This window comes from Limanda limanda, chromosome 10 (assembly GCF_963576545.1).
Source record: "Limanda limanda chromosome 10, fLimLim1.1, whole genome shotgun sequence".
In the NCBI taxonomy this organism is placed as follows: Eukaryota; Metazoa; Chordata; class Actinopteri; order Pleuronectiformes; family Pleuronectidae; genus Limanda; species Limanda limanda.
In genome coordinates this window covers 482,827-554,612 of record NC_083645.1, presented here as the reverse complement: position 1 = coordinate 554,612, position 71,786 = coordinate 482,827, and the positions used below count along the sequence as shown (strand labels likewise).

Sequence of the window (71,786 nt, the reverse complement as noted above, 5' to 3'; positions counted from 1 at the left end):
TGTTTATTGTGTTTGACTGTTCAGTACTGTTGATAATCATTACATTTAAAAAGCAGACATTAAAGTAACTTAAAAGTTACTTTCCCTAGTAACTTATTAATTTTGATATACAGTAACTGGTGAAGTAAATCAATTACTTTTAAAATAAGTAACTAGTAAGCAAGAGTCCTTTAAACCCCCTGTTGTCCCATATCTTTGTGGAACTTGTGGAACACTGCTAATGGTCTTTTAGTAAGACAAGCTGGCGTTTGTCTCCTGCTTTTCTGTAGAGGACCCCAAATACTTTTTGCCACTGTCTTAGTAAGTTTCTCACATCTGCAGATTCAGCTTTAAGAGAGCTCCTGGAAGGATACTTGCTGCTCCTTTTGCACTGCAGAACACTACCAATGATGTGGTCTCTTACTTGACTCTCCCTAATCTGCTCTGGTGTTAAGGGTCCAGCTAAGGCAGAAGAACATGCTTCACTCACTAAGTCCAGTGTGCCTATGTGAGTGGTCATTACCCAAGCTGGTGGAGTGTCTTTTTGAACAATAACTCCCTAAACAGATGCACTGATCAGCTCCTGGTTCACTTATACTGTGCATTTTTTCATGAGTTAATTTATGTCAAGAGGCACAGGGATAGGCCATCGGCGTCAGCGTTATGTTTACCAGGTCGGTACTTAATGGAAAAGTTAAAGTCTGCCAGTTGCAGAACCCATCTGTGACCTGTAGCATTAAGCTTAGCTGTTGACAGGATGTAGGTAAGGGGGTTATCGTCTGTTTACACAATGAAGTGAGGGGCATGATACAAATAATCCCAAAACCATTCACATATGGCCTATTTCAGTGCAAAAAATTCTAATTTCCCTGAGTGCATGTGACAGTTCATCTCAGGGGGAGTCAGGGATTTGAAGCCCGGTCCAATTACTACAATCTTGTCATTTTGCTTTCGATAAAGCACCAGCCCCAGTATGGAAGGGTCAATCAGTTCATCAATTAGAAGGGTCAGTGTCCCTTGGTGGCCATTGCACAGGAATTTTGGGCGAAAGGTTACCTGTATTTCTAGTGGTGATGACCTTCCTTTTGTTTTGGGGATTTGGATGAGGGTTTTTCCCAGGAGATGTTGTGAGTAGTTGGTAAAGCGGCTTTGCTGTTCTGGAAAAGTTTGGTTTAAGCTCTGTAGTAGAGAAACCCAAGCATTTTTCTTAAATCTCCAACTGTAGTGGGCACCCTCTCTTATAATGCTTGAACTGGGGACACTTGAATCAAGTCCGTAGTGTAGCCCTCACCTAACACCATACGTCCGAGAAACCACTTAATTTGCACTGTGTCACTTTCTATACTCTATTGCTGTTTTTCTCTGTTCCTCTTTCTCTTAATGCTGATCCAGGTTCGTCTCTTCCAGAATGATGTTACAAAGGCTCAGTCTTGTGCTCAACATTTAATTAAGTTTTCTGAAAAATGCAAAAGTTTTACTTTATGTTGAAAATCGCCATACAGTGTTGTCTGCTTTCATCTGGTTCACATATAATCTAATTATCTGTTGTTCACATGAGACTTCTGTATGACGCTTCCTACATATACACTGCTCATGGAGCGACACTGACACCTATTGGCGGTTTGTAGGTGCTGCTTCCTAACAATGACACAGGCAACAAATAATACTGTAGCCCCAATTTTAACATGAATAAACACTTTTTTTTACATGAACACATATAAACACATAAAGAGCATATAAATCTCTTTCTCAGTTCATGTTATATTCATGAAACCACCGTATCTGTCTCCTTGCTTATTATGCCACATCGAGTACCAAATTCCTGGGGGTACAGATCTCAGAATACCTCTCCATGAAGAACAAAACCTCATTACTGGCCAGGCAACCTAAGCAGTGCCTTTACTTCCTCCTTAAGCTGAAGACAGCAAGAGCTCCATCACCAATAATTTACAACTTTTGAGGCACCATCAAGATAATACAGACTAGCTGTATCACTATGGTGTTTGGGGGCTGCACAGCCATCAACCACAGGGGCCTCCAGCGCATCGTGAACTCTGCTGAGATGATCACTGGTGCCTCATTCCCTTCTCTACTAGGTATCTACAACACATGCCTAGCCCGCAAAGTAACTAGCATTGTGAGAAACAGCTGATCAATCCCGTCTATGTCCAGTACATATAACAGAATTGAAAATAAAGTTGACTTTTATTATGCTCACACAGAACTCATACACGTTAATATCATAACAGCAGATGATGCAACACAGTCAGTGCAAAGAATTTTCTTACTTGACCGACATCAGATGAAAAGTATTTCTTTCTGTGTATGGCAAGAAGTATCAGGAAAGCGCTTACACTGGGACTGAAAGTAAGACAATAATTCTATGAATCAGTGTGTTGTTTAATACAGAGACTGTCACCAAGAGTCTGCCATAGATTGACAAAGTCTCTCTCTCTGTAAGGAGTTTTCTGGTGATGTTATTTTGTGCGAAGAAGATGAAAACCAGAGAAAAATTAAGGTCTGCCGCTGTGACAATGATTTAATTATTGTTATGCACTTACAAGGCGTTATTCAACTTTATGGAAGTGCCCTGTAATTTCTCACTCTTAAGTAAACAGAAAGCTAACAGGACACCTTAATTTCCATTACAAGGTCAACTTTCCACATGAAAATAATCATCACAAATTACAACAAGACTGCAGTGACAGTACTCATCTGTGACCTCTGGTTTGAATCTGTTGAAGCAGTTTTCTCCATGACTTTTAATTTACTGATACATGTCCATTTTCTACAATTACAAATTCTTTACAAATACAAATTTCACCGTCACAGGTGTTAAGTTGTTTTGCACCAAAAGATAACTTCATATAGTATTCCAATACTCTTTTCACTGCTAAACACAGCCTCTAATCTAATCAAAGAGATGTCTCTATGTCATCTGCAGCCAAGCAACATGTCAGGAAAGACAATATTTTCACAGAGGGTTAAGTTACTCTTCACAATAAGAAGCAGTTAATAACTTCATCTAAATTAAACTCCAAACCAAATCCTTAAAATGTTCATAACATATTCTGTGGTGTCGGTATTTACAGGTGTGACATTATTGTTTGCATGTTAATGTATTCACTAGGATTTACTGACTGCAGACAATGATAGATAAACTGATTGGGAGTAATGAAGAAATGAAACAACTCTTCATCAAGATTTATTGTAACATTTGCAGGGGTGAGAAAAATGAAATGCAGCTTGACACATTCTTTAATCAAAATTACGTTTCATGAGACACCAAACAATTATCCAGAAATATATACCTGTGGGCCTGAACTGGCAAGACTATTTGACTAAGAGGGTGTAGCAATTATATAACACAATAAATCATCCATAGTGACTTAGTGTTTTAAACCAATAAACCCATGCTGTATTTTAACATCCGTCGATTAAAGGAATACACCACTGAAAATCTCTCAATTCTACAGTGGGCAATTACTTGATCTTCTAAAGACAGAGTTTCAGTGAAATGCACCTTTAAAGATTGAAAGCTTCAGTAAGAGTGGCAGCCTAAGGAGCCTGGGTGGTTCCTAACCCTACGGCATTTGCATACGCAGAGAGCAAACTGATTACCTGCCTGGTTTCCAGTGTGAGTCTGGCTTCAGTCAGCCAGTCCTCCACCACTCTCCTAGCCTCACCTCTCAACTGGTTCACCAGTTTAGCTGCCAACTCAAGATCTCCATGCTCTAAGCAGTAACTTGCATATGACAAAAGCTTGAAAGAATCTAAATTGTCACTACTCAGCTGGGCAGGCGGGGCTTCCTGTTTAGCCTCAAACAGGAGTGCAGCTTGAAGGTAGGACAAGAAATAGTGGTACAAGGAGTTATGAGATTCATCGATGAGTGCGACCTGGCGGGCCAGTGATCGCAAGGAGTTGAAACGGGCGCGGAGAGCAGACTCACTGTAAACACCTCGATTAAGGGATTCTTCTGGAAGAGCTGATGCTAATGCCAAGGCAAACTCATTGTCATGGCAGCTGTTTCGCACGACCTGAGCAGCGCCGTCAAGAGGAGCAGTTGGCAATTCAGCATCAGCAGTCTTTAGAGTGTAGCAGAGTGCCTCCACAGAGAGCCAGAGCTGGTGAGCTTTACGGGCCTCTTCCTCTGCTACCACATGGCCTGCATTCAAAAGACAGGAAGATGTTTAGCGAGTTAAAAAGGTTAATTTTCTCTCTACACAGTCACCAAGTTCTAACATGTTCCTCTCTCTAGCAAGGGTGGGGAACGAAATAGCTTGGTCCGGCCCACGAAGCAATTCATAAATATAAAAAATACAAATGTGCACGAGACAAACAAATCTGTGAAGCTATAATTGAAGATTAGTTCTCCGACACTCCTCACATCAACAACTGTCTTCGACACTTCCTTCCTCATTCACCCCTGACCCCCAACAGACCAGCCAATGAGAACCTGTCACCCCACACAACCCCACCCCATTGGTCTAGAAATGTCACATGCCCCATCCCGACCTGTTCACTGACCCTCAGGACATCTCAATACTTGTTTAACACTGTCTTAACTGAACATAAGTCTCAAAACAGGTCAATCTGAGGAGGTCTGTTTTAGACAGGGTAAAAAGGGTGCAGTTTTAAATTATCCTTGTGGTATTTTGACCAATATGTTACAGACAATTCATTAAGACCCCAAGGAACCATATCAACTTGTGGTAAAATGGGCATAATATGTCTCCTTTAAATAAGGTTTAGTTAAACTAAAGATTGTTTCATAAATCTGATTGAATTTGTGCTCATTAAAAGATAATAGTGATAAAGGGCTGAAATAATTTAAAATAGTGCTTTTTAAATAATGATTTAATTATTTTCCTGGCACAAAAGGGTGAATGAATAACAACAAATTGTTGCTTTAAACATCGGTATTAGCCAAGAATTTCCATATCGGTGCATCCCTACTTCTTACTTATGGTGGTGCCAGTGCACCTGGTCTGCTGTGAGTGAAAGACAGCTCCAGTTACATATACAGCTCTCTGTCTCAGACATGTTCAGCAGAAAAAGTAGTTTTAACATTAGTTAAACAAGTGTAATTATCCACAATTAACTTTTCAGATATCAGTAAGTCATACTTCAACTGTCACTAGTAAGAATTTTCATATAAGAATTAAACTACTCAGAACAATATCTTTGATTCTGTTTTAACTACTCAAAACTCAAATTCTTAACATCTGCAATTACAAAGTAAGATTCAAACTACTTCAGTCAGTCAGGTGTGAGTTGCTTCATAATATTTACCTACAATTCAGTTTAAATACATTATATTAAATTACAATCTTTCATTCCAGTTTCAGATATATATATTAAATTTAATTCTGACATGTTATAATCCAAGGTCATGATATCTCCATCACTATACAGAATAATTCAAACTTATTTTAAGGTATCTTGAATTTAGGTGAAATTAATTTTTCTTGAACTTGGATTATGACTAATCAGAATTAAACTGTAGGTACCTGAAACTGGAATTAGTGTCAAAACTGCAGATGTCATATAGAAATAGCATTGTACAAAAAGAATAACCTGCTGGAAGGGGTTAAATAAAGCTTTTGTCTTTTTATCCGAAAAAATTATCAACAGATTGATCGATTATCAAAATTATTGTTAGTTGCATCCCTCATTTGCAAAACCCAAGTGACATGTACACAGACTAGAGTGAAGGAGAAGTTCTCCCAAGTGAGCTAACTGCATTAAATTCCACTTGCAGGTACATAAATGGTTTTCACCAGCATGTTGTCACCACACAATGGCAGTCAGTAGAGTAACTCCTAAAATTGTTCTTTCCAAAATATTATATCCCATATTACTTTGCATTTATGCAGTAACTTATATGTGCAACTTACTGTCTATAGCCTCATCCATCCCCTTCAATCTGGCATAGGCAGTGTTCATATCCAGAGTGAAGTTATCAAGCTGTTCCTGGCTCAAATGACGGTAACGGGTATCCTGTTCTAGCATCTTACTGCTGAGGACCTGAACAAAATCCACAGCAAAGATTTGAAGAACACTTACAGCTATAAAGGACGTCAGACACCACAACAAGCGAGTACAGCGAGTACAGCTTATAGGTTATAAGAGGGCTATATCTACCTAGTTTTCCTGGCTACGAAGAACCATGGCATGATGTGACAAACCATTTTCTATACCTTACAGTTTAAAATACAACATGTCCACTGATTAAAAAGAACAGACATTTAACACATAACTGACTCAGCTGTACAGCCGTGGCCAAAAGTTTTGAGAATGACAGAAGTATTGGTTTTCACAAAGTGTGTTGTTCAGTGTTTTTTGTCAGAGGTTACTATGGTATACTGAAGTATAATTACAAGCATTACATAAGTGTCAAAGGATTTTATTGACAATTACATTAAGTTTATGCAAAGAGTCAATATTTGCAGTGTTGACCCTTCTTTTTCAAGACCTCTGCAATTCGCCCTGGCTTGCTGTCAATTAATTTCTGGGCCACATCCTGACTGATGGCAGCTCATTCTTGCATAATCAATGCTTGGAGTTTGTCAGAATTTGTGGGTTTTTGTTTGTCCACCCGCCTCTTGAGGATTGACCACAAGTTCTGAATGGGATTAAGGTCTGGGAGTTTCCCAGCCATGGACCCAATTTTCAATGTTTTGTTCCCCGAGCCACTTAGTTATCACTTTTGCTTCATGGCAAGGTGCTCCATCAAGCTGGAAAAAGCATTGTTCTTCACCAAACTGTTCTTGGATGGTTGGGAGAAGTTGCTCTCGGAGGATGTTTTGGTACCATTCTTTATTCATGGCTGTGTTCTTAGGCAAAATTGTTAGTGAGCCCACTCCCTTGGCTGAGAAGCAACCACACAGATGAATGGTCTCAGGATGCTTTACTGTTGGCATGACACAGGACTGATGGTAATGATCACCTTTTCTTCTCCGGATAAGCTTTTTTCCAGATGCCCCAAACAATCGGTAAGGGGATTCATCAGAGAAAATGACTTTACCCCAGTCCTCAGCAGTCCAATCCCTGTACCTTTGGCAGAATATCAGTCTGTCCCTGATGTTTTTCCTGGATAGAAGTGGCTTTTTTGCTGCACTTGACAACAGGCCATCATCCAAAAGTCTTCGCCGAAATGTGCGTGCAGATATACTCACACCTGCCTGCTGCCATATCTGCGCAAGCTCTGCAATAGTGGTGCCCCGATCCCGCAGCTGAATCAACTTTAAGAGATGGTCCTGTCGCTTGCTGGACTTTCTTATGCGCCCTGAAGCCTTCTTCACAACAATTCTCTCTCCTTGAAGTTCTTGATGAACAGATAAATGTTAGATTTAAGTGTAATTTTGCTAGCAGCAATATCCTGGCCTCTGAAGCCCTTTTTGTGCAAAACAATGATGACTGCACGTGTTTCCTTGCAGGTAACCATGGTTAACAGAGGGAGAACAATGATTTCAAGCACCACCCTCCTTTTAAAGCTTCCAGTCTGCTATTTTTTCTCAATCAGCATGACAGAGTGGTCTTCAGCCTTGTCATCGTAGACACTCTCACCTGTGTTAACAAGAGAAACACTGACATGATGTCAGCTGGTCCTTCTTTGGCAGGGCTGAATTGCAGTGGAAATGTTTTTTTGGAGATTAAGTTCATTTTCGTGGCAAAAAGGGACTTTGTAATTAATTTCAATTCATCTGATCACTCTTCATAACATTCTGGAGTATATGCAAATTGCCATCATAAAAACTGATTTGTGCCATGCTCAAAACTTTTTGCCATGGCTGTATGCTCTGATGTTTGAATGTAATATAACGGTAGAGTGGAAACCTGGTCAGCTTCAGCTCTCATTTCCTGCTCCTGGACTTTGAGGACATCTTGGACATGGTCTGTATGAGCAGCTGCCTGTCTCCGGAGCTGGGTCCTCATCTCTGCCTCCATCACTTCCCTTAACTCAGACAGCTACGCACAGGCACACGCAAACGCACACGCACACACACACAAAAGCCGAAAATGTGAAATAAAGACCCTATTGTTTGGTGGCCACAGCAGTGATTTTATTAATAAAAGAAACAGCACTGAGTAGTATTGGGATGTCTCTGAAGTATGCTCTGTGTATGTAGAAAGAATAAATCCTGCTAGGTAGATGAAATTCAGCTAACCCTGAACCACTTTCTCTCTCTTCCATACCTTCTGCTCCTGCTCCAGCCGGGCCTCCTCCTTGACATGCTGCAGGGTGGTGTTGACGGCTTTCTCCAGGGCTTTCTGGTCCTCCAACTTCTGCTGCTCTAGTGCCGTATCAATGTGGATCTGCTCTTTGACTCTCTGTTCTGCCAGTTCCCGATTCAGCTGATCAATCCGACGGTGTGCATGGGCGATCAGGGAATTCAAGTCGTCTGCTGACAGTTTCCCAGCTTCCACACAAAGACAAAAGTTTATTTTGCAAATATGTCCCTTCAGGTAATCAATACACGTGCTCCAAGCATATGCACTATTAACTAACAGTGCATCATTTTGATGGTAAAGACATTTTTGGTAACGGATAGTCGCCAGCTCGCCGCAGCCTGCAGTGTGTGATATCCTTCAATTGGCCCGTCACTCCAAACCAGAGGTACATCAGTGTCTGACTGTATACATCTTCTAGGGCAGACAGACAATCACTGTTGCGCCTGATAGAGCTTCTGAAGGACTTGTGAAGGGAGGGCTGTATTTGTTTTCAAATATCAATCGTCATTCCCCAGAATCTTATACCTTGCCTTTAACTGTAAGATGTTCTGCGGTCAATTCCTGATTTGGGCAATACTGTTAAGGCTTAAATTGGTGAAAAAGTTTTATGGGGTTTATGGCAATTCATTTTGACTTCCTACATCGGGAAAGATACTGAACCCTGAATTGCCCCTCAAGGTGCCTATAGATGCACTGTATGAATGAATGGGTGAATGGCCATAAAAACTGTTCTGTAGAGTTCCTGAGACCACGGTGACCTTGACCGTTGACTGTAAAGCGCTTTGAGTTGTTATCAAGAATAGAAAAGCTCATATAAATATAGACCATTTATCATTCCTTCCAACTAGCTTTGTAACTATTGTTATTTGGTTGACTTATGATGTTATTTTGTGTTACCCAAACTGTTTGTAACAAAAACAAAAACAAAGGCTCACTTTTTATGACTATATAAATCTATTGACCTGACTTTGGACAATTTGGGGGTGGAAACTGGATTGGTCGCTTTCAATGTGACCCTATTCACGTAGACATTCATGTATAAATTCACTCTGTGCTGAAGAGAGAATAAGGGCATCGCTGCAGCCTTGCAGACACTACTAACTACGACCCTTACAAGACAAGCCCCATAGAGTTACATATAATATGCTGTGACCCAAACATGACGACACAGTATCTTGGCTGCTAGGCTCAGAGACGAAGATGGAAAAAACTAAAAAAGGTTAAGTGATAATGAAAAAAAAATTATTTTATGTTCATATATTAAAAGCTATATATTACTTAGGTTGTTAGATGTATTACCAATTTGGCAGCTAACAATAGTTACTTCTGCGTAAACAAAGGCATTGCAGAGATTTGTGAAATTGGCAAACATGTTTATGTCTTTTGTCTTTTTGCATTTATGGTACCTCTTAAGTATTAAAGGGTATTTTACAGTAATGTAATTTCAGCTAATGTGAAACTAAATTTAATCATTGTTTCCTTGCTTTCAGTCTTGTTTTGTGAATTTTGGCAGGATTTGTAGAATCTGCAATGCTGCAGCTGGCTATACTTGTAAGAGAGTGCTATAACTTCTGAGTTTTTGTGGTAAAAACTTCTGACATAAATCGAACACCATACTGCACTTGGTGCAATCACAAATTGTAGATACTCTGTTGTGTTGTGTGTGATCTCACTGAGTCCCTTCCAGTTGGCCTGGATCTCTGGAGTAAGGCTGCTCACTTCCCTCTGAAATTGATGTTTGGCTTCATTAACCAGTTCACTGTACTGGGAGACAATCTTTGCTTCTGACTCTGAAGACTGCACCTGCAAAGAATGCACACACATGCACACACATTTCATACTTATTAAAGAGTATACCCATTTCCCAAATTGTTTTACCCATTTATATTTTTGAATGTGCTTGTTCATAATGTCCAAAATTATTACCTTTGTGACCACCTTATCCAAGTCAACCATCATTTTATGGAGATTCTCCTCAGCTGCTAAAACCAGCGGGCGAACAGCAGTGACCTTCAGCCCTTTAGACTTGTCAATCACAGACTTGAGACTGTCCAAAGCTTCACTACAAAGAGAGATATATGGGAAGGTTTGGGAGCGGAAGAGGATGGTTTGAGAAGCAAATATGAAGGATCCAACAATGAATCAGCTTAATAATGTTGACAATAATTTTTTTTTTTAAAAAGATCTTAACAATATTTTAGTGGCCAGGGAATGTGAATTCTGATGAACATTCCAACCAGACTAAGAGGACAGTACCAGACACACAACAGAAAGAAGAAAAGACAGGAGCAAGAAAGGTCATTTCATCTTGTGTATTCTAAAAAGAGCAAAGTAGACAGTGAAAACAGATGCTTTAAGAAAAGAATAAAAACTTAACTTAAACAAAATTTCATATATTTTAAATATTATTACATTGCTCCTTCTTCTTTGATTAGTTTCTGACTACACAGCCGTTGATATCTATCTATCTGACCAAATTTTTCAATAACTGTAGCACTGAATCATGACACGAGTTAGAAATTAAGATTTTTCTGGACCTTTGCTTGAGAAACTTTTCTCTGTATGGACCACTATATTTTAATTGAATACCAATGGTATATAGTCTACAGTTGGCATTTTCCCATTGATAATCTAGAATGTGTCCTGCCAAAGCTTCATAATGACATTTTTTATACCCCTGTGTGCGTGCATGTGCAACTCTGTTAGCCTAACTCCATAGATTGAATTAAGGGGCAATCTAGGGGCCATGGTCTTACCCTATCCTTATAAAATGTACTGTGATTGGTAATTCTCTGATTGCAGACAAAATTATATCTTATATCATGGTGGGATATGTTGAGGGAAATACATTATTTAGGTCTGACAATAAATAACTTAAACACTTAATACTCTGGACCAACACCAATTTGCCTGTAGATCCAAGAGATCAACAGAAGAAAACACAAAAACTGCTATCAAAACCACATAGGTGAGTCCAACGCACAAGTAGAAGGAAAAACCTTCCACAAACTGACAGGCTGGTGTCATGTCACTCCCCAAACCTGTCACTCAGTATTAGAGCCCCACAGGGCTCCACGCTGAGTCCTCTGCTCTACATCATCAAGTTTGCAGATGATAGTACTGTGGTGGGAGTGTTACACAGCAGTGATGAGTCTGACTACAGGGAAGAAGTCTGCAAACTGTCTGAATGGTTTCTCGATCAATAACCTGGAACTCAACACCTCCAAACATAAGAGTTGGTTATCAACTTCAGGAAACAGAAGGAGGAACCTGCTCTGACTGTTATCCATCAAAGGAGATATAATGAAGTGAGCACAGGTAGGGGTGTAGTTTTAGATGCTTATTCATGAGTAGAGAATGACAAATATTTGACAAAGAGCAAAAAATGTTACAAATATTAGACCAATTGTATGCTATATCCCCTGACTGTGCTTGCACAATGTATAAGGAATTTAGAGATATATATTGCTATTAATGAAAATTATACTTATTTAGGGCCCGAGCACTGACAGTCACTGACAGACAGTGAGGCCCTTTTGAAATTGTAAGGATTATTATTATTATTCAGGCAAATGAATGGGCTTTTTGAGGGCTTTATGATGCCGTCAACAAACAACTCCACTCCTGCAGTGTCAGTGGTCATAGATTAAAGGAATCTTTGATGTCTCGTAAAGGTGACATCTCTCTCTCTCAGAATTAGGACATTTCCTCAAACCGTGTAAACATTGAGGTACGGCGAAGGTTCACTAAACCTTAAAACTAAATCGTCGCCAAAGGAGACGATTTTGTCATAACTCCACTGTGCATTGTCCTATCACCACCAAACTTCTGTCTGATGATCAGAGTCCAAGCCTGAACAGATCTATTCATTGATTAGTTTTCATTGCTCGAATCGATGTTTTCCTCAATCCTGGCACACAACTTGATGTCATCCGTGTAGATGAGGTCCCTGAAGGTTTCTCCACTTCAGAACTATTATCCCTAGCCACTGTTTATCTGATGATCTTGCTAGGGGTTTTTAGAGATTTGCAGAACAGCAGCAGGGACAGAGCATCTCCTTGGTATATACTGCATTTGGCCTTCCAACTTATTCCTATCTGAGCCCCAATAGTGTAATGAGCCATGTGCCAACTCATCTTAGCCGCCTGACTTACTTTGATGTTGTGCAGAGACAGGTTGTTGGTTCGTAGTTGAAAGCTATGGTTGGAAGGACCAATACTGATCCTTCTCGATCAGTATTGGCCTAGTTTAACCACTCTGTGTGGGTCCTGTACATTAGCAGCTGGTTCATTTTTGCTGTACATATTCTGTTTATGCTTTATATATAATTTTTTAATTCCATTTATATTTTTTATATCTCCTTACATTTATAAGTGCATGCTACTTATTATTACTTATGTCTGTGACTACCCTCCTGCTGCTGTAATGTTGCAAATTTCCCCACTCCGTGCCTAAAAAAAGGATGATCATATCTTAAATCCTACCTCATGTGAAATATAAAAAAACCCTCAGCTACATCAGAAGGTATTAGCACAGTCTGACATAGTCCTTTTTACAATATGTATGTACATCCATGTGTACACATTTGTATATACGTTTGTACTAGGGCTGGGCAAGTTAACTCGTTTTAATCGAGGTAACTCAAGTGATGAGTTAACTCGATTGTTTATCCGCCAATTCTTTTCTTTTTTCCTGTTCTGCAGCAGTCAGCAACAGACTTTCACAAAATAAAAGCCTGACTTTCACAATAAAACAATAAATAATCAAACCTGAGTTAATGCGAGATAAAATAATTAATCGAGTTAACTCATCACTTGAGTTAACTCGATTGAAACGAGTTAACTTGCCCAGCCCTAGTTTGTACACATGTACAGTATGTACTTACACGTGTATATGTACAGGTTTAGATATTCCTTACTTGGCTTTCAACAGAGCAGTTCCAGCATCATTCACAGCACAAGTTCTATCAGCAAGAGCAGCTTCTAGATCCTTCCACTGGGCTGACTTCTCCTTAGGTGGAACCTGGATTTAAAGAGAACTGTAATCACTCTAACAGCCAAACAGAAGTTAGTGTCAATACTACACTTTCAACTTTTCCTCTTTACTTCTGTGTATCACACTGTCTTATGCATGTTAAAGTTCTGATAAGTTTCACAGTCCAAAGTATTTCTTTGCCTCAGAATACTGCCACTTTTGCATTCCGACCTTGTTTTCTGTTAAACATCTACGTCAATCCATGACATCTGACTAATAGATTTAAGGAGGTTTAATGTAGGCTAGTAGTAGTAGGCTAGTCCTTCATTTTTAGATATTTTAATTATTTTAGTTTTTGTTTCCAGTTTTGTGTCGTTGGTGTGTTAGAAACACCCACTCTGTGAATCCACAAGGTAATCTCCTTCTAAATTCTAACATGGGCTCTTTCGAACATTCACCCCAGAGATATGGCGTGTTTACACCACTGTTTACACAAATGCTGTGTTACATTTACCTCTGCTTCCATAGCCTCCTTCAGTTTGTGTGTGTGCTGTGTGATGGTCTGTAGGGCGACCTCCTGAGCTCCAATGGCCTGCAGGGTTGCTTTAGCTGAGCTAGCCATTGAGTCTTCAAGACTAGCTGATACAGCTGCAACACAGACAGGCAGGCAGAGAGAGAGACAGGTAGAGACCAAGACAGACAGGCAGGCAGGCAGGCAGGCAGGCACAGATACATAACCACATTCACCTTTAGTCCAAGTGAAAACTGATCAAAAGTTGAAGGAATTCCCTCAAGCAGTCTTCAGCTATCACATTCAAGAGACCAAAAACACGTTTTTAGGCCACTTTGACCTTTGATGATCAAAACCTTCTACCCTCTAGTTGAAGGTGTACAGTCCCAAGCCAAGAGGTAAAACAAAACGCCACAGAAAAAGATTTTTCTTCCATCTGCAGTTGCTCCCACATTTGCACTTTTGTCCCTATCCAGTTTTTTTTTTTTTTTAGTATGTTTATTGAGGATCGACAATACAAAATGAGGACATAAAAGAGATACTGTGCAATGCTCACATTTTTCCAAATTTTACAATTTACAGTGACCCCCCCCAGCCCCCCTCCCACACCTCCTTCCCCTGTAGAGGTCCCAGCCCTACCTGTCTCTAGGTTAAGGGAAAAGAAAAAAAAAAAAAAAAAAACTAGAAGCAAAACAGAAAACACATAGAGTGTAAACTAGAGAAAAACTACCATTTTGGGAATGTCCGTTTTAGTGGTACGTCAGCAGAACTCAGAGATCTGACTCCTCAGGTGTAATATCTAATGAGTCTATAATGAACAACAAGGGGTTCCAGATTTTGTCAAATTTCCTCAGCCCTTGCAGGAAAACCCTATCCAGTTTTCTATTGATAGCATTGCATTTGAGCACTTTTCTCAATGGGTTTTGTAGTCTTGTCCTCTGTCTGTGTATTTATATCTTGTACTGTTTAGGATGGATGCCTTCTCTTTTTGCTGCTGCAAAACCAATCTAACTACAGGTACAAAGAAAGTAACCTTAATACGTTCAGGATTGAGGTACACAGGCAGTCCTGTCTATTGTTTACCAATAGTAGGTCCCAACAACATAATATATAATATAAAATAATACCCATTCATAAAACAGAAAGAATTACAGCTATACCCAATTAATTGCTTTAATGTGTGTGTGTGTGTGTTGTTGGCAACTTACATGCAACAATTTCCTGCTCCTCCTTGTCCTGTTGAGCCAGTATAGCGGCCACTTCTTCCACTGGACGCTCTCTCATTGGTTCTGATGCTGCAGGTGACTCTGTGTCAGTGTAAACCGCTCTCTCTGGGGTATCCTGATGGTCATAGCAATCCTTGCACTCCTCTGAAGGAGAAATGCACACTTAGAAGCAGTACAACTTTTATTTTTACTAAATACCAAATAGCAACCCAATAATGTGACACAAGACAAATTGTAGAACTGTCTTCCTCAATTCACTTTTTAAGCATCAAGTTCACCACAGGGAGGCTGTGTGTATATTTTTTGTTGAGTGTGCTATGTGTGTTAGCATTATTCCCTTTTCTCTTTTTTTTTTAGTTAGTTTTTAGTTAGTTTTCAACAAAACAATATATATTTTCAGACAGTTACTTTCTTTGTCCATTTTTCAACTGTTTATAGTATTGCTATACATGGTATTCAGGTACAGTGTGCAATGCATAGAAAGAACAACATACATCAAATAGTGCTCACTCAAAGAGAAAAATAGGGGGGATAAGAATAAGAATAAATGATGTGTCTCTGGAAGGCGATTTAATGGGGATCATGAGTCTATGATCAAACATTCTTGGAGGTAATATCTAAATCCCCAATGATCTGCTTTCACTGAGACGCCAGTAAGTCAGTGTTGATTAACAGCCAACTGATACCAATCCTTCAATTTATTTAAATATCCATTAGGTGAAATTCTGCTTTTGATCATATTTAATGGCACCTTTCATGAAATTCAAGGTCACCTTATATCAGATAACAGCAATAAACCATACAATTATCATAAAATATTCAATCAAGAGCAAAAGTAATTAAACATACTTACCATCAACAGTGTAAAAGAACAGAACTTGGAAATAAATGCAAATCAATATTTGTACCAAACAGAAATATAGATAAGGTGCATTGAAAAGGAATTAGAGTGAGTGCGCTAGGTATCAAAGTACTCAGTGGTGAAGAGGTGTACCTTTTACTGCTGGTACCTCTGTGTCACATGGAGCAGGGATTGATGGGACCTCACTGATGGCCGAGATGATATGAGTTGCCTCTGCTGAAGCCTCTGGATGAGACACAAATACCGCACAGGCAGTTGGTTGCATGTACATGATCATGTGTCACAACACTCCCTAGACGTATTTAGCTGAAAGATATGAGATGACAAGCTCTTGAGAGCAATTTAAAAGATATAAAAACAACAAAATTCCAGTTGTGCTCAGTTGTTAAATTCTAAAAGGTAAAATATTAAAATTAAAAAATCCATTTAAGTGGAGAAGAACAAAAGTTATGTACCCAGAATCAAAGACTATTAACTGGATTCATCACGAAGGATAATCAAACCACTATCTATTTTCTATAATAACAGCTTCAAGTCCAGAGTTATCACTTCATTACAATGTTATGCCCTGAGAGCTGGAAACTTAATCTAGGCCACAAAGAAAAGGAAGTAATACAGGGCTGTCACCAGGGTTGGACTGGTAATGCGATGTAATGTTGTAAAATATAAGATTTGTTTTACCAAAAACTTGACCATAAAGCAGGGACAGCTGCCTATTCGTTCATTTTCTATACTGACACTGGGCTGGCCCAATAAATTCTCTTACAAGCCCCCTGCGTCAGAGCCATAAGTCTGTTGATAAAGCAAGCATCAGAGTGAATAAACAAAAAGGCAAGGAGGGTACAGCCACTGCAGCAAACTGTATGTAGAGGAAATCCTTCCTAAATAATAATGGAAATTAAGAACCTTAATTTTAAAATGCAATATTCACGAAGTAAGTTGCCTTAAACTGTTACATTTACAAGGTCAAGTGAAACAACACAGCGGCACATCTTTCTATAGGGAGGCTACAGCATGACAGAAAACAGCTTACCATGTGACATCTCTGTGGGCACAAAAGACAACAGAGTTCCAATAAAACACTGGCATTATAACTAGGCTAAAATCAAATTACTTATATACAATAACAAGGACCACACATCATGGCTTAGACCCCGAACAGACTTGGTATCAACATTCGTCCCTGGTGTTCCAATCACAAGTATGCACGTATCCAAAAGCGTACTGAGATCCAATCACTGAAACCACATTTGTAGGTTGTCTGGGGCCACTGTGTTAATACAAATGTATCCTGGTCAACATATGAAGCACTTCCTACTCAGCTGATATATTTCTGCAGTGTCACACTGCTCTCTCTTGCTCTCTCTCTCTCTCGGAGAACTCTGGAGAATGGTAATGAACTGTATTTATATAATACTTTTCTAGTCTTGATAACCACTCAAAGGGCTTTACAGTACAGTTTGCCAGTCACACACATTGGTTGGGTGCCATGCTTGACCAGAGTCGAATCAGGCTGTACCGGTTATGATCCTTCCGCAGGCATAGGCTCAAATTACTTTGAGAACCTGCTGCTTTTGCAGCTGAACAAAGCCTATTGGTAGTGATGTTGTACATACAGGATTGAGTCCAAAGGTCTCAAGGTCTCTTCCAATAAAAGTTATTGATAACATTCCACTGAAGTTTGACTTTTTGTCAAAAACTAGTTATCATGTCTTCCGCTCCATGAAACGCAGTAGTACACAAAGGGTACTTTAATGTATTTGCATTGTAATAAAATGTGATAATTTTCAATGGGCATACATGCAGCTGAAACGGATAGCGTAGTGCATCCCACATTTTTCAAAATAACATTTTAATATAACATTATAGTCATAATGGCCTTTAGAAAAATATTTTTTTTGGAGGAGGTTGTGTAGTGCACTATAAGCCCCTGAGACGTGGCTTAAGAGTTTGTCCTTAATGGAAAAAAAAAATTCCCCTTACATTACTTTTATACTTTAAGTCGTTTTGAAATCAGTACTTTTACACTTTTACTTAAGTAAAAAGCTTGAGTTGATACTTCAACTTCTACAGAAGTCCTTTTAAACCCTAGCATCTATACTTCTACTTGAGTAATGAATGTGAATACTTTTGACACCTCTGCGTATCTAGCATGTTCAAGCAGGGCGTGTTGGAACATGCAGTGGTAGGATAATAATAATAATTCCACAGCGGCAATCTCAGTTTTAGCTTAAAGCTCATCACCAAACGCTCTCTTGACATCTTTATCAGTGACTTAGACGAGCATGACAACGCTTTCTCACATACAGCCCCTCTGGATGATTTCATGAGATTATTCGGAGTTAAGTGCATGTCTGAAAGCAGCTTTACCAAGCTGTCATTCATAGTTTTTTTTCTTTTCAAAAAACAAATTAGTGGACAATATTTATGTCTCGAAACGATTTGACGGATAACTATTGAAACTGAGGTGAAAGATAATTTTCACAGTTTATTCTAATGTGAACAGTGCGCAGTACAAAATCAGCAAGTCCTCTGCTTCTGCGGCTGAATGGTCGTTGGTAGCAGCTCTGCCCTCTGCACCACATCTGGTGCTGCTGAATTGGGAATACTGATCAAACTCTAATTCCAATTGAAAGTTTAACTACTTTTATTTATTTTTACCTTATTTGTTTTATTAAACTTCTATCTTCAGCTGCTGAGAGCTCCCTACACTTTGTATTTTCCGATAATGTTCAAAAGTCCTCTTTTCATTAAACATATGATCATTTCAATAAAGCTTTGTGTTGGTGTTTGTGTTATTCTAAATTTTGACGCTCAGACTTTAATTTTTCCTGCAAATGTATATCGGTTTAAAAAAAACATTGGTCGCCCCCTAGTCAGAACAGCCCAACTGATGCTTGTCATTGAAGTATATGGACTCTACTGCAGGAGTAACACTGTTCTATATAATATTACTCATTTGGTGTAAGAATGGTAATGAAGAAAGTTGTCAAACATGCCCAAATCGTCGGTAGATTTTTAAACTGAGTTGAGCTAGTGACCTGTGCAGTTTGTAGCATATGATTCACGGCATTATCATACTCCTCAAACCTAGACTGAATTCAAAAAGCCCCTGTTCTCAAAGCATCTTACTGTGCAAGTAATATTCACCCATTCAAATGCACAAATTTAGTTATACAGTGTCACAGCAGTTTTTCTTTCAGACACCAATCACATCGCTGGCCGTCGGTGACAATCTTTAGGGTTTGCCAAAGACCTTGAGGCCTTCACTTAGAAAACTGGGTTCTTTTACCCTCTCACTCTCAAAAAGGTCCACACATTTAACAATGTTTACAATATGGCTAAAGTTTTACCACTAATTTGTAGTCTGAGTGGGCCTACACCTCATACACCCACACCAAAATCAGGCCAGTGTTACTATGCTGACATACGGTAGGCAGGTAGCCTAAAAAAACTGTCTCATGAAAAGTTACCCTCTATGCTCTGTGCCGGCTGTGTTGGTGCGAGACTCGTCCCTTTGGCAGGACTCACTACTGCCTCCTTCAACTTCTTCTCTGACTTGGCTTTGGATGTCTTCACCTCTTTTTCCATCATAGAGGGTGTCTGGGCCATCTCCATCTAAACAGCAGAACAGCAGACATTTTAACAGCGGCCAGACAGTGTAAACTAACAAATTATCAGTTTAGCTCATTCATCTTTTATTCATTTTCACTTGTCCAGAAAAATAAAGTCTTGGTCAACAGTTATGTAACCAGGAAATAATGCAAATTCACACTATTTAATATGCAAGAAGTCAAACAGTATTGTTCACTTGTTGAATGCACACGAAATTTAAGATCCAAGGATCAATTATGAGAAGCTCTTTATGGAGAACTAGTATTTACATGATGTGATGCGATTTGAAGAATAAAATTGAACTACTTCAGTGGAACTGTATTGAGTTCTGATGTGCAGCCCTGCTAAGAAATTGTTTTTACTGATCAAATGAGGAAGAGAAAACATCTACAATATTGCCAAAAACGGATGTGAATCCATCCTGACACAAGACTGCATAAATCCTGACCTGTTTCTTGACTGGGAGGCTGCCATCCTGTGCTATTGGTCCCAAAGCCAGACCCAACAGCCAGTCGGAATATGGAACATTGTTCTCTATGGCTGCCCTGAACTTGTGGTCCCATTTGGCGTAAAGTATCGTTCCTCCAATGCCACCACCTACAGTCACCAAACCAGCAGCAACCACCTTAGCAGTACCACTATGACCGAAGAGGAAAACAAAGGATAGACATGATTGTTATGTGACCATTTCTCACATTATCAAAGGGATAGAACGTGATGTACAAGCTAGTGCGTGTGTGTGTGTGTGTCTCTCTTACCTGGTGTCTCCTGCTGTGTAATGCCGGCAGTGCTGCAGATTGTTTAGAGGGGTTCTCCCACAGCTCTTCTTAACATAGGGAAAAGAGGCACAAGGAGAGAGTCATACAGAGAGAAAAATCTAAAAGTTGTTTCCATTTTTCTTAAAAAGACAAATCTGTATCTGTATGTGAGAAGACAATTTACAAATACAAATAAAAGCAACTGCATAGCAAACTGTTAACTGCCAGAAATTGCCTCTGTTTCAGATGATTTAGTACAGTTGACAGATTTGTAAATTAAGGTTTGTTTTCCATAATCTCAAATAAACCATTTTGAAGGGAACTCGTGTAGAGCGCAAATCATCAGCACAAACGAATGTCAGGTGTTTCGCAGGAAAGAATGAAGCATATTTTCTTTGCTACAAGCAAGGAATCTCATTTCTTTCTCAACTCTGCAAATGGTAGAGTTGCAGTCTGGCAGAAATTGTCGATATATGTTATTTCTCCATTGTAAGTATTTTCTGTATTTCCTCTATGAAATACACTATAGAAATGAAAGACACCATAGAAACAAATAGTATGTTAATATTATTATTATTATTATTTTACAAGTACTGGTGCTTATCCAATGCCTGGGTGGGGTGGTTGGGTTGTGAGGGTTTCTGCTCTTTTGGCTGCACTCAAACTTACTGCAAAGGTGATGCAAAGAGAGTCCATCCCCACTACCACAAATAGTCACAATGTAATAACTCTATATTACCAATGTTTTTTAAAAGATAAAAATTACTATTTTCCTGAGATTCAGTTTGAGTCCCTGTCACACTATAAAAATATGTAATTTTACCTTCAAAGGGCTGGTCTGAAAAAAAAACTGGGGCGGTGCTGCAAAAACCTGACCCGATCAGACACAGAATAGCCCAGCAATTATGCTAACTATATACGGAATGTCACCCTTGATTTTTTTTTCCTCACATGAGGCCAACATGTGAGGGCGCTTTATGAAGTGGGGTGCCAGACAGAGAGAGACTTGAACACATCGGTATTATAGTCGTCTGCTCTTTTACTGACACATGCTGACATTACAAATAAGTTCAAAGACGTGAAAGACACCCTGCTTCCACCCACCCAAAACACTTAGCTCAACCCGTTCGCTTAGCCATCTGTCACTGGAAGCTAACAGCTAGCTCTGGCAATGTGTTCTCTCCTCATGACAACGTCAGTACCGAGTCGCGTTATTTATACGGTCCAAAGTTAATCTAATGTTAGTCTAACGTTAGCTGGGTTCGGTGTGTCCAGGCCTTGTCACTGTGAGCCACCGTGGAACCTTGAAGAAGGCTGTGGGTCACTGAATGACAACACGCTAATGCCAACATATAAGCTCACTGTGGTTCCGGAGAGTTGGGCTGCGGGTCTTACCCAAGCTGTAGCATTAGCTCCTCTCAGACAAGCCCTCAGCATGGTCCTCAGTGTTGTTAATCACAAAATCGTATAGACTGAGCGTTCACAGCTTGTCTCCTCTGTATCACGCTTCGTTCGCTTCGCTTGCTTCGTTCTCTTCTTCGTCTTCTTCTTTACGGCAGACTAGGCACTATATACTGCATTGCTGCCTCCCATCGGTATGGAAACATCACTGCAGTTTATGGCCTTAAAACTTATATCTTGTGATATCAATTTGTAGTTTTAAGGAAGTGCAAAACTTCCCTAGCTCTCTCCTTTTGATACCCAGTGTTCCTCTTGCTACAAATAGCTCCCTCCTTTCTTTGGCATAGAGTGGGCAATGCATCAAAACATGCTGTACATCCCAGGACGGAACGGACCCTTATACATCAGGGCAATGAAGTAGTGCCTGAAGGTTGAAGGAGGTGAAGGGACTCCCTCCTAAGAGTGTAGCTATGGACTGTAGTCAAGCTTCCAATTTCCATGCAGACCTCTGGATCATTTGGCGCTGGTGTTGTCACTTTCAGGCTAGTGTGGGAGCGATGTTGAGAGTGTTGCCCGGTGCCACTACTTTTAAACTCCATATTCATCAGTACAAATTAAATAAATTGATTTGTTTGTTTCCACACCTACGGGAAGCATCATACTGAAGTCTACCAGTATTACCAGTTACCTGTTCAAGGCACACTGTTTGTTGTCATAGTTAGCAGGCACTAATGAAGAAAACAACAAGCATGAGGAGGCTTCCATGTAGTTTATGTTTATTTCAATGTTATAACTATAATGTGAAAGGCTGGATCATATTGCAATCAGCCAATCCTTCTCCTGAAGATCAGACATCAGTTGATGAATGTCTTCCCTTAAATGTAAATGCTGCAGTTTACAGTCCACACACAGCTATTATGGCTAAATCTTCATAGCAAATACAACCGGTAGGATGAATGCAAAGTTTCCCAACTTCAGTCTGTTTATAAAAAGCTCTGCAAACAAACAATAATAAGTGAGACAATATTTTTGAAACGGTTTTTGGAGGGCTCACTAAAGTTAAGATTAAGATTTTGAATAGCTGCTTTTAATGAAGTAGTGAATGCTAGTATTCATAGCTTATATTAAAAAATGTAAATGTTTTTTATCCCTGTTTTAGTGCGTCAGCATGAGAAAGATAGAAAGGAGTCAAGAAAGGCTGATTTAATGAAACGAAACCGCCACTCATTGAAAAAAGTGTTGGCCCTAGATCAGGGGTGGGCAAACTTTTTGACTCGCGGGCCACATTGGGTTCTAAAATTTGACAGAGGGGCCGGGCCAGGAACAGATGGATGGAGTGTTTTTGTGAACTAATATAAATGACATGGAAAAATCATTACATGAAAGGATTTGGCCTTTACCAAGTAGCAAAGCACTTATTTGCGAGGCCATTTAACAAAAACTCGCCTTCAGAGAAAGGCTTGCTAGCCTTTGCTATTTCGAATGCCCCCCCAAAAACATGCCTTGATGACTCTTTAATCGCAGTTTGTCTGTGAAATTTTTTTTTGCTGAGTCTGTAAATTAGTCGCCAACCTCTGAGCTGCAGCCACCCGTTCTTGCGTTGACTGCTTGCTAGCATGCTTCGTAGCAAAGTGACGGCTGATGTTGTACTCCATGAAAACTGCGACTTTCTCAGCATATCAGGCATACAGCCTTCGTTTTTACTTCAGTGAAAAAGTATTTTGTTGTCGACTCCGTGTTAAACACTCGGCACTCATTGTCCACTTTTCGTTTCCTTGATCCTCTCATTCTACAGAAGGACTCACAGGGCAAAGGGAAAAAGTGAAGGGAGATCATGTGCCTTTTCAGGCCCTATACACCACACTCCCGGGCAAATTTAATTTAGCTGACGCTTTTATCCAAAGCAACTTACAATAAGTTCATTCAACCCCGAGGGTTCAAACCCAGAACAACAAGAATCAAGAAAGTATGATTTCTTCCTGAATAAAGCAAAACTACAAAGTGCTGTAAGTACGTGCCATTTAAGTGCTACTAAATTGATGGTTTAAAAAAAAATATATATATATATTTATTTTTTAATAAATATATATATTTATACGGCCCGCGGGCCGTATATGGCCCACGGGCCGTACTTTGCCCCTGTCTGCCCTAGATGCACTGTATGAATGTGAGTGTGCATGGGTGAATATACTGTACTGTGAAGCGCTTTGAGTGGTTATCAATACTAGAAAAGTGCTATATAAATATAGACCATATACCATTTTACTATCAATCCCCCTACAACAGAAAACCCATGACTAATTAAAGTGAAATATACATTTAAGTAAAAACAAATTTAATATGTAAAAGTAATCAATAGGAGCAATCAAATGTTATTTATATAGACCATATTTACACATAAAAATGTTGCTGCGTAGATCAAGTGATTTTGTTTACATCAAATCGACACCTCTATCAGCTGTTATCACCGCAAACTCTCTTTACTATGTCTGTGTATTCTGTTTGTGAATCAGCATTTTCATACTGAAATATTTTTTTTGTATCAACTTCTCAGACTAGGGGGCCCAGGTAGAGAAAGTCTGGAGAAAATGCTCAATGCATGTGTGTTGTTCACGTTTGCCAAACGAATACCTTGTAGGTCAAAACGTTCACAATACAAGTACATTTATAAAACCTCTCTAACAAGGCTTCATTCCCACAGTACTTGCAACGATCCTCCTCAAATTACAGCTGAATGTGGCTTTCATGCAGTTTCTGTTATTTTAGGTTGGGAGTACAGGAGCTCAGAGCCTGAGCAACAAAATATGCAGAATAGTCCAAATACTAATGGACTGCATACATGCTATATTTACGTTACACACAGCATTCATTTGTTTTTAAAGGTTCAGTTACAACAAGTAACAACCATCAAATTTTTGCTCCTAAAAGACCAGACAATTCAGTTCTTTTATTTTTATTGGAAAGATTTCACATTGAAGAAAAAAGCAATACAAAACATAGTAACATTTGTATTAAAAAAGAACCCAATGTAAAAACAAATCAAAGCCCAGTATCACTGCAGTAATGGACCAGTTAAAAATTCTACACAAAAAAGGAATCTTGAAAATATCAATCGAAAAAAATGGAAAATACTTTACTTTTGGTTTACCCATTTTCTTTTGAATATTTGGTGAACCTTCAGAGTTCAGTTCATTTCTATGTATTCTTGCCTCATATTAACCAGGTACACGCAGTGTGTGGTTTAAGATTTGCACCGACAGACCGGGATGTCTGCAGAACCACAGATCAGAGCTACAAGGGTTTTTTGTAAAGAACAAACCCTAATCCATTGAAATTGACAGAAACTTGCTTTAACATGCAACTGGAAAGTGAAACCATAAGAAAATACTCCCTGAGCAGATTATCTTTGAAAGACCATACAAGTTAAGAAGCACTAGTACAAATGGAAATATTACTGTCAGTGCTGAACCAAATAATACAAACAACATGAGATACACAGAATTGTGATGCTGTGTGTGGCATTACCACAGGTGGTGGTACCTGGAACAGTCATTCAGGGTAACATGAAGTGGGAGATGTTGCCGGGAAACAGCTAAACCAATGGAGATGTGTCAACATGTGTGTTTGGAGATGGGCAGGATGATGAGCTACACCGTGTCAAGCTCCACCGTAGTTTCTGTCTTCTGTATTTTAACTGGGGTACCCAAACAGTCATCACCCTGAGCAAGAGAACACAAACAACAGAAACACTTGTTATGACCCCTGCTTTCAATGGGGATCTCTGCCGACATATAAAAACACAGTAGATAAAAGATTCTGATTGCTTTTTACTTAAAAAAACTATATCCATATATTTTGAACTTTTTGCATGTTCGGACTACTTGCAGAGCTCTGATGAAAAGAACCTCAAAGAGGAACCACCGAATAAAGAGAAGTCGAGTTCCCTTTCGACAATTGAGGTCATTACCATGTGTGTGCTTTTACTGAACAGAATTAATCAATCTCACCTCCAGTGAAAGGCTGTGTGAGGTCAGAGAGGATGGGACATTCTGGGAGTCAGAAAGGTTTGGAAAGTCCAGCTCAATATCCATGATGTCATCAAGGCCCAGCTCCTCACTGGAAAAATAGATGTCAAGAAAAATAAACCATAAGCTTATCGAGACAATATGTGCACAATATGGTCTTCATTGGCTTAAAGTGAGTTGTATCTGGCTTTAGCTTTAGGTTGCAACTCAGTTCCCCCCCATGAGAGAGAATTGTTTTGTATGCCCCTCGCTCTGAATCAATTATACTGAAAAATATGAAACACCCTCATTAAAAGGCAGGGTGTACTGCCTTCTGGCATATATAAAATAAAATTTCAGTGAATATCTGTGAGTTTAGGACTGGTCGGATTAAACAATTCATTGTTGGTAAGTAAATAATTGTTAGCTGCAGTCTTAATTTTCCTACATGTTATCGAGGACTTTATCTTGGCAGTCCACTGTTGGGGGGTCCCAGGCGTGCAGTTTGACCTTCCACAGTTTTATCTGCTGATCCCAAGAGCGACGACTGTACTTCCTGAATTTATTGGGGGTCTTTGGGTGAACACCCGGCTGACGCATGTGTCTGGAATCAAAATGGGAAAGAGGATACATTGGAAACAGATGGGCTTCACGTTTTACTCATTTATTGAACACAAGACTTGTAAGAGCAGTTAGACCACCAATTCATTCAGCAGTAATCCTCTCTGCATAAACATTACTTTCCATTACTTTTCCAAGCATTACTGTGTCTGATCCCCTCAGAGAACTGATCTAAAAATCACAGACAAAGGGATATCATAGCAAATTTTAGTCTTTACCAAACTGCGGTTGAAAATATACTTTCATAACTGTTAACATCAAAGACCAATGATTAAGGAACTAATTAAAAAACAATTGCCTGAGTAAAATAAAAAAACCAATTCTGCTGTGGAAACCTGTGATCATGTTTGTCTTGGTTTAAATTCATCACTATGAGCTGTTGAATTTTATATAAGAATTTGGCTGATTTATGATCCCAGAACCTCAGGAAAAAGTAACACACACTGACTCCGCATCTCTCTGTGTGTATGCGTGTGTGTGTGTATAGGCTGTAGGTAGGGACTGTTTATGTTTACTTTTCACAAGTCATATCATCATCGCAGTATTAAACAAAGTTATCGCATATTGCATGTTTTTCTAATATCGCGCAGCCCTAGTATCTTGCCCGTGGACACTTCAGCGCACTGAATGGAGAAGCCATAGAGCTGTGTTCATGATAGCTTCAGAGTTGTATTAATTGAGGGTGTCTGTATGTTTGTGTGAACTTACTTTGGAACTTCCTTGATGTATCTGTCATAGGCCAATGTGTTCTTGCCATAGTTGATCTGTTTCTGTCGCCGTAACAAAACAGCCTCATCCGTCTCGATGTTTTCTCCCTCTCTGGAGTCACAGCTGAAGCAGACAGACAGGTTTGAGCATGTTAAGACATGTTTTGGTTGTGAATGGAACCACTAAATAACAGCCTGCTTCCGATTTCAAGACTGTACATTTGCTCAAGTATCTTCATTCTTAAACATCTGTTTCTACTCCCGTCGTAAGGAATTGAGTTTTTTAGCTTCTAAAACAGAGAAGTTTTGAAAAGCTGCTAGTTCTTTTTATGTCTGCATTTTAGTCGTAATAGGCTGGAGAACCTGAGACATTTGAAAAAAACGACACAGACCCCTTTATTCACTTTCTGACTGAGTTACAACTCACACTTAATGTCAGTAAAACTTCATCATACATATACCACATACCTCCCAGAAGAGCCAGAGGAGGTCTTTCTCTCTCTCTGGGTGACCTCGGCACCCAGTATCTTCCTCCTGTAACTGAACACAATGCAAATGTCAGTGATGCTTAGAACTCAGTAACAGTAGTGCTTTAAACCAATAAGTTAAAATAACTAAAACAAAAGCAGGAAGGCTACCGCTGTATGTCTCTCTGTACGTCCCTCCTCATCTCATCATTCTCCACCTGGCTACCCCAGTCAGCCTGTCTACCACAGCGAGACACCGGGCCTGCACTCTCGGGAGTGGTGAAACTAGGGAGGAAACACAAGACCATATATGTTAGCAGAAGCACAACAGGCAGTTTAACAGCTAATATGGTTATGTAATCAACTGTGGTCTTTCATTTTTAATAAAAAAAATTTGATCTAAAAATTGTTTCCCCCTGTATAGGCAGAGATGGGCAGATATGTAGATCTAAAGCTTTTTCCATTCCTGCAGAGTTACAGTTTCAACATTATGTTGGAGCCTAGGACCACATGATTGATAAAACCTGAAGCTTCATGCATGATCATTTTTTTTTAAATTTATTTGTATAGCACCTTTCATACAAGAAATGCAGCTCAAAGTTCTTTACATACAATATAAAGGAAAAATAAAACACTTTGAAATGTAATTTAAATAAAAACGGAACAGATTTTAAGAAACAAATGAACATGCTAAAAGTAGGAAAGTGATTCTGGCAAGTGCAAGATCAGAGACAAAGGTTTTAAGTTTTGTTTTATTTTTAAAGACATTCACTAATAAATTACATAAATGTTGAGGTCTAAAAGGTGTTGGGTTTTTTTGACAATATATTCATCAATATGTAAATGTAACTGAAGTTCCACAAATATGATTTTTTTTTCTTCTATTGTAGGCATTTACTCTTACCTGGCATGTCTATTGTCGGAGTATCTGCACTTGCCGTCATTGTGCTTGCTGTTTTCCCTGTCACTACCTTCTTCCTCTCTGTTGGCCCGCAGGTTTCCATCGATCCCTCTCTTCCTGCAGTGGGATCCCCGAGGCGGGACCGTGATCCTATGCAGGGAAGACATAAGAAAATGCTAGATTTAAACAAGCAAGAATGTATTTCGAATACACGCGTTTCAACGGAAGAAATATATTTGATCCCAAATCAAAGTTAGATGAACAGGCTGAGTTTTGATCAATATAAGAGATTTTGGAAGTGAATCACACCAAAACTACACAGTAAGAGTACCTGTTGTACAAGTAGTAAAGGACGTACTTATTGAAAAATCATGAGGCTACACCACTCAAAGGACATATTATGCCCATTTTACCACAAGTTGATATGGTTCCTTGGGGTCTTAATGAAATGTCTGTAACATACTTTGGTCAAAATACCACAAGGATCATTTAAAACAGCAGCCTTTTTGCCCCTTTCTCCCTTTCTGGCTTGTCGGTAGACATGCCAGATACCCAAATTAACGTGTAGAAGCACTAAAAAAGTGGAAATTTCATAATATGCCCCCTTTAAGGAATAAATGGTAGTACCAGCTATAAAGAGTAGATAGTATTAGACGTCAACTCACTTCAAGTTACAGGTGTGGGGCGTCTAACTTGATGTTTTTTTTTCTAAATTGATTGACTGTTTACAGATGCCGCAAAAACGGGTTGTCAGTTAAACTTTTAATATAACTACAGCCTTTCTGAGGGTTCTGTTGTCTCACCTTGTATAAAACAAGTTCTGTTTATATGAATAAATACCAGTACTATACAGGGTGAAGTTGTGCATCTTGCAAATATGTCACAATAAAAACGCTTTAAAAAAAAACGAATGTATTAAAGGAGGCTACATGCAAATATATGTTCGTGTCATATTCAAAGGATAAGATAGCCCTTTTTGTTTTATTAAACATTGAAACGGTGATGAAAGATTATTTTCACGGTCTAGTCTGCTGTGAGGCGCGCGAATAAGCGGGGGAAAAAACGCCGAGAGAAGAGCAGCTCGACCTCCGCGGCTACACAGCAGCCGGTGTTCTAACTCTCATCTGTTAACATAGGGAGGAAATGAAAAGCAAGTGCTCCCGCGGACGGTGTGCCCCAGGCCTAATATATATATATATATATATATATATATATATATATATATATATAGATATAGATATAGATATAGATATATATAGATATAGATATATATATATATATATATATATAGATATAGAGAGAGAGAGAGAGAGAGAGAGATTTTTTAAATCGGAAACAGCTGCTTTCTTATTCTCGCGCTAAATCCGATTTCTAATTCATTGAGTACTTGCTAATTTTGACAAATGTTAGGTTTCTCTATGATTTAGAAGGTCTAGAACTTAATGTGCCTCAAGTGCCGGGAGATGGCTCTTGTCAGCTGCTCTGGGCCGTTTCAATGTGTACCATAAAGGTCTGAATACAGGCGCACTCGAATCGGGGCGGAAGTTTTGAAACAGCCTCCCGCCAACCCCCTTCCGATTGTTCGGATCCTCTGTGTGTGCCTCCTTCGTCCCACAGACTCTGTTCGGGGCCTGTGAGGCCTGATCGCCACCACGACTATAGCTTTGTCCCGAATGAATACTATCGGCAACGCAAGGACTTCGTACACTTCGCTTCGTATGATCGTTCCTTCAGTAAGGCGAACATATGTACTCCTTTCATAGTTTACCGCTACATCCATTATTTCTCCGCAAACCTAACTCAGGTGGCTACTACATGGCTACTAGCTCAGCCACTACAATAAGCTAACACAAATGCTGGTGCTTCACAGACAGCGGTACAGAACAAGTTACATCATCTTACATTACTAACACGTTCTCAGGCGAGACGAGCTCATCTTTGGGAACCAAACAAAGGGGCAGGCACGGTGGCAGCTCTTAGTGATAGTGCTTACAGCGGCTAAACCTACATTAAAGCGTACCTTTCGTCGTCTTGGCTGCTGTGAGCATCACGTCGTCTTCCTACAGTCCACGCAGACATGTTGTATATAATAATCAGTATCGGTCAAATGTATCCGCAGTCTTTGAGAGGCTTCTGTGTATCGAACGAGGTTACTATCGCTTTCCAACACTGAAAGACCCGCGTCGGTGAACAATCCAGCGGGTCAGGTGACCGGAAGAAGCAGAAACAAATGCAAATTAAGAGGCCCGTTACGTCTTCTTCTCTAAGGTTTTACGGCAGTTGGCCTCCATGGTGTTGCATTACTGCCACCCAAAGGTTTTATTCTCCTTTACACTCTCGCCATATTTAAGGTTCACCAGAGGAAGTGAAACGCTATCGTCTGATGTCTTCAATAACCTTTAATACATTTTAATAATATGTGTTCATGCTGCACTTTATAAAATCCCTAACTAAAACATAATTACAATATGATTATATATACCTATGGATGTCTCTTTTTCTATACATTGACAGAGTTGCTAAAATATTAAAGTCATGATGATATCATTTAAGATACTTGTGACATGAGAGTGACCTTTTTCTGATAGCAGGCCATTGTTTTTAGCATGGAGGTCCAGCACTGACAGATTTTAGCCAAGTTGTTCACATCCTGTGTGGAGGCATAGCTGAAACTGCCACCATAGTAATCAGGGACTGTCCAGATTTTGATCTATGGGAGAAAATTCAGCTGGTGTGTGTTTCTGCTAACTTCATGATTTTTATTCTAACATTTTTTAGATTCCTTTAGATTGTGTCTACATTTGTCCTACTTGTGTGTTAAAGCTCAAAGGGAGCTCTAAACTCTCTAATGAAAAGGAGAGTGTTGACACCTTGTGCCATGCATGGAACCTTCCTGTGATGATAAATGACAACTGAAGATGGCTTTTTTTTGGTTTTTAATGACTATTGTCCTCTCACTTAGGAATTGGAAAGAGCATGAGGCAGATAAAACAAATGTGAAAAGGACTTAAAGAGACTACGTTGTGGTCTCTCATGAGTGAACATCCAGATGTAGCTTCAGCTATCTTTCTAAGGGAGTAGAGTGCTGTGTTGACATACATAGTTATTATTGGAAATGTTGTTTTGGCTTTGCTGGAAGTTAAGTTTTAAGGGGACTATCAACAGTGAAGGCCAATCATTTTATTTCAAGATTGATTGTCTGCATGGTTTGTGTGTGTCTAGAGCATTCTGGACCATATCAGCTGTCCTACCATGATTAGGCAATACAATGATGATAACAACGATGTGGAAGGTATGAGCTGCGCCACAGGGTATCTTTGTAGGTTCATTCGAAATGGCTTGTTTACTCTATATAATTGATATGGACTGGATCAGAAACCATGCTCAAACACAAGACTCAGACAAGAGCTCAAAGTAAAAGAACAGTTTCAATGAAAGGTTGCAGATAAATCACAGAAAAGAACTCTGTCTCTGGCATGGTCATGTATGGTTTGGCGTCCTGCGTGGTTTGGCAGGGTATAGTGGTGCTGCTGTGGGTGAAGCCCCATGGGCTCTGACTAAGTGATCAGCAAGTGGCTAACGGAAAACAGGATGCTGGTCTTTGAACAGCTACAGTGGGCCAGTTTACTGAACCAACAGGCAGACGATATCCAAGGATGCTGCACCAATCCGAATTTATTCACACACACACAAACACAGACACACACACACATAGAGGAGAGAGCGGAAGCCACAGTGCAGACCATGACCGTAATGAGTGATGCATGTATGTTTGAAGGAAAATGCAATTAATTCTTTTCTCAAAAAATTTACTTTACTTACTATTCTACGTATTGGTCAAAGTGTACTATACAAGATCTGGGTTGTATCTCACTACCCTATATGGTCTACGTTTGTCAGGTAAAAAGTTTGTGACTGGATATCTAGTACTTTATATTTGTCAATAAAACCTGATCAAAGTAATCAATTAACTAAACTTCGAGCATGTCTCAAGGACATAAAAACCTGGATGACCCGCAATTTTCTCTTATTAAACTCAGATAAAACAGAGGTTATAATACTCGGCCCTAAACACCTTAGAGATACATTATCTAATGATATAGCTGCGCTAGATGACATTGCCCTTGCTTCCAATGACACAGTCAGGAACTTGGGAGTGATCTTCGATCCTGATTTGTCCTTTAATAGTCACTTAAAAGTAATTTCTAGGACCGCGTTTTTCCACTTGCGTAATATCTCAAAAATCAGACATGTCCTTTCGCAAAAAGATGCAGAAAAACTAGTCCACGCCTTTGTTACATCGAGACTGGACTATTGTAATTCATTATTATCAGGCTCCAGCAGCAAGTCGTTAAAGACTCTGCAGCTGGTCCAAAATGCCGCAGCACGTGTCCTGACGAGAACTAAGAAAAGAGAGCACATTTCTCCAGTATTAGCATCGCTACACTGGCTTCCTGTTAAATCTAGAATAGAATTTAAAATTCTCCTCCTCACCTTCAAGGCCCTTAATGATATGGCACCTCTTTACCTTAAAGAGATGTTAGTTCCATATCAACCTACTAGAGCACTCCGATCCCAGAACTCAGGTTTACTTGTTGTCCCTAAAGTCTCTAAAAGTAGAGTAGGAGCCAGAGCTTTTAGCCATCAAGCCCCACTGCTGTGGAATAATCTCTCACTTTCAGTTAGGGAGGCAGACACGCTCTGTTCGTTTAAAAGTAGACTCAAAACCTTCCTTTTTTATAAAGCTTATAGTTAGAGCTAATTTGTGCGATGTTCCAAATTTGATTAAATGGCAAAAACCCCTGATGATGCTAAGACGCACAGGGAATTTATGACACAAGACACACGGAGCTTCTCTTTCCTGCTTCTCCTTCCTTTTCTCCATATTTATCACATCAAGATAATTCTTATCTGATCAGTACATGTTACTAACTTGACCCCTTTTCCCGGAGTTTCTGTGCCTTAGCGCCCGCGGATGCAGGGCCACAGCTGTGGCCGCACCATGGATTATGATTGTGGATCGCGTGTCGGAGGTCGCAATGGTGGATCCAGTTCGGTGGATTCTGTATCGTGCCAGCTGATCGTCGTTGTAATGGAGGATCCTTTGTCGCGTTGGCATCGGATGATGAGGGACCACGACCGAGGCGGCAGCTGATAATGGATTCTAACTGGCGGCGGTGGACAATGACTGTGGATTATAGTGGATCCCATCCTGATGCTGGATCGTGGTCTTGCTGCTGGCCAGAGACTGTGATTGCAGCGGGACTGCCTGACACATAGTATTGAAAAATGTTTAGCCTAATGGATGCTGCTAAAAATCCTGATGATGTTTTCTTACACCTGACATCTATTGCACTTCTGTCCGTCCTGAGAGAGGGATCCCTCACATGTGGCTCTCTCTGAGGTTTCTACATATTTTTACCTGTGAAAAGGGTTTTTAGTAGTTTTTCCTTACTCTTGTTGAGGGTTAAGGACAGAGGATGTCACACAATGTTAAAGCCCCATGAGACGAATTGTTATTTGTGAATGTGGGCTATACAAATAAAACTTGATTGATTGATTGATTGATGATACTTAAGCAACAATCGTCTCCTATTTTGACAGAACAACTGTTACTCTTAGTGATGTTGGTGGTGAATCTGTTGTTTTGTGCTTTTTTGCAAATTGATGTTCATGTTCATGTTATTAGTTATCAAAAGTGGGAAAACAAGCACTTGATCCCAAAAAAAATGATCCCAAATCTAGAAATATGACTAAGTTAATTAGATCGTCAACACCATGACAGTCCAGAGTTGAGACCAGGAGGCAGAGTTTCAGTCTTACGTGCTTCTCTGCGCATCTACTAGCAGTCACCCTCACAATATCCTATAGACACTGTGACCGCCGCCCGACCACCTAAATTCATTAAATCATAGAAACACCATACTTTCAGGCTTCCTGGTAGGTTTGTGATCTAGGCCTATAGCAGCATAACAAAGGGATGGTTCTGCGCTCACCTGGGCCAACACTAAATAAGCTTTATCAAAAAGGAACATTTGTAGCAATGGTATCCTCACATTCTACTCTTACTCTTGAATCCACAAGTGAGCCTGTTTTTAGGAAGCAAAGTGATCTATTTGGATAATATGGTGCTATGAGCTCTTTGATATATGATGGGGCTTGATCATTAAGGGCTTAATAGGTGACGAGCAGGATCTTGAAAACTATTTTGAATTTGGAGCCAATGCAGACAAGCAAAAACATGAGTAATATGACCTCTTCTTTGAGTTTCTGTCAACACTCGTGCTGCAGGATTTTGTAATAACTGGAGGCTTTTCACAGACTTACTGGCACATCCAGATATATAAAGATTTACATATCGATTTAATATCGTCTAGAGCTAACAAAAGCATCAGATGTTTCTTATTCTCATATTGCACAAGAAGAGTCAATTGAGTCAATTGATATGTCCTAGTCAAGCATAGGTCCAAGGTACCTCAGAGTTGAGCTTAGAGCCAAGCTAATGCCATCCAATGCCAATGTAACTAGGCTCTAGTCAACCTTCCTTGACTGCTTCCCCCTCCATACAGCTCATAATGCATGGTCCATCTACGTCGGTCCCTTCATCTCTGCCCACTAGTCAAACCGTAAGCTGGGGGAAATCTGCCTGATACAAGCGTGAAGGGCAGGAAAGCCCCTTAGAAGTTGGAGGAAAACTTTCTTGGTTGCAAGAACGTTCTGTCTGTTTTTTCCGAATAACCCAGTGACATAAAGAATACAAAAACCAGACGTTTTGCCCTGCAGCAATGACTCATATTTTTCAGCTACGGAAATTTTCCCTCGCATTCACACGTTGGAGGAATGAGCTGTAAATATGTTATCATTGACAATATCTTGATTTTGTCTTTACCTGTAAATAATTACATCTCACTGAACACTACATGTTCGTATAACAAAACTCTTCATTTTAGGAGGTTGTATACCAATTCATATTTGCATCTAATTGAAGACCCTATTATTATTATTGTTATTTTCACACTTTTCTTTCATGTTTACATTGAATATAGTCTGTATGTGAATGATATAATAATTTACTAAGAAGCAGGTACTCCTTTTTTAAGTTTTCTTAGATTTTTTAAAATGCAAGGAAATGTAAATTGGAACAACGATATTGTATAATTTTGCAAATATAGGAATGGAAAAGTAAAACAAGAAAATTATCTTTAATGAGTCTCATTAATATTGAAATATTTTCAATTAGCATCCCAATATTTCTAAGGGAATTCAGATACAAACTGAAAGAAGTAAATAGATGGCTTGTAGCAAAAAAGGAAGCACTGTCACACAAGTACCAAGTTGAACAAAATAATCAGCATTCCTCTGAGAAAAAATATTAACTCCAGTAACATCGATTAGTTACAAAAGCTACAGAGTCTTGCTTATCGTAATATGCACGGCATTCTTTTGATACAATAGCATAATTCCATGGCTTTAAAGGTTCAGTGGGTAAGATTTAGGTGAAGGGATCAATTGGTAGAAGTTACATTTAAAATAACCCTATTAATACTTTCACTAGTGTGTGATCATCTAAATTGAACAAATTGTAGTTTTCTTTACTCTAGAATGGGCTCTTTATATTGAAATACTTTATATCTACATTGGGAGCGGGTCCTCTCTACGGTGGCCCCCTTGTTTTTTACAGTATCCCAGACTGAACAAACTAAACAGTTTCTAAACAGAGTTTTAACTTTGACAACTGAAGGCTACCACAGGTTCTATTTCATGTTTGGAAGGGGAGGCTGAGGTTTGGGGTATTCAACTGCAACATGCAGCTTCACCACCAGATATCACTGAATTCTATATGCACAGAACCTTTAATAGGTATCAGAGTAAACACATTTGAATCTCACCTGTAATCATATAGCAAATGTATTCAAGATTTATATAATTAAATGGGTAATGGCTGGTAATAATATCTAAAAAAATCTTTATTAATCCTGGTAGTCATGCTCAAACTGATATGTGGATAACTTTGTCATCTGTCACTTTTGGAAGAGATATGCCAGACTCAGCAAAACTGATGAAAGAAGTAAATTTGGTACACAAAATTAGACTTGTGCTTGAAATAAATAGTGTCTTTTTCCTCCTTGTGAAAATAAATGCAAAGGAAATCTGTTATCCCAGATAGCAGATCAACGTTGAATCAACGACGGTTCACTGTTAAGGAATGGATCCCTGAAGTAGATGAGAGCTTCCAGAGTGTATGTGATGCAGATATTAGTATGATACAGGTGGAACAACATATTTCTGGGTTAAGATGCTCTAAAAATCAATATCTAGAAATTTTTGGGAATATCTTAAAGACATTATTTTCCTTATCATAAAAGAAAAACTGAAACCCACATTCTTCCAACTACTGTGAGACCTATTTAAGGTATATCTATGCCAATAGGTTAAAGACAGGTATCTCACCAATAATCTCAGACACACAATTGGGTTTTATACAAGGACAATCCATTTATCTCAATATACTGTATGACTTAAAGTGTAAGAAAAAAGAGTTAGCTTTCGACATGATTGAACACAATTAATGCGTAACTCTTTGGAAATACTTGGTATAGAAGACAAGTTTATACATTAAATCAAATCACTTGATAAGGATACTAAGAACACACTGCTATTGCCACAAGCCACATCCCCAAGATTATCAATTAATAAAGGTATCAAACAAATTCCCCAAAACATCGATTGATTTTATCTCAGAGGCATCTGGCTTGAAATTAAAACTTTAATAAATGTAAACTACTTCCAATTCATAACTCCCCTCTGATGACAATTCATAACATCCCTGATAGATCAACCATTCATTATCTGGGCATACATATTACAAAAGATAATACTTCAGAAAATCTTAGCATTGGGAACATTTTTAACAAATGTAAATTCTATGTGAACTTGTGGTCTCAAAGAGACATCTGCATTATTGGCTGAATTTTTCTAAAGGAAACAGAGGGCATTTCAAGATTCATTTTACCAGGTTATTCTGTGATACTTCCCAAAAGGCATGTAAGCTGTACACATTTAATTTTAATTTTAAGAATGTAAATTTACTTGTGCTTTTTTTGGGGTGAAGATCTACATTACTGATTACATTACATCACATCTTATTTAGCTGACGCTTTTATCCAAAGCGATTTACAATAAGTGCATTCAACCATGAGGGTACAAACCCAGAACAAGAATAAAGTACAATTTGAAATTGTAAGGAATGGTTTAAAAAAAAAAAAGTGCTTCTTGTAAGTGCCATATAGGTGCAACAAACCAGAATATATATTTGTTTACTAAGGTGTCGTCGGAAGAGATGATTATTTCCTAGGTTTGACAACCTCTTTTTTTATTTACAAAAGAAAATGTAATTTTTGGTTTGCATTTCAGAAATGTTACTCATGACTTTTGAAAATTAATTTTGCATAAGAACAGATTCCTAAAAAGTCTACCATGTAAACTACTATATATTTCAGAAGGAAGTGTTGCTGAGAACCCCTAAAATCGACAAAAGGTTCGCGTTGTTTTTTTGTTTTCTAACAGATCTTTCTAATTTCTAATCCATTTCTTTTTCACCCTTCTATGCCCAATATTTTTTTTCTTTGTGACATTATGCTTCTCTGAGGTCTGATTTTGAGGTACTGTACACCGTTAAATTTCTTTTTTGGTTTGTAATGTATATATGTACACTTCAACAAAGAAAAAAAATGGACTCCGCATTTGTTAAACCAGGTTGTTTTAGATTTTTGAGCATGACGATCAAACTTGGGATCTCTGATAGGGCACTGCCTCGAGCATGACACTAGAAAAATAAAAAGAGAAAAGTTAAAGAAAAAACTGAGGAATGAGGAGAAGGAGTTCTAAATCTTAAAACTGTATTCAAGGGTTGACCCACACCCCAACAGGTGGCGGTAATGCGCCTTAAATGCTAGATGCCAACAGCCTACAAAAAAGAAGAAGACTTGCCTGTAACGTATGCGGAAGTGTTGTTCACTACATCCATAGATGACTTCATCTAAGTAAAAGTAAACAGGCTGGTCGTGCGGTGGTAGTCAGCAATAAACAGACCAAGTATGGAGAGTCCGGAGTTGAGTTTTACTTTGGCCTACATCGTATTCTGTCTCTGCTTCGTGTTAACACCCAACGAGTTCCGCTCGGCCGGTTTGACCATCCAGTACCTGTTCTCGTCCTGGCTGGGGAGCGAGGATGTGGCATTTGTCCAGTTCCACATCAGGAGGACGAGTGTCACCGTGCTGGTCCATTCTGCCCTACCATTAGGTAAAACATGACAGTCTCTCTCTTTCATGCAACGGTAATACTGAAGCTTTCACGGCAGCAATTTCCTCATCATTTATTTATTTAAAATCCACAGGGACAGGATTAAGGGGAAGCATCAGAACATTACAGAGAGGTGTGTGGTGGAATGAGAAACTGTATTGAAAGGAGCCTGCAGTGAAGTGGCGGGGACAAAAGAACGACCGGGAGAGCATTTATGATGTGTGCTGGAGAAAGTGCTGCATATAGAGGCACTGTATGAATGTGTGTTTAAAAGGGTGGAAGGCAAAATTGTACTTTAAAGTGCTTTGAGTGGTCATCAAGACTAGAAAAGTGCAAATCTAATTACAGACCATTTACCTATCGCTGATGCTGGAAAAGGTCCGGTAGACTTCCTGCATCCTCACTCTGTGAATGAAGGGCCATCCCCGAGCTCCCAAAGACTTCAGACCTGTGGCTTTAACTTCACATGTCCTTAAAAAATCTTAGAGACGGCTTGTCTTATAGCACCTCAGGTCCCTAGTAGGAGACCATCTCGATCCGCCACAGTTTGCAGTACCTGATTGTCATCATTGTCAATGATGCCATCATCAATATGCTTCCCAGAGCAAACACACACCTGGAGAAGACACAAAGCGACCTTGAGGATCATGTTCTTTGACTAGTTGAGTACCTTTGTCACCATTCAGCCACTAAGGTTGGCTCAGAAGCTCTCTGTGATGCAGGTGAATCCCAACCTCCTGACATGGATCTTGGACTTCCTCACTGACACGCACCAGTATGTCAGACTGCAAGACTGTTTGTCAAGATGTGGACAGCTACAGGTGCCTGTGGGTGTATCAAAACAACAAACTGGACTGGTCTGACAACACTGAGGACCTCTACAGGAAGGGACAGTGCAGGATGTTTCTTCTAAGGCGACTCAAGTCTTTTACTGCATACACAAGGGTGCTACAAATGTTTTACAAGTCTAGTGTGGCCGATGCCACCTACTTTGTTGTGGTGTGCTGAGGAGGTTACATAGGGAGATATGGCACCAACAAACTGAACAAGCTGGTGAGGAAGGCCAGCTATGTGGTGTGGATGGAGCTAGACCAGGGGTGGGCAAACATTTTGACTCGCGGTCCACAATGGGTTCTAAAATTTGACAGAGGGGCCGGGCCAGGAACAGATGGATAGAGTGTTTTTGAGAACTAATATAAATAACATGGAAAAATCCTCACATGAAAGGATTTGGCCTTTACCAAGTAGGAAAGCACTTATTTGCAAGGCAATTTAACAAAAGCTCGTCTTCAGAGAGAGGCTTGCTAGCCTTTGCTATTTCGAATGCCCCCCAAAAAACATGCCTTGGTAGATGACTCTTTAATTGCAGTTTGTCTGTGAAAAAAAATGTTGCTGAGTCTGTAAATTAGTCGCCAACCTCTGAGCTGCAGCCACCCGTTCTTGCGTTGACTGCTTGCCAGCGTAGTTAGCATGCTTTGTAGCAAAGTGACGGCTGACGTTGAAAACTGCGACAGTTTCTCGACATATCAGGCATACAGCCTTCGATTGGACTTCAGTGAAAAAGTATTTTGTTGTCGACTCCGTGTTAAACACTCGGCACTCATTGTCCACTCATCGTTTCCTTGATCCTCTAATTTTACAGAAGGGCTCACAGGGCCAAGGGAAAAAGTGAAGGGAGATCATGTGCCTTTTCAAGCACTATACACAACACTCCCGGGCAAATTTAATTTAGCTGACGCTTTTATCCAAAGCGACTTACATTAAGTGCATTCAACCCCGAGGGTTCAAACCCAGAACAACAAGAATCAAGAAAGTACGATTTCTTAAAAAATGAAGCAAAACTACAAAGTGCTATAAGTACGTGCCATTTAAGTGCTACTAAATTGTTAGTTTAAAAAAAAAAAAATTTTTTTTATTAAAATTAAAAATAAAATAAAATTTTTATTTTTTATTTTTTTTAATTTTTAATTTTTAAATTATTTGGACAAGTTCGGCGGGCCGGATTAAAAAGCCCAACGGGCCGTACTTTGCCCATGTCTGAGCTAGACAGTGTTAAGGAAGTGACAGATAGCAGATAAAACTAAAAGCCATCGCAGACAACCCTTCTCATCCCCTCTTTGCTTTACTGAGCCAGTAGAGGAGCACAAGTAGCCACAGACTCACCCAGCCCAAGCCTCACAGTTCTTGGGAGGCCCCTTTTGTGCCATTTGCCAACAGAATGCACAATGCCAAATCATCTACAGTCTACAATAGTACATCCAGGAAAGCTTGCTACGCACACTGTATATTACCGAGGATTTTGGACAGATTGCAGAATTATACAACTTTTATCTTTATATTGCACATTTATAAAACAGCCTACTAAGGTATATAGTTTTACAATTTATGTTATTTGTTCTAGATTCTATTTCTATTTTTATTTATAACTACATTTTCCCCTAGCGCTGCAAGCTTTCTTGTGTTGCTGTGTCAATTTTAGATTTCTTCAGAGAATGATCAATAACGGCACATCTCATCTTATTATCAGACCTTAAATCCTTTTAAGTTACAATTAAGGGTCTTCTAATTTGTAATTTCTCAAATTCGTTACAGCAAAAATGCTTCGAAAATGCTGTGTGTGTGTGTGTGTTTATGTAACACTGGCAACATTTCTAATAAGTCCAACAAGTCTTACAATATATTAAAATTGTTTGTGCCTGGGGACACCAAAAATTTCTTTGCACCTTTTCATGTAAGTCTAGCACTGCAACATGTTCAGAGCGTGAGAAAGAAGAATGAGGTCCCTCATATCAGCTAGCTCTGGGCCATTTCAAATACCATAAAGGTTTTTATACAGTTGCACTCAAAATGTAGGGTTGAGTAGAGTTGATATGATTTTGAGCGGGTGCTCATGTCATTGGGCTTTTTGCTTATGTCTATGTTATTCATATCTTCAGGTTACTACATTGGGATGTGTGTTGCTGCTCCGGAGAAAAACTTGGGATACTTTCACCAGGTTTGTTTGACTGCAAAACACTCTAGGCGTTAATATACATGCTGGTTACATGTACTATGCTATACAACACTGACTGTCCCACAATTCATCTTTTTTATTGATTAATGTCTTTGTAAGATGAAACATTATGGAAACCCTCTCTTAATGGCCACAGTCTTGTGCCTGTGTATCTCAGTAGACTCCCAGACAGTTTTTCGGATTCTCTCAGTTCATCAATAAACCTATTACATCATCCATCACTTTAATATGTCAGCTAAATTAAGTGTTTTTATATGTTTGTTTATCCCTGAAAGACTTCCTCTGACACATAAACTGCTCTAAGCTGATTTCAGACATACCGGACATTCTACAAAGGGGCTGTAAGTGTGAATGCAAATGTCTTCTGAACTTCCTCTGAACTTTCTCCAGCCAGTCCCCTTGTAAAAACCCATCAGAAATTCCCTGCTGGATTAACCCTGAGTGAGTGGGGCGGTTGATAAAGATTCTAACATGTGACAGACGCAAAAAGAAAGAGAAGAAAAAAAGAAACTAATTATCTCAAGATGAAAAAGCAGTGTCATATACAAAGAAGAGCTTTTAGTGAGGGGTTGACGACAGCGTTTAACTGTAAGCAAAAAACCCCGCAGCAGACTTAATTAGTTACTTTTTTGCCTCTGTATGCTGCACCATCCTACCTGAACACTCTGGAGATTTCTGTGTTGTTGTGAAAGCATCTTATTGGGGAATCTCCTGCTGCTCTGTGCAGGTGTGACAGGCAACCTCTCGATAAAGTCTAGACCCTGGACTCTGCGCATATCATCCAGAGGTCATGTTTGAAAACTGCTATATTCAGCTCAATGTTTTACAGAGTGAAGGAGGTGCACTGCTGGTCTGAACGAACCCAAACTGATTAGTTTTTAAATCTCTTAAAGTCAAGCCATATTTTCACCATATTTTGTGTTCATTTGCAACTAAAATAAAGAAAAATCTCTGAGTCAGTCCTCTCTGGTCAGAGCGATGCTTTATGCATTTATTGATCTCACTGATTTGTCAAGTCATTGATAATTATTGCCTAATAAATGCGAGGGTATTTATGTTGTGACACATGCCTGTGTGAGGTTTATCTGCTTGACATTTTCCTGTGGAAATGAGGAGCAACTGTAATGCACAAAATGATGTCTAACATTTACATGTCTATTTCACCAGGTTAATGACAGCTGGAGAGCATTTTTCCTCCTCTCTATCTGCCTCCAGTTGACCAGCTGGACAATCGTCATCTACTGGTCCCAACATCACTGGCACAATCATCCAATCAGCCGTGGCCTGCAAGCCCACGAACGGCCACCTTACTCCGACTTGTCTGTTGCATCCAGCATAAACACGGAGTTCAGACGGATAGATAAGTTTGCCACAGGGGCACCAGGAGCCAGAGTCATTGTAACTGACAGCTGGGTGTTAAAGGTGAGTAAAAACGATATAGTATGTTCTGCTGGGATGTATGACCACTTTCATTAATAGGGACCATGAGTTACTTTTAAATTCAACTTTTATTTGGCTTGGCTATAATAAAATGCATCACATCAAGAGGTGAGGATTTTAAAAATTTCGGACCTCAAAGATTAAGCAAATAATGATTATCTCATAAAAACAACACAAGTCAAGATCTGGAATATAAATGTTTAAGGGGACATATTATGCCCATTTCACCACAGTTGATATGGTTCCTTGGGGTCTTAATGAAATGTCTGTAACATTTTTTGGTCAAAATACCACAAGGATCATTTAAAACAGCAGCCTTTTTACCCTGTCTAAAACAGCCCTCCTCAGATTGTCCTGTTTTGAGTGCTCCCCCCCCCCCCCCTCTCACTGCCCCGCCCCCCCTGTCACACCATACACACTCCACCAGATCTCCGCCTCCAGGGGGGGGGGGGGGGGCTATGCCATGCAGACAGACTGTGAGGTCACAATCTGGTGTTTTCCCATTCGACTCACTCTAGCTTATAGTTTCTTACATAGAGGAACCAGAACAAATTGCGGGAGTTATTTTTTTCAAGAGTTTTTGGGACTGTAGACACGCCAGATACCCAAATTAACGTGTAGAAGCAAAAGTGGAATTTTCATAATATGTCCCCTTTAAATATAGCCGCAATGAGAGGGTTTGAGCCTTAATTCGCTCAATATCGGAAGAAGTAGCTCAATAAGAGGAGGCAGCAGCTCAATTAGAGGAAGCAGCAGCTCAATTAGAGGAAGCAGCAGCTCAATAAGTGGAAGCAGCAGCTCAATAAGTGGAAGCAGCAGCTCAATATTAGGAAGTGGCTCAATATTAGGAAGTGGCTCAATAGTAGGAAGTGGCTCAATAGGAGGAAGCAGCTCAATAAGAGGACGCAGCAGCTCAATAAGAGGAAGCAGCAGCTCAATAAGAGGAAGCAGCATCTAAATCAGAGGAAGTAGCTCAATAGGAAGAAGCAGCTCAATAGATAAGAATTTCACCCTCCCTATGTGCAAAACTTAAAATCCTTTAACAAGACTATTCTAAAATATGTTATAAGCATATCTAATTAGATTCACAATGATAAGATAAATATTTAAAGAGTTATGGCCACTTCTACTGTGCCCGGCCCATGTTTTGGACCAATCCTGATCCTCATTTATAATAGACACGTGTATCTCATTCTCACAATGCTTTATACAGAATTTGGTGTTGATTGAATGAAATAAATTAAAAAGGAGATTTTACATTACTGTTTTAAAATGTATGCAAATTAACAAAAATGCATCATGCCCCAAGTTATGGTCCAAGGGGCTTTCCTGTAGAAGACATTGAGCTAGACTTGTGTGTAAAATTTCAAGTCAGTCGAACAAACTAGATGAGGGGTGTGGCCTGTCAAATAGGGGTGCAACGATTAGTCAACGTCGTCGACAAAAATCGATGACCAAAATAGTCACCGACGAATTTACTCGTTGATGAATCGTTGGTGTTGCATAGCGTGTGTTTCTCCTGCGCGCAGCGGAACTAAACGTCGTTTTACCGGAGGTGCTGATGGAAGTACCTGAGGAGTGAGCCATCTCGCTCCCTTCCTATCTCTGAAAGTCGCGCATGTGCAATAGCGACAAAACATGGACCAATGCGGCCTCCGCCATACATAGAAGGTATGGCACAGTAGAACAGGAAGCAATGTCAAATTTACATTGGGTATCTCAAAATCACAGTCAGACAATTAACAATATATAGAGACATTGACACCATAAAAACACTGTGCATCACAATGGATTAAGAGTAAGGTATACAGTCTTCCTCCTAGGATGTTTTTCTTATTTTATGGACCAACATACAAACTTATGGACCAATATACAAACTTAGCTACCAAAAAACAAAAAAACAAAAGAAAACACAGAAAAAAAAGAATAAGTAAATGAGTGAATAAAAAGGAAGAAGAAAGAGAGAAAAGAGAGAGAGAGGGGGGGGGGTCCGTCAATCAGGGGGCAGAGACTGGAGCGAGTGAAAGAATGTAAGAAAGGGAAGCCACTTACTATAAAATTTGTTAAATGGTAAATGGATTTGTATTTATATAGCGCTTTTCTAGTCTGATGAAGACCACTCAAAGCGCTTTACAGTACAGTTTCACATTCACCCATTCACACACACATTCATACAGTGCATCTACTTGCAGCACTTTGTTATTCTATGGGGGGCTATTGAGGGTTCAGCATCTTGCCCAAGGACACTTCGGCATGCAGATGGTTCAGACTGGGGATCGAACCGCCGACCTTCAGATTGGAGGACGACCACTCTACCCCTCAGCCACAGCCGCCCTGTTACCTTTCACCGAATATCTAATCTTTTCCAGCTTTAGGAAAGACATGGTGTCGTTGAGCCACTGAGTGCTAGAGGGAGCTTTAGTTGACTTCCAGTTGAGAAGAAGGTGGCGTCTTGCCAGTAAAGAAGTGAAAGCTAAAATGTCTAATTGATTAGAGGTAAACCGGTTATGGTTCTCTGGGAGCCCGAATATGGCAACATGGGGGGAGACTTTTATAATCACTGAAAGTATTTTTGACATGGTATCAAAATAGTTCAGCCAAAAACAAGAGAGTAGCGGACAAGAGTAGAACATATGGGTTAAATTGCAGGATGAGGCATGACATTTGTCGCATTTGTCAGTGATACTGGGGTAGATTTGCGACAGTCGCGCTTTAGAAAAGTGGACTCTAAACAGAACTTTAAATTGTATAAGTGTGAGACGAGCGCAGGATGAACTTGTATGAATTTTCTTAAGAGCAGTGTCCCACCAGTCATCCTCCAAATTTAGATCCAGTTCATCTTCCCAGGCAGCCCTAAGTTTTGTAACTGGAGAGCAATCAAAAGACAGAAGTTCATTATAAACTTTAGAGATGAGTGATTTTTGAAGTGGATCGTGATTTAAAGGCACCTCCCATTGTAGGGTCGGCGGCGAGGAGGGAAAAAATGGAAACAAAGCTTTAGCGCAGTGTCTAATTTGAAAAACGAAAAAGATGAGAAGTTGGGAGATGAAATTCTCCTGAGAGATTTGTAAAGCTGCGAAAAATACCATCTTTGTAAAGATCTTTAAAACATTTCAGGCCTCTATTATGCCAAGTGAGAAAGGTTGAATCTGTAAGTGGAGAATAAATGATTGTTCAGTAAAGGAGCTAAAGTAGATGTTGATTTAAATTTGAAGTGTTTCCTAAACTGATACCAAATTTTAAGTGTGGAGTGAACCACTTGATTATTTGTGAAGCTTGAGAGGTTGGATGGAATAGAAGAGCAGGTAAGGAGGATGAAACACATGACTGTGCCTCTAGGTGGCACCATGGCAGATTCACTGACTTGAACCAAAATGAAATTTTTTGAATGTGTGTCGCCCAATAATACAGTTGAAAATTCGGAAGTGCTAATCCGCCATTGAATTTACATCTCTGAAGTGTGGATTTGCGGATCCTAGGAGCTTTTCCACACCACAAGAAGTCAGAAATAGTTTGATCGATTGTTTTAAAAAACTGCTTTGGCAGGAAAAGTGGGAGACAATAGAACAAAAAAAGAAATTTGGGCAGAATGTTCATTTTAACCGCGTTAATTCTTCCAATTAACGAGAGAGGCAAGCTCTTCCATCTTTGGAGGTGAGACTTAATTTTAGACATTAAAAGTGAGAAATTAGCAGAAAAAAGAGAGTTTAACGTTCTGGTTACGTTGATCCCGAGATACTTAAAGCCAGAAAGGCTCATTTTGAAAGGGACATCTGATTGTGTGAGCTGTGATGCTGAAGCATTGACAGGATAGCATTCGCTTTTAGAAGTATTCACTTTATAGCCTGAGAAAGAACCAAATATCTGGAAAGCAGATAAGATTGTGGGAATCGAAAGGACAGGATCTGAGACATACAACAATAAGTCATCAGCATAAAGTGACAATTTAAATTCTGTGCCCAATCGTGAGATCCCAGTAAAAGTGGAGGAGGACCTCAGAAAGATCAACAGGGGCTCTATAGCTAGCGCAAACAATAGAGGAGATAGGGGACACCCCTGTCTGGTGCCACGGGTTAGAGTAAAAAAATTGGACTGAATGCCATTAGTGGAAATGTTTGCTTGTGGTGATGTGTAAAGGAGACGTATCCACGAAATGAACCCATTACCCAGTCCAAACTTCTTTAGTACAGTAAATAAATAGTCCCATTCAACCCTATCGAATGCTTTTTCAGCATCGACCGAGATCACTACCTCAGGTGTTGTTGTGGCAGTTTTAGAATAAATAATATTTAGGAGTGTTCGGACGTTAAAGAATAACTGTCGCCCCTTAACAAATCCGGTTTGCTCATGTGAGACAATAGTTGGTACAATGTTCTCCAGGCGATAGGCCAAAGCTTTAGCAAGAATCTTAGCATCTACATTTATCAATGAAAGAGGTCTGTATGAGCCGCAGAGATTCGGATCCTTATCTTTTTTTAAGAGGAGACTTATGGAGGCTTGCCTTAAAGTGGGAGGGAGAGTGCAATGTTCAAGTGATTCCTTATAAACAGCATGTAGCAAAGGGGACAATTTATCCTGAAATCTCTTAAAAAATTCCACTGGAAATCCATCAGGGCCAGGAGCCTTGTTATTTTGCATACCTCTCGCAGCGAAAGTGATTTCTTCTACTGTTAATGGTGAGTCAAGTTCTTTTGCAGCATCTGAGCTTATCACAGGGAAGATGAGGCTATCTAGGAATAAATTCAAATCAGTGGTGTCAGGTGGAGATTCAGACTTATATAAAGAGGTATAGAATGAGTGAAAGACCAAATTAATGGTGGTGGGGTCCTTATGCAATGAGCCAGATGAATCTTTTATTTGAGGGATCATACGTGAAGCAGCTTGGCGGCGTAGCTGATGAGCCAGAAGACGACTTGCCTTGTCACCATGTTCATAATATGTGGAGCGTGATCGTAAAAGAAGTCGCTCTGCATCACTAGTGGTGATGAGATCAAATTCAGTCTGTAAATCGACACGCTGTTTAAGTAAACTGGGAGAGGGGCAAGTAGCGAGTTGTTGGTCCAATTTGGTGATATTGATAGAGATTTCTTGCAATTTGGCTTTACGGGACTTATTTAAGTGGGCAGAGTAAGAAATAATTTGTCCCCTCAAGTATGCTTTTAATGATTCCCACAGCAGTGAACATGAAACTGGTTCCATATAATTTTGATTTAGAGAGATATAATCATCTATTTCAGTTGTAATAAATTTGGTGAACTTATCATCTGAGAGAAGTAATGTATTAAACATCCAAGGTGTTGAGTACCGGGGTTGTGAAGAGAACTGAATATCTAAAGAAAGAGGGGCATGGTCAGAAATAACAATAGGATGATAATTAACAGACAGTACTTGTGGAATTAGTTTAGCATCAATAAAATAATAATCAATCCGAGAGAAAGATTGATGCATCTGAGAAAAGAAGGAATATTCCTTGTTATGAGGGTTATTTAAAACTCCAAGGATCATTCCAACTGTTCCTGGACACAAAATCTGAAAGTGACCTCGCCATTAAAGAAGGAGTCAGAGTACGTGGGTTGGAGCGGTCTAAATTGGGATCAATTACACAGTTCATGTCCCCGCCAATTATGAGGAGGCTGTTGTTCAATGAGGGAAGACGTTCAAATAGCTTATTCATAAAGTGTGGATCATCGAAATTGGGGGTATATATGTTAACTAATAAAATGGGAATATGGAATAACGTACCTGCAACAATTAAGTATCTGCCGTTTTTGTCTGATATCACCTTAGAAGCTGAAAACTGGATTGACTTACCAATTAAAATAGCGACCCCTCTAACCTTGGAGTTGAAATTAGAGTGAAACACCTCAGAAACCCAGGGACATTTAAGTCTGACCTGATCTTTAGTACGCATGTGGGTTTCCTGCAGGAACACTAAGTCCGCTTTAAGACGTTTCAAATGAGCAAATATCTTTGATCTCTTAATTGGACTCCCCATACCTTTAATATTCCAGCTCAAGAGTCTCACAGAGTCTCAATAATCGGTGACTTTTCGACTATCAGAATAGTCGTTCGTTGCAGCCCTACTGTCAAATCTAATTGCACCATCATGAGGCAGATCAGGCTCTAATTTCTTGGGCTTTACTTTTGGATCATTCCGAATGGATATTCCAATTGTTATGTTTCTAGCTTAAAATATGTCTTTAGAAATCCTGCAAGAATGCAAAAGTAGGCAACGCCCACTTCCGTCAATCAATTCTGCACCTTAGATGTTAGTTTGTAGTTGCCCTAGACTCTAGGGGTGTCCAAACTATGGCCCATGGGCCATCTGCGGCCCGCTATCCATTTTTAATTGGCCCGTATCAAAGTCTAAAAATATAATTGACTATGGCCCACTGTATTGAACTTCTTAGTTTAAACACTCGATGGCGCCAAACTTAATCCTGACCTGCCAGCTGTCTATCAGACCGCTGCGACATCGCCACGCCCCCCTGCCCTGACCGGAGCTTAAAGACATTGACAACAGTCCGCCCCGTTCATCGGTCACGAACACCTCCAGGGCGGGGGGGGGGGGGGGGGCGTGGCGGCGGCGGTTACCCACATGTAATTCACCTGCATTTGATTGATTTTGCCAATTAAAATAGAGGTGAGGCCTAGTCCTTCCTATATTTTTCTGCATGTGGTATGAATACACCCCTGCCCTAGAGTATTCATACCACATTTGGGGAAATTTGGTTAAATGGCTACTGCACTATATATTTTGGGTGGTTTTAGCGCTCCCTAAAGGGAAAACCCTAATTGCTGTTCCACCTGTTTCCGAACAATATACAAACTTAGCTACCAAGTTTGATGATGATTGGACCAAATCTGATGAGATATGGCCAATGTCCTGTTAAGCTCTGACATTTTGTGAAAAGTTTTTGGTAAATTGCGTACATATTTCTTGACCAATCCTGCTCATTCATAGTATAAATGTGTATCTCAGTCTCACAATGCTGTGTACTACATTTGGTGTTGATGGGATAAAAAACAGGAGATGCCACATTACTGCGAGGGCTCAGCGATTTCTGATCTCACACATTGTGTTATCCACAGCAGCGGCAGAGTATCAGTTTATTTTCTTTATTAGTGACATCACTGCTGTCCCATAAAATCGTTCTCCACCTCACTAACAAACACCTCGATGTCAGTGTCAGAAAGTTTCACTTCCTCTTCTCTTCGCTTGATGCCGTGACTCCGTCAGGACTCACGGTGGAAACCCATTGGTCAGCAGCATAATTTAGTTTTCATTCCGTGCTTTGCATTGACCATTTATGGTTGAAATTGGGCGTCTGGAGGGCGGATTTGGAGTCAGATCCACATCCGAATGTTTCCAGGTGGACTGTGATCTATAAAGCGAACATTGCGTTCAGGTGTACGTGCGCACGGTTTTATAAATCGGAACTTTCTTTTGCGTACGCCATTTCCGCCTTTTGTACGTAAGTACACTTTTAGTATCCTATGCACTCTTTTATAAATCAGACCCCTGAGCCACTTAGACCAGATGACTGGACCAGAACATTTCTCCACATTTCCCCTTAGTGGTGAAATTTACTGTGGAGTTAAATGAACAGTATCACTGATAAAATCCCTGCTTTACTGCAGATGCAAGTAAAAATTTCTCTAAGTATTAAATCAACAGCCAGGAATATGTTTCTCTCCATTTGGCCCCAGACATGTTAAGTTTTGGATGTTGTTCAAATGACACTAAGCCTGCACGATTTATCGAAAATATAAACTCAATACACAACATGCGCTATATAGGTAAGACAGCTTGAAAGGAAAAAATGAATGGTGTTGCATGTGCCATGCATTCACGCTATGCATGTCTATATATTTGGCCAATCAGATGAAGCTCTGCTGCCCCAGATAATAAATTGAAGATATTCAGATCACCTAGAGGTTTGTATGTCAATGAAACATTGTTGGAAGAAGAGAATAGAGAGAGAAAGAGGCAGCTCTGTCAAATCTCGTTTCACTTCCTCTCGACTAAATTCTTCTGTGGAAACTTCTAGTGATCATGTTTGTCCTAGGTCCAATTCATATGAGAGGTTGGTTATATCAAATAATTGCATAGCTTCTTCAGGATAGTCCTAGAACCTGTGGCTAATCTACCAGACGTTAGCATTTCCGACGGTCCCTGAATGCATCTCGTCAGAAGATAACAGCCACATTTAGGCTTAAAACTTTAGGTTACTCTCGTAAGGTTACTGTTACTCGCGCAGTGTAACTTGGTGTAAAAGTATGAGCGGAGCATCTGTTTAATAAGTATAATATTCTCATGTGCACCGGCTCTATTCATCCGTCTCATGCACAGGTTACAAGGGAACTGACGACATACACGTCATACACACACAGGTATGAGAAACATGTAAAACCTCTAATATAAAGGGCAATACTGTTACCGTAAAACAATGAGAAGAGCGTTCTCTATAATGATAGTTTAACATCAAGGTATGCCTCCTGATCATTGAGCAGCTGTGGATCCTACTCACTGTTTGTTTCCACTGTTCTTCAACAAAGTCACTGACAGGCTGCTTCACTTGAACGTGCCTCTCACCTCACTGTGTGTGTGCGCGCATGTGCGTTTGTGTGTGTCCGTGTGCGTGTAAACTCAACTGGCTCCGAGCACATAGATACACACACACGCCTCCACTCTCGCTGGAGTGAAGGCCTCTCACGTTCATTATTTGTAAACTCGTTCAGTTTAGCTTTCCCAAGAAATATGAACAAACTGTCCCGTCAACTCGCTGTGACTCTTCTCTTACTTTCGCTCTCTCCATGCTCTGAGCCTCTTCCCTTCTCTCCTGATACAAAAATACGCATGCGCGCAGGAGAGTTTTCTGGAGGGCGAGGATGTGAGCAGTCAGCTGTGAGAGGGGCATGAGAGAGAGAAGCGAAATTATGGTAATTTCACGTGACAATTTACACTCGATGGTCGCGATTTAGTAATTTTATACGTTGCACGTGGTTCAAGCCCTCCCCCCCCCCCACAAAAAAAAACCACATTTTTTTTGATGACGTCGACGAATCGCGGCAGCCCTATATATCGCCCACCCCTAAGTTCAACCAAAACTGAAAATTCACTCTACTCTTATCCTCCTCCTAGTTACTGCTGCAGTTCTCGTGAGTATCCGGGGACATGTCTTGCAATTAGGGCTGGGCAAGTTAACTAGTTAATTACTCATCACTTATTTAACTCAACTAATTATTTTATCTCGCATTAACTCAGGTTTGATTATTTATTGTTTTATTGTGAAAGTCAGGCTTTTATTTTGTGAAAGTCTGTTGCTGACTGCTGCGGAACCGGAAAAAAGAAAATAATTGGCGGATAAACAACCATGGATAAGGGTACAGAGCTTTTACATGGCCATTTTCATTTTAAAGTCCTTCCAGACGGTGGAGTCGACAGAACCAAAGTTATTTGTAGCCACTGCCAAGGTGAATTTTCTTATCACCGGAGTACTTCCAGTCTAAAATATCACCTGAATGCAAAACACACAGTTGATATCAGCAAATCATTCAACGAAACAGCGAGTGGAGCGAGGCTTCGGCAGACTACGTTAGACGCAGGGAGGAGTATACATTTTTCATAACGAAGAGGATAACATTAATGCCCTGGCAGTGGCATTGAGCTTTAACTTTGTATTTGCTTTGATAACATTGTTAAGTTAAGATTTACACTGAATATTTTATTTAACTGCTACTGTATTAAATGCTGAGGTTAAAAGTGTTTGCACAACAAATGTTATGTCACTTTCGTTCATATGGCAGAACATTGAAAATAAAATTGCGCTATACACTACTTTTTAATTCATTATTGGATTTTGCGTATACAAATGCGATTAATCGTGATTAATCAGGGAAATCATGCGATTAATCGCGATTAAAACTTTTAATCGTTGCCCAGCCCTACTTGCAATAACTCATGATAGCTGCAGTTACTGCAGCAGTAACTAGGAGGAGAATAAGAGCGTCAAAACAATAGCAACAAACCAATGGGTTTCCATGGTGAATCATGGCATCAAGCAATGAGAAGAGTAAGCGAATCTTTCTGTCAATGACAATTAGCTGTTGTTAGTGAGGCGGCGGTGAAGAGCGACTTTATGGGACAGCAGTGATGTTGAAAATTCACTGATACGCTCCTGATGCTGTTAATGAGTCAGAGTGTAGGATAATAAGAATGGAGCCTTAAATATAAAAAAAAGATCCAATTCAAAGGTGGAGTTAAAAAATAATAGCTTCACACTAGGGCTGAACGATTAATTGCATTTGCGATAAAATCGCGATATGATAAAACGCAATTTCCTAATCGCAACTTGCGCGATTATAAAGTGCGACAGAGAGTAGGGCACCAGGCTGCTGTCCTCACCCGCAGCCAGAATGCCGCGGGACAACAAAACTCCGCTGATCCAGAAGACAGCAAAGCAGGCCTGCATCAACTACAGGGTCCTCAAATCGTCGACGTGGCGGACACACAGAGCGAGCTCATCTCGCTGGTGACTGCGAGATCCGAGCTCCGGGGCGGCGGGGCTCCAGAGCCCCCCGGTCACCTACATGCACATCTGCGAGACGGAGGTGTTCAGAATGGGGGTGTTCCTGCTGAGGCCCGGCTCCTCCGTACCACTGCACAACCACCTGCACATGAACAAGATGCTCAAGGTCTTTACACCGCCTCATGTCTGCTGTGTTGTGGCGCCACACACACTCTCTCTGTTAGGTGACTTGTGTTGGAAAGGGTTAAAAACCAAAGTCTGAGGAGTGGGACCATTTCATTAGCTTCAGGAAACTGTTCATACATCCAGTTGTACTGTTTGACTCTGTGGCCTGTGCATTCCTAACCCTAACCCTTCTATGTTTCAGTTGTGTGAAATGTTACTGACTTGGGAGCAGTAAGACACCTATAATTTGAAAGAATATTTTACACTTAATGCATCTAATATTGTGTTGGTCATATTTAAATCATTCATTACGGTTTTTTTGGGAAAAAAAGAGGATCACATAAAAAAATTGCATATTAAATCGCAATCGCAATATTGGGGGGGAAAATCGCAATTAGATTATTTCCCCAAATCGTTCAGCCCTACTTTGTCAGAATGTGGGGGAACTTGTATATCATGTTCGTATTTCAATCTTCCAAAACTGCATTATTATTAAATCAGAGACAGCTGTGATGTCCCCAATCTATAGAATTTAACTGAATTATTATTATATGCTTGTGTTTCTACTGGGATGGTTCGGTTCTGTTGGGTCGGTCTGTGTGATACTGGACTCAGTTCAGCACAAAGATCACAGATCGAAGATCTATAGAATCTATATCAGCTGATCATTCATCATCAGGGGCGAAAATATGAAATGTCCCCATCTGCCCCCCCACTACAAGCACACAGACTGAGAGAGAAAGAGAGTGGTGGGGGATGGCTATGAGGACCATCATCATTTAACCCAAACCCCTACATTGAACGGGTTACATACAACAAGCGGAGAATCGCGGGTCCGGTGCGAACAGCAGGGGGCTGCGCGGCGCGGCCGCTACATTGTGTGGTTCTGCTCCTCGTCGGATTCTTCGTATCCGAAGTGTTCCCATACAAGATAACTTTTTCTACCCTTTTTGTCGATCGAACGGGGGTGCCCTCCCTCTGCCATTTTCCACTCGCGCATTTTCCAAATCACGATTAAATTTCAATGTGATTTCAATTTTGTTACCTTATATTGGTGTGGTTTTGAATCCAGCCCTAAATGGGTTGATGATTTTGGTTTCCATTGACTTTGTTCTATAGTTTGTTCTCAACAACTTATATCATGAATGGAATGTATTTCAACCTTTTTTGAGCAGTGTGTGATGAGCATGATCCACCATCTTGCCTTGTGTAGCATTGCCATTTCATATGTTTTCATTTTGAAGGTATTATGCATCAGTATGAAAATAATCTATTTACATTCATCAATATGTCTGAAGCCTTTTGCCTTTTGTCTCCAGGTTACCACCTATCACGTGTACATGGCCTTACAGAATGAATGTCATGTGACAGTGACTGAGTCCAGGCAGCACCAGCTGAGTCCAGACTCATCCTCCCCTGCACAGATCTTGACTTTAAGAGTGGACAGCATCAACCTTGCCATCAGACACTTTGATATCAGGTGTGTTTTTGAAGCTCAAAATCAACAGTGGTCTTGTATGTGCAATGTCAGACAAAAGCACTTTCCCACTGTTTCCAGGCTTAACTCTACAGAGTATGCAGAGCTCAGAGAAAAACTCCATGCTCCCATCAGAAACTCTGCCAATGTAGTGATTCACCAAACCATCAGTGAACTCTTCCTGGAAACATTCAGAGCACAGGTGGACCTTAATGAGCCATACACACTTCCTATTGGACAGGTACACTACTGTTCATGCTCCTGCGCTGATAATTCAAGTTGTGTCACTCTTTGTTAATGTCAATTAAAATGTAAAATTAATGTCTTCTCTCCATATGCAGGAGATAGAGCCCTGTATCGGCTGTATGCAGGTTCCAGCTAATACCAAGTTGGTCAGACTCTGCCAAACAGAAGGTGTGTGTGTGTGTCTGTTATATTTTCCCCGTTCTTGTACTTCTATCTTTGTGAGGACCAGTTTAACGATAAGTCTGAATTAGGTCATTTTGGGAAAGTGAGGCCCTCACTTTTGGACACAACTTCAGTTTAAGAAATAAGACATTGAGTTAATTTTAGAATTAGGTCTGTGTTAGGCATGTTCCCTGATGAGTTGTCTTTACACAGACAGAAGTACAGTTGGGTGTGCTCTTGTACAGATATATTTGTGAGGACCGGTTTGACCCCTAACCTACGTTGAGGACATTTAGGGAAAGTGAGGACATTTTGGTCAGTCCTCACTTTCTAACCTACCTTCCATCGACTGTTTGGGGGTTACGACTTGGTTTTAGGGTTAGGTTTATTGAATTGTCTTGATGACTCCCCCGGCTTCAACCAACCACTGGGCAGTTGAAATGGGAAGCCAAAGGCAATGCACTAGCCCACACATGCCATCAAATCTCTCCACTCTCACATAACCCACACTATGCGGTGCCTCCCCCAAGGGATAAGGGAAGTAATGGCAAGGTGGGAAGAACCAGGGCCAGCGGTGATGTACACTGCCCCCCTGGCCCCCCCAGGAATAACCAGCACAGACAAGTCTTGCCTTCCCAGTCACCCTGAAGGTTAAAAGAGTCAAGGCCAGCCCTGTCTGCCCTGATTCCGTGGTCCCCCCAGGCACTTGGTTTTAGGGTTAGGGTTAGAATTAGGTTTGGGTTAGGGTTAGGCCTTTAGTCGTGATGGCTAAGTTTAGGGTAAGAGGCTAGGGAATGCATTATGACAATGAGTGTCCTAACTAAGATAGAAGTACAAACGTGTGTGTGTGTGTTTTTTTTACTTGATCTGACTGAGTGACTGCTATATGTTACAGGACCCTTTAATGAGTCAGACTGCAAGCTGTGCATGTGCAGGCCCATGTGGTGTCTGTCCTGTCTGGGTCGATGGTTCGCCAGCCGCCAAGATCAGCAAAGACCTGAGAGCTGGTTGTCCAGCAAGGTCCCCTGCCCCACCTGTAGAGCCAAATTCTGTATTCTGGATGTCTCTGTGCTTCACTGAGAAGAAAAATACAGATCCAATATTATGTTTTCCTTTGAAAATAAGAGGTTTTAAATCACACCTGTGCTGGTCTACGTAAAAGTTTTGTTTTGCAAATGTGTGTGTGGCTTCATGTATCACAATAAACCTGGACACTTTGCATTGTATCTCATATACAGTTATACTATAGCTGACATCTACTAGGGTCATGGTTTGCTGTCGTTGCAGCATCTTCCACCTGGATATACGGAGTGATCTGATCGGCCTGTGGTGCAGATAGATATAGATATTCTCAGAAACGGTGACAAAAGAGAGGGAGACTGGTTGAAAGCCAAAAAGGTATTTATTTAAATAAAATTATCTGACAACGAACGAAACACAAACTAAGAAGGCATGGAGGTAGGTTCGTCAGTGGAATCAGTAGTGAGGGTAAGGGATGCATGAGTGAAGCGTTGTGTGGTCTGGAGGTGATGCTAGACGGACGAGAACAAAGCAAGACTATTCATGAAAGTCAGGTGAGTGACAGAGAGCCTCAGCCAGGAGGACGGGCTGTTATACGAAGAACACTGGGTCCTGGTGCTTCGAAGTATGAGAGTCTCCACCCACCAGTTACCTGCTACATCACATTAAAGAATTATAGGTTAAATAAGGCAGGGGTAGTAAAAACCCGCCACTGCAATACAATAATAGTGAATGTCATTGAGATATTGAAATAAACACATACATAGGTAATAAATAAAGTTACAACATTCCCATGAATGGGAAAATTACATTCTTTGGTAAAAGCATAGCATCGGGCTGTGGAACGCCTCCAGCTTAGATATTTGATGGTTGTCGCTCAGCTTCTCCAAACCCTTGAGGACTCTCTTATTTTGTTCTGCGCAGTGCGACTGAACCTTGAAAGCAAATTAGAAAAGTAGCCCATTACAACAGATCATACATCAATTATTTGGCACCATAACAAAGGATATGTGAAGTGATATTAGTGATATAAGGGACTTTTATTGAAAGAAAAAAAGGCGTTTTGAACTCTTGAGATGTTACTCAGCTCCAACCTTATATAAGCGTCAAAAGCTTCTCATTGCGTGACTTGTTTTTATGAAAATGTAAAATGCATTATTTGGTATAGTACACAGATGAGTGTCGGCGCTGTAGTACTGAATCTCAAACACAAATACACATCATGTGTGTGCATGGTACCTTTGCTTCTCACACTTCAAAATAACGTTAGCCAATCGTGTAAGCTTGGGGCTAATGCAGTGCAACTGTAAATTTACAGTCATAAATCAACCGCCATACTCTACCATCACTCAATATCTTTAGATCGATAAAGTGAGCAAACAAACTTCACAGTCACCTTGGCAACCAACAACTTGACTCTCTGTTCCACTCAACTTGTTTGTTTCAAGCCTAACAAAGCCACAGCTAATAAAGCATAGTCACAGGTTGTGGTCCAGACTCTCCTGTATTAGCAGCATGTACAGAGCGAAATCTTTTGTTGATTAAACAATTTTTTTTTAATTTTATAATTTTTTTTTTTTTTTTCACGAATTTAAATGTCTTTCAATACACATTAAAATGCATCCAACATATTGTGAGGCTGATTTGACCCTCTGCCTGACAACCTCCATCCATCCAAGATTAGATAAGTTGTGTGCTACCCATCAGGGTCTGACATCTCACTAATGTGGGAGTATGTGTGCCATCCACAGATGGCTTGAGGATTCACTGTCTCTTCTACATGTATGTTTAAAATAAAAACATGAATCTGTGAATTACTTTAATAGCTCAGTGTTGTATGCAAGATGTACCGTGCGTACGGAAAGTATTCAGATCCCTTTAAATATTTCACTCTTTGTTTCATTGCAGCAATTTGCAAAAATCAAAAAAGTTCATTTTATTTCTCATTGATGTACACTCAGCACCCCATCTTGACAGAAAAAAACTGAAATGTAGAAATTTTTGCAAATTTATTAAAATTGGGTTAGGGTAAGGGTTAAATTGGACTTGATTAGGAAATCGTGGGAGAAGAGCCTTGGTGAGAGAGGTAAAGAAGAACCCAAAGATCACTGGCTGAGCTCCAGAGATGCAGTAGGGAGATGGGAGAAAGTTCCACAAAGTCAGCTATCACTGCAGCCCTCCACAAGTCGGGGCTTTATGGCAGAGTGGCCCGACGGAAGCCTCTCCTCAGTGCAAGACATATGAAAACCCGCATAGAGTTTGCCAAAAAACACATGGACTCCCAGACTATGAGATATAGGATTCTCTGGTCTGATGAGACCAAGATTGAACTTGTTGGCGTTAATTCTAAGCGGTATGTGTGGAGAAAACCAGGCACTGCTCATCACCTGTCCAATACAATCCCAACAGTGAAACATGGTGGTGGCAGCATCATGCTATGGGGGTGTTTTTCAGCTGCAGGGACAGGACGACTGGTTGCAATTGAAGGAAAGATGAATGCGGCCAAGTACAGAAGAAAACCTCTTCCAGAGGGCTCTGGACCTCAGACTGGGCCGACGGTTCACCTTCCAACAAGGCAATGACGCTAAGCAGACAGCTAAAATAACAAAGGAGTGGCTTCGGAACAACGCTGTGACCATTCTTCACTGGCCCAGCCAGAGCCCTGACCTAAACCCAATTGAGCATCTCTGGAGAGACCTGAAAATGGCTGTCCACCAACGTTCACCATCCATACGGAACTGGAGAAGATCTGCAAGGAAGAATGGCAGATGATCCCCAAATCCAGATGTGAAAAACTTGTTGCATTATTCCCAAGAAGACTCATGGCGGTACTAGCTCAAAAGGGTGCTTCTACTCAATACTGAGCAAAGGGTCTGAATACTTATGACCATGTGATATTTCAGTTTTTCTTTTTTAATAAATTTGCATAAATTTCTACAATTCTGTTTTTTTCTGTCAAGATGGGGTGCTGAGTGTACATTGATGAGAAATAAAATTAACTTTTTTGAATTTAGCAAATGGCTGCAATGAAACAGAGTGAAACATTTAAAGGGGTCTGAATACTCTCCATACCAACTGTATGTTTATAAATGGCAGTGGCATGGCCACCCTGTATCTTGCACATGTTTAAATTAAAAACATGAATATATGAACCCGTGTAATATTTGAATAGCTTAGTATTGAATGCACAATATCAGGGTAGTTATGTTTATACATGGCACAAGGCCCAGTTTAATATAAAACACAAATTTATACAATATATATAGTAGGGGGTCCCTGCTCCATCTCTCCACCTGTTTGGGGGTCCTTGGCCTGAAAAACGTTGAAGACCCCTGCACTAGAGGATAGGAACAGATTGAAAAAGCATTATATCTCATCTTTAACTTGTGTAAATTGTAAGTTGTAAGTTTTGTGGCTATTGTTTTCTTCCATCTAAATGCATTTTAACACAAAAACGGGTGCAAAGATAGCTACTTGCTAGCTTGCGACAAACAAGAAGTGCGAAAGATGTTTGTTCATTTCCACAGGCTCTATTCAAGGTGTGTTCAGACTGAAGGAAAAGCATGTTTTAAAAAATCTGAATGTCTGCACCCAGTGCCCGACCAAAGATTATTTAGGAAACTATAATTACAAAGTGGGTCAACAGTCCTGCTCTGGAACTCAATTATTCTATGGAGGAACTTAATTTTTTTATATGCATGCTCATTCCAAATACACATTTCCATTATTGGCTGTTTGTATTTACCATATGACAACTGTATTACTCCTGAATTAAGTGTATATGAGAACACAAATAAAGACATGTCAATAATCAGGAACCAAGACACTAACTAATATTTATTAAAGTAATATACAATACAGCAACGGAAAAATTAGATACACATCAAAACATTCAGTGTTCAAAGTGTAGCTTTATGTAAACAGTCAACTTTAACTTATTTTTTGGGAAGTAATAATGAAGTTATACTGTATATTGTGTTAGTTAAGTTGTAATAAACTGTATTTTTCAATTAACAATGCGTACACCTATATATTATAATAAAGGCAAGAAAGTGTATCGCATTTAGCAGTTAATATAATTCTGGTTCCTTTTCTACATCACTGTAGTGAATGTTATTGTTGTTCACCATGGAAAAGGTCTTTTTACTCCTGCATACTAATATGTTAAGCTTAGTACAACAGATCAGTTGAGCCGAGGCTGGTTGTGTGATGTAGAGATACAGCCCTCATCGGTGAGAAGATTCTGGTAACGGGAATCTCAAAACATCACAAATCCTCTGGCATCCTGCCAACCTGTCAACAAAATAAAAGCACTTTAAAATTAAGATCACAATCAAGCAATGGACAAACTGGACTAACGTGTGGAGCAATGAATTAAAGGGCCCATATTTTACATCTTTCTAGGATTTGATTTGAGGTTTTGGTACCCCTAAGATGATATATCAGTGCTTTGAAGTGGAAAAAAAACATGCTGCAATGTGTATTTCCATGTCCTCTCTTCTGCCTCTCCCTGGAGGTGCAGGCCTATCACCACTCTCATTCTGGCACATTCACTCTGGTGAACACAGCAGAAAGTCACGCTGGTATGTTTGGCTACATCTATAGGAGACCAGCCCCACATTTACAGTCGGTTACACCAGGATGTTCCTGAACGGTCAGTTATACCATCCTCATGTTTGTTCAAGTTTTAGCAGGACAGTCGGCCAATGAAGGAGTAAGGTCCCCGAGTTACAGTACGGAGTTTCACAACGGAGTAACAACGTCTACGTTACTCCGTACTGATTACAGTGATACAGCACGTCGGAAGCAATAAAGCGTAACCGCTGGTCACAAACAGTAACGTTCTTAGGAGGAATGTGCACAGACACATTCTCTTCCTTGCATCCCTCCACGCTGCAATGTTTCTTCAGTGTTGCTTTTTTTGGTTAGCTTGAGGTAGCTAACAAGCTGCTAGCTCAGCAACATAACTGCTTGGTGTACCGTTCGGTGTGGAGGTGAGGGGAGGGGGGGGGGGTTGGGTTTGGATGCTGGACTGATACCGGCTGGGTGGGGCTGAGAGATGAGTGTGATCCTGAATGACTCATACGGGGGAGGAAGTACGAAACGAGACGTTTCCATAACAAATATTTTAAAAGTGTACTGAGTCAAAAAGTCAGCGGAGTCACTGTTTTCATAGTATAGTATAGTATATAGTCTGATAGTATAAGCCCAGAAAATTTATTTTACACAATATTGACCCTTTAACTCTTTCATTAATTAGTTATTGTTCAACATGAAGCATGGATCAATGAATAAAAGTCATATTCATGATTTGTTACTTGTTTGTCTACATCACATGGAAGATGAAATTAGCTTTGTGCCGAAAGACACAAGAATAGACAAAATACGTAATTGTTCAATCATACTGTCCCATCACATCACAACATACTCAAGATTGCAAGAAATTCAGTTTCAATTAGTTTACTAACTGAATCTTGCTCATGAGCTACACTGTCAAAAGAAAAACCTGGACACAACCATGAGCAATCTTAATTTTGGCCGACAGCAGACTCCTAAAAACAAATACAGTTAAGAGAAAGGCAAATGGTCTGTATTTGTCTAGCACTTTTCTAGTCTTGATGGCCACTCAAAGCGCTTTAAAGTACAGTTTTGCCATCCACCCATCCACCCACGTTTATACAGTGCATCTATGGGCAGCACTTTTTTTATGAGGGGCCATTCAGGCTTAAGTATCTTAAGCACTTAAGGCGGATATATACTTGCTGTTAACTACGCGTACGTGTTTCCACTCCATCTAAATCCCAATGACATCACATAGGGGTCTACTATGCCAAAGACTACACCATTCACATCACTTCCTGTGCGAATGTCAATATAAGTTGTTGAATCGAAGTCTCTCCTGATTGAATTACTTTTAAATGGTTTGACAGTTGATGGTAATAAGCTGCATGTTAGAATAATGGTGACACGTCAGCCTGCATGTGTTGTTAATCATCTGATGCCAATCAAATTTGTGAACAATGGTGAAGAAATTCTGACCGTGTTTGTGTCTCACTCACTAAGTCGAGGAGAGATTGCAGAAGGGAGAATAGACAGTGATAGGTGAGTAAGAGAAAAGTAAGAAAATAAACTTCAAATGGCATGCTCTTAAAATAGAAAAGTAGATGGAGACTTAAATCATGACTGGACAGATTAACCTGTATATTTTTCTGATGGGAAGATCATCACCAGTATTTCTCAAATTTTCGGAGAGATTGTTGTGATTGTTGAAAATAAAAATGTGATATGCCACTATGCCATTACCATTCAAGCCCAGGTTTCAAATCCTGACAGGACAAGAGATAGTTCACTTCTCTCACTGAATGAGTAACGTGGGGGTGGCATTTGAGAGGAAAAGAAGGGAAGACACAGGAACAACATGTATCATCAAGGAGTTCCACAAGGTTCTCTACTTGGAACGATACTTCTAACTTTCTATATACTTCATTTTAGGAATTATATCAGAAAGTATCACATATATTTTCATTGTTACAAAGATGACACCCAGCTGCACTTATCTATGAAGGCTGATTAATCTAATCACTTCAGAAATCTCTAAAGGACATCAAGGCCTGGATGACGCAATTCATAATTCTTGGTCCTCATCACCTCAGATAAATAATGTCTGACCAGATAATTACCTTGCATGGCATTAGCTTGGTCACTAGCTCTGCTGTGATGCTGTTGTTTGACTAGGACATGTCATTTGAACAACACATTAAACAACTCTCAAGGACAGTTTTCTTCCACCTGCGCAATATAATGAAAATTAAAGCCCTCAAAAAGCCAATTCATTTAAGCAGAGAATAATAATAATAATAATAATAGGAATAATAATAATCATTTCAATTTCAATAGGGCCTCCCACCGATTTCGGTGCTCGGGCCCTAATTATAAACATCCTGTCTCCAAGGGATGCTGAGAAATATATGTCTATGCCTTTGCTATCTCTGCACTAGATTATTGTAATTCTTTATTATCAGGATTTCAAAAATGCTGCAGCATGAGTGCTGACAGGAACTTGAAGGAGAAATTATATTACCTTTGTCTTAGTTTCTTTGCATTAACGTTATTCAAAATAGAATTGAGAATCCTGCTCCTCACATACAAAACCCTGAATACCCAAGCCCCATTAAAGAGCTCATAGCACCGTATTATCCCAATAGATCACTCTAATCCCTAAATCAAGGTTTGTGGTTCCTACAGTCTGTAAGGGAGGTATAGACCTCAGCTTCCAGGCTCGTTCCTTTTGGATAAAGCTTATAACTAGGACTATCAGTCACTTTGTGTTTCTCTCTCTTCTTTCTGTTGTTATTTTACGTATTAAAAATTGATAACCTATTACTTCAACTGTATTGGAATTGGTTGCAATGCTGTTTACCCCTGAGACTCCAAATGTGTTTTGTGGGCTCAAACACTTCACCCATCCCTCTATCTACATAGTGGTGAGTAGATACTGAGTGGATTTTCTTGTGAACTATCCCTTTAAGCATTTAAGAGTGCAGATTAAACTAATTTCCAGCTCCTAAACCCAACGATTCACCATCTAACAGTGTGAAAGACAAATGAAACGTTCTTTCTCCAGTCATGTTCCCCTTAGGATATTTATCCTGCTGTTTGTGTGACCTCAGGCCTCAGTGCAAAATCACAAAGAAGCAAAAGTGTCCTTTTCCCATCTAACAATGCAGACAGACTCAGTGGCTCTGAGAATAAAAAAAAACATTTAATTCTTGGCAGACTCCCCTCCTCACACACACATGCACAAACACACACACACAGACATACACACACACGCACACACACACATGCTCCCTCTGTCTTTCCAACAGCTGCTGCTGCTTGACAGCCTGATGATGACTGTGTTTTTTCCCCTCCTTGTTTCAAAGTATGTTGGAGCAGATGGCCTGGAGTGGCAGAGTAGGGGAATGTTGGAGAGACTGCTAGGGAATGTGCCAAGTGTGTGTGTGTGTGTGTGTGTGTGTGTGTGTGGGTGGGTGTATGTGTGTGTGTGTTTGTGTGTGTAATTTAAATTCGCATGCTTTCTCGCTGCCCTCTGCCCTTCATGGCGCCAGCTCCACTTCCCTTCCACTCTAAACATCTGGTGTCTGGGACTTTGACAACTCACACACACACACACACACACACACACGCACACGCACACGCACACGCACACGCACATGCACACACACACACACACACAAACACACACACGCACACACACAGCATGCACACACAGGGAAACAGGCAGCTTGCAGGGGTAAAGCCCACAGCTAGTTTACATCTAATTGAGCAACATGTCTGCATGAGTTGCTGGAAATTGGATGTAAGAAACAGTACTCTACTGTTTGTCTCATAAAAGCAAAATAAGTAAAAATCTTGCCACTTGTCACTTTTTAGCTTTGAAATGTATTTCTCTGAGTGGATGTCTTCTTTCTGAACTTTCTGTAAAACCAACTGCTGGACTTGGTCTACTGAACCCTGCAATATCTTTACTAATTTGTCAATGAAGTAAAAGAACAATATTTGTTTTCTTTCTGCAGTGACTTACATAGAGCTGAGTAAGGGCTTTTATTTGGAAAATGTGTTAACTCGTGAAGATTGTTCCGATTACTTAAAGACATTTGAAATAGCCTATATCTGCAATATATGAAAAATAATAACACCATTGTACATAAAACAGACATGTGAAAAGTAATAACGCAAATTTTATGAAAAAAAGTATTATTAAATCAGTGCAAAAAAACGGAATAGTTTTTCATGATCATACAATGGCTTCCCTGCAGATAAACTAGGTAGGGTGAACATAACATTTTCAAACTTTACCTTGCACCATAGATTGTGTTGTAGAGCTTTTTATGTAAAATTACAAGGACTGATTCTGAAGTAGCTCTGGATCGTATCAAAAGAAGCAGTAAAACTTAAAATTATGATACTATATAATTATACTAATAATGTATTATTCACAAAATGGAAAGGGGAGATCACACAAGTTATGTTCTGGTTCTGATTTAACATTTTCCTGTCACACAAAGAAGATAATTTCCCTGGAAGATACTGGAAGTACTAAATAAGGCAAATCTGTAGAGGAGTTGCAGCCTCTATAGACAGTAGTTTATCAGTCAGGACAAACAGCGTCATCAGCATAGTGTGTTGCTATACTAACTCAATTGATCCTGTGGATATATTATTATTTATCAGGTTTAAAAGGTGAACATTTTGCCATAATGACACACACACACACGCACTGACACTAACAAGGTACTTAGAAATAAAGATCTGGTATTGGTATTGATGGAGTTCCATGAGAGACTGTATAGTGAACTCATTGACAAAACAAAAACGAAAATAATTCATGCTGCTCTGACTTGTCTATTGGCAATTATAGTGAGTAGTGAGTGATTTTTGAGACAGCTATGGTTAATTTATTATCTGGGTAGCTGTCACTATTTGTAGATGTATGTTATGTCTCACTTTCCTCTTCTTGCTCCTTCCCTCGGCTTGTAGGGTCCTGGTACACTGCTCGACACACTGAGAGAAGCTCAGACTGCTGTGGTCTGAACTGTAGTCCAGTTCAGTCAACTGAGCCAGAGACAGGATGTAGTTGCAGGCGATACGCAATATAGCCAGCTTGGATAGCTTCTGCCCATAGGAGTAACATGGCACCTGGATAGAGAATAAAAAGAGGGATATGAGGAAGGTCTTTACATGTTTGATTTGCATACACTCAATTAAATGGAATGGAAGCAAGGAGAATGGTCTACAACTACCTCCCCACAGTGTGAACTTCCGCTCCTGTCATTGATTACACCTCAAAACTAATCTCTTTTCCTCAAAATAAAATATAATTTTTTTTTTGGCATGGTTGTAAGTATACTTTATCCTCGCAGGTAGGATTTCTACTGATGCTGCTGATGCTCAATCTGACTTTGACCGACTCAGAGTGTTTGTGTCGGAGAGAGATGATAGCGTGAGACAAAGAGCGCTGTCATTCTGTTATTTTCAATGCCACTTGATTTCAACGTTTAAAAATAAATTGCAGATTTAGTTAAAAGTAATACCCGAAATATAACCATACACATACATTCTCTATCTTGTCACACAGCTCTTCCTCTAATGAGGCGTGGAGGATGACTGAGAGGAGATGGCCGAATTGGAAGAATTGTCTGGGGTCATTTTGGTTTAGACGGGATGGCATCACCCCTTAACCCACAAGAATTTGCCTACTACCTAATCCAATCTCCCCTTATTTTCTAAAATATTTGAAAAGCTGTAGCAAACCAATTATGAAACATTACAATTATTTGTAAAGGAATGAATTGTTAATACAAGTGCATTATAGCAAAGCATAGTTATAAGTTACCAGTGACCTTCTCATGGCACAAGATTTTATTCCAGAGACTGTGAACATGTTTTTGGATTAAAGGAACAGCATTGGGTAGCAGTTATTAATAGAGCCAACTATTTATGGACAGCAAATTAGGGAGAAAAAACTTTCTGATACCAATACATATTGGAGAGGTGTCATGGGGCAGAGAGTTTAAACCCATGACAGAATTAATCAGAAAATAGTTTGCAAAGTCAAGGCATTGATCTCCATGTTCACCTTGAGCAAGATGCCTGTCAACTGCATGAATTGCACATTTTGTAGCAGAATTAAGTTCTGCGCTCCACTGGCCATCATACAACTTTTACCAGCTACACGAATAAATCTAGATTTATACTATAATTCCATTTACAGAATTAAACAAAATAATCTCAACTTGACTCTTATTACAGGTCTGGACCAAATGTAAACTGTGTTTCTATCTTACAGAAAATTTTAAAAAAGGGTAAAATTGGTGGGTGCGGCAAGTTCTCATATAGTCTGCTGTACACTAGAGGATTCTTAGATCTTAGCTGATTTGATAAAATATGGGAGACAACAGACATTATGCAGACGAAACGCAGGACCACACATGTTTAAACAAACAATTTGCAATTCCAGAGACTTGGGAACTTACAGAAGCTTGCGTGATCAAATGTCACGCAAACTTCAAACTTCAGGACAGAAAGAATAATGGAGGTGTTCTACCTGCGAAGTCAGCTTTTTAAGACATGCTTTGCAATAAAACATTATAATAAAAGAAAAAAGCATGCATTTATACTGTTGCCACAAATCAGCAAGTTTGCCCTCCTTCTTTATTGTCCACCTGGTACGAGAGACAAAACTCTTATTTACTCATCAGGCAGCCAAGTACTCAAAATCTGGCTGGAAATGCTTCACGGTCAGCTCACCCAACATTTCATATTGCGGGTCAAATATGTTTGATATTTATGATAATATCAACTATATCTGACTCTAATGTCAGCGACATTTAAAGATTACGTCTGTAAACCCCTCACACTACAGTAGGGCTGCAACTAACGACTATTCTGATAGTCGATTAGTCACCGATTATTGAAACGATTAATCGACTAATCGGATTATGAATGACACAAATTCTCAATTGCTATTATTTAGCAAGCAGCTTTTAAATTTAGCTTGAGGTTGTTCGAGGCATGTGATTACTGAAAATAAAGGCAATAAAGATTGATACTTCATTCCAAAAAAATGTCTTTTAATAAACTTTGTTGCATATAAGGGTACTGTTGACACAAAAGCAAAGAAATCAAGTTTTTGTCCATTTAAAAGCAAGGACAGGCAAAGTGCTAATAAAAAATTTTGAATTTAAATTCAAGTTTCCCTTTTTCCTGTCAACTAAGAACAGGCCAAGTGCTGATACTAAAAATAAATAAAAAATCAAGTATCCATTTTTCCTGTTAACAAAAATGACAGGGAAAGTAACAGCAATAAAAACATCAACAAACGAAACTACAGTCTTCTTCTGACTAAATAATTGTGATTAAAAAAAGGCGTTTGTCAGGCAATAGGATAACATAACGCTTTTAAACTCGTTAATAAAAAGTTTAAACCATATTTTTGTAATGGATGCTAGAATCCTGCTCGCAGGTATACGTTTATAAATAACATCTGACAGAGGCGAGTCCGCATCGTCTCCGTTGTCAAGTCACACGTGCCTCCTCCTCACATGCACGTGTCCTGCTTCCATGCAAAGCAGGTCCTCTGTACAGATACTGCAGGTAGATTTTTTCGGGCTGTTACGGGTGAAGTTCTCCCGAACTTTTTACTTCCTGGTGCGCGACTGCGCGCGGCAGCGGACGCCGACATTGGTCCATGTTTTTTCTCGCTATTGCACATGCGCGACTTTCAGAGATAGGAAGGGAGCGAGATTGGCTCACTCCTCAGGTACTTCCATCAGCACCTCCGGTAAAACGACGTTAAGTTCCGCTGCGCTGCACGAGAAACACGCGCTATGACGTCAACGATTCATCGGCGAGTAAATTCGGCGACTATTTGGGTCATCGATTTTTGTCGACGACGTCGACTAATCGTTTCACCCCTACACTACAGAATCATTTGGTAAGATATTGTGTTTAGATCAGCCCCCGAATCGTCAACGCCCCCACGTCGGGAGGGCTAAATCAGACCGCCCAATTAGGGACAGCCGGAATCAAAAGTAAGCACCACTTAGACAAAATCTGTACAAATGGTTCTTGCATGAGGCCCAATGATTCTTCAATGCACTTGCAACTATAATGTCGTTATAATATTGTTGTGTGGTATATTGTTATCATTATTATTACATCCATAACTATCACCATTAATATCAATTAAATTAAATATCTGACAAATCAAGTCTTTTCACCACCTTTATTCAAACAACCCTGCTCATTGATTAACAACATTATCTACAATGGTCTTATACATCCAGGGGACAGCATCACAAGTGAAACAACGTGATTAGAGAAGTTTTTTTTTATGATGACGAAAGGTTGACTGAGACTGCAATGCAATACAAGTGATAAGGACATCTACTGTTTTATTTCCTGCTCTGCAGCATCTATAAGTATGGTCACAGAAATGTAGAACACCTGATATGTGATTCTGTGCAGTGTGTTATGTGCATAGTAGTAACATTATGGTTTTGAGCTTGTACACATTTTGTTGTTTGAGGTGTTGTATAGGGGACTATGAGACTGACCTGCTTCCTCAAGGCTTCGAATGCAGCGCTGATGGTATGGACACGGGTCCGCTCCCTGGCGTTCGCTAGAAGCCTCCTGGTCTGCTGGATGGCTTTAACCTCTGGAAAACACCGAGGTCCATCAGAACTCATTTCAGCCCCCTTCCTGGGAGACTCCTGGGAGAGGGGAAGACATGAGTCAACAAGTGTTGTTGTGATTACTGAATTTAACAATACACTAGTAAGTATGTAGTAACTTGTTGAAACTATTTATTTGGTCATTGTCCTTTCATGCCAATTCACATATTCACCTCAGGTGACTCAAGCTGGGGCTCCACATGTTCTTGACACAATGAGGTCTGGAAGATCCTTGGGCCAGGCAGAGCTGAAGCATGTCCTGACAGAGAGGGCTCCGGGGGGGAGGCCTGGGGACTAGGTGAATGGCTGTGGCTGAAGCTGGTTGACATTGACAGAGGGAAAGTAGAGCAAAGGCCTAGTTTATGTCTGTTGGACAGAGGCTGTGAGATGACTGTGGGCCAGTGGGAGATCTCTTGGTTAGAGAATGGAGGGGAAGGTAACTGGGACAGTTTAGAGGTGATGTCTGGCATGCTGATACCAATTCTCATGTCTATAGCACCACTCTGAGCTGGAGCCATGTTGCCCCCTGGAAGTCCTGACAGAATTTCTGTAGTGCTAGCTGTTGCCTCCTGAGACATCCTCAGCTGTCTCTGCAATGGAGCCAATGTGCCGACATTACATGCCTCCGTTTTGGTGTCATCTACTAAGTCCTCATCTGACATGTCCCCTTGGTAGGTTTCCCTCCTCTCAGGCTCAGGGCTGCTGAAAAGTCTTTTAGGCTCCCTAGACTTCCTCTTGAACTTCTTGTTTGTGCAAGACATAGACATCAGTGCTGGATCTTTGTTAGGGGATTGCTTCCATGTGTTACTCAGCTGATGGGGATTCTTCATTGTTCAACAATTACTGTAACTAACCAGCTGAACTGAAATTAACTTCAACCACTAATCTACTCTTGGCTGCAAAATGGAAGTGAAACTGAACTACTTGTATAGTGTAACATTAGCTGTTCAACTGCAATGAGAGAGGTGGCAGAGTCAAGAATTTACTTTAACATTACCAACAGGTTTCCTAAGGCTCCACTCTGTCTGCATAGCAGCATCATGAATAATCCACATGAATACACAAAGCTGTGTAACATCTGCTCTTCTGCACAAGTTGTCCCACTGGATTGAGACTCACTTTTCCTCAACTGTTAAGTTTTTTTCTGTTTAAGCAATCCAGGCCTGTGCCTCAGAATCAGGGTTACAGTGGGGCTGTGTGAGCATGGCTCCAGTCAGTCTGCATAGCAGCACTGTGAATAACCCACACTGATACTCACACTGAGTACAAACAGTCAGCAGCGGAACTGCAGCTGCTGGACAAAATAATGGGAACAGCACGTGAACAGGATGGCTGAACTATTCAAAAGCTAAAGTACAAGTCCAAACGATCTTACAATCACTGTTTTCTATCAGTTTTCAAGTCAACCACATATACTTCAGTTGCAACATATTCCAAACAGACAGGAAAAGAATAACACTGAGTTTATAAACTCCACCAAACTCAGTGAAAATAGGTCCCAACAGCAGCAGCTCAGGCTTCCGTGACACTGTCCCCTATATGCTGCCTCGGTACCGGCACATCCCTCAGTGAAGCCCGGGGACCCGTCTTGTAAACGGGGCCATGGATCGGTGTGGTGACTCCGTACTTGCTGGCAACAAACATGAATAATAATCCATAAATCCTCCAGCTGACACCGTTAAACCCCCCTTGTCCGTTCATCCGCCTGTATCGAAATGTCCACGGTGCAGGCGGAGGAGCTGATCACAGCGAGAGAGAGAGAGAGAGAGAGAGAGAGAGAGAGAGAGAGAGAGAGAGAGAGAGAGAGAGAGAGAGAGAGAGAGAGAGTAAAATAAATATTAATAAAACAAATAAAAGATTTCTATAGCGCTGTTCTAGTCTTGATGACCACTAAACGCTCTTTAGTACAGTTTGCCTTATACCCATTCA

The 71,786-nt window shown here is 40.1% G+C and overlaps 4 protein-coding genes across 6 annotated transcripts; 1 reads left to right on the top strand and 3 right to left on the bottom strand.

Annotated features, from left to right (window-relative positions):
- Positions 1-2,492: 2,492 nt before the first annotated feature.
- On the bottom strand, positions 2,493-21,694 carry immt (inner membrane protein, mitochondrial (mitofilin)). Of its 2 annotated transcripts, none has more exons than XM_061079066.1 (14): positions 21,557-21,694; positions 20,162-20,229; positions 19,852-20,041; positions 19,262-19,406; positions 15,921-16,013; positions 14,909-15,070; positions 13,704-13,837; positions 13,134-13,237; positions 10,142-10,277; positions 9,889-10,018; positions 8,180-8,403; positions 7,820-7,951; positions 5,878-6,007; positions 2,493-4,145 (listed from the first exon to the last, which is right to left on the bottom strand). In XM_061079066.1, exons 1-14 carry the CDS (start codon positions 21,596-21,598, stop codon positions 3,538-3,540), a joined length of 2,298 nt encoding a protein of 765 aa, XP_060935049.1. In that variant the 5' UTR covers positions 21,599-21,694; the 3' UTR covers positions 2,493-3,537. The 2 variants fall into 2 exon arrangements, with proteins under 2 accessions (XP_060935049.1, XP_060935050.1); XM_061079067.1 differs by having other exon boundaries at positions 20,162-20,226.
- A 2,815-nt stretch (positions 21,695-24,509) lies between these two features.
- On the bottom strand, positions 24,510-30,464 carry slbp (stem-loop histone mRNA binding protein). Of its 2 annotated transcripts, none has more exons than XM_061079554.1 (8): positions 30,283-30,464; positions 28,266-28,412; positions 27,533-27,646; positions 27,363-27,434; positions 26,896-27,018; positions 26,015-26,170; positions 25,570-25,678; positions 24,510-25,281 (listed from the first exon to the last, which is right to left on the bottom strand). In XM_061079554.1, the coding sequence occupies exons 1-8, from the start codon at positions 30,339-30,341 to the stop codon at positions 25,210-25,212; spliced, it is 852 nt and encodes a 283-aa protein (XP_060935537.1). In that variant the 5' UTR covers positions 30,342-30,464; the 3' UTR covers positions 24,510-25,209. The 2 variants fall into 2 exon arrangements, with proteins under 2 accessions (XP_060935537.1, XP_060935539.1); XM_061079556.1 differs by having other exon boundaries at positions 27,363-27,428.
- Positions 30,465-38,260: 7,796 nt separating this feature from the next.
- Positions 38,261-56,825, top strand: tmem129 (transmembrane protein 129, E3 ubiquitin protein ligase). The gene is made up of 7 exons (XM_061080010.1): positions 38,261-38,564; positions 41,501-41,559; positions 42,745-42,999; positions 55,034-55,194; positions 55,273-55,432; positions 55,533-55,605; positions 56,495-56,825. The coding sequence occupies exons 1-7, from the start codon at positions 38,360-38,362 to the stop codon at positions 56,677-56,679; spliced, it is 1,098 nt and encodes a 365-aa protein (XP_060935993.1). The 5' UTR covers positions 38,261-38,359; the 3' UTR covers positions 56,680-56,825.
- A 3,670-nt stretch (positions 56,826-60,495) lies between these two features.
- On the bottom strand, positions 60,496-71,547 carry atoh8 (atonal bHLH transcription factor 8). The gene is made up of 4 exons (XM_061079767.1): positions 70,031-71,547; positions 69,741-69,896; positions 66,130-66,321; positions 60,496-60,912 (listed from the first exon to the last, which is right to left on the bottom strand). The coding sequence occupies exons 1-4, from the start codon at positions 70,685-70,687 to the stop codon at positions 60,886-60,888; spliced, it is 1,032 nt and encodes a 343-aa protein (XP_060935750.1). The 5' UTR covers positions 70,688-71,547; the 3' UTR covers positions 60,496-60,885.
- Positions 71,548-71,786: the final 239 nt, after the last annotated feature.

Coding starts and splice junctions, on each gene's coding strand:
- immt (XM_061079066.1), bottom strand. CDS start 21,598: ATGCTGAGGGCTTGTCTGAGAGGAGCTAATGCTACAGCTTGG. Junction 19,407..19,851: donor GCCTCCCAGTCAAGAAACAG/GTCAGGATTTAT, acceptor TCTGCTGTTTAG/ATGGAGATGGCCCAGACACC. Junction 13,838..14,908: donor GGAGCAGGAAATTGTTGCAT/GTAAGTTGCCAA, acceptor TCTGTGTTGCAG/CTGTATCAGCTAGTCTTGAA.
- tmem129 (XM_061080010.1), top strand. CDS start 38,360: ATGGAGAGTCCGGAGTTGAGTTTTACTTTGGCCTACATCGTATTCTGT. Junction 38,565..41,500: donor CCATTCTGCCCTACCATTAG/GTAAAACATGAC, acceptor TCATATCTTCAG/GTTACTACATTGGGATGTGT. Junction 43,000..55,033: donor CTGACAGCTGGGTGTTAAAG/GTGAGTAAAAAC, acceptor TTTTGTCTCCAG/GTTACCACCTATCACGTGTA.
- atoh8 (XM_061079767.1), bottom strand. CDS start 70,687: ATGAAGAATCCCCATCAGCTGAGTAACACATGGAAGCAATCCCCTAAC. Junction 66,322..69,740: donor TCGAAGCCTTGAGGAAGCAG/GTCAGTCTCATA, acceptor TTCTCTATCCAG/GTGCCATGTTACTCCTATGG. Junction 60,913..66,129: donor GAAGGAGCAAGAAGAGGAAA/GTGAGACATAAC, acceptor TTTTGTTGACAG/GTTGGCAGGATGCCAGAGGA.
- slbp (XM_061079554.1), bottom strand. CDS start 30,341: ATGTCTGCGTGGACTGTAGGAAGACGACGTGATGCTCACAGCAGCCAA. Junction 28,413..30,282: donor AGCAGCCAAGACGACGAAAG/GTACGCTTTAAT, acceptor TTCCCTGCATAG/GATCACGGTCCCGCCTCGGG. Junction 27,435..27,532: donor GTACAGAGAGACATACAGCG/GTAGCCTTCCTG, acceptor CATTGTGTTCAG/TTACAGGAGGAAGATACTGG.